This window comes from Hyla sarda, chromosome 2 (genome assembly GCF_029499605.1).
Source record: "Hyla sarda isolate aHylSar1 chromosome 2, aHylSar1.hap1, whole genome shotgun sequence".
NCBI lineage: Eukaryota > Metazoa > Chordata > Amphibia > Anura > Hylidae > Hyla > Hyla sarda.
Window position 1 is genome coordinate 448839625 of NC_079190.1, and position 72089 is coordinate 448911713.

The 72089-nt window shown below is 44.2% G+C and overlaps 1 protein-coding gene across 1 annotated transcript; it reads right to left on the bottom strand.

Annotated features, from left to right (window-relative positions):
* Nucleotides 1-2405: 2405 nt before the first annotated feature.
* Nucleotides 2406-25217, bottom strand: CHMP2B (charged multivesicular body protein 2B). The gene is made up of 6 exons (XM_056559357.1): nucleotides 25052-25217; nucleotides 15870-15961; nucleotides 9419-9613; nucleotides 9193-9295; nucleotides 8064-8170; nucleotides 2406-3387 (listed from the first exon to the last, which is right to left on the bottom strand). The coding sequence occupies exons 1-6, from the start codon at nucleotides 25083-25085 to the stop codon at nucleotides 3274-3276; spliced, it is 645 nt and encodes a 214-aa protein (XP_056415332.1). The 5' UTR covers nucleotides 25086-25217; the 3' UTR covers nucleotides 2406-3273.
* Nucleotides 25218-72089: the final 46872 nt, after the last annotated feature.

Sequence of the window (72089 nt, forward strand, 5' to 3'; positions counted from 1 at the left end):
TTTGTGACTAATCGAATCCCTGCAAGTTCACTTATCTCTAGTAGTCACCATTGTATTGAGCGAAGCTTCTCCCACCCAGTCCAGATTGATATCACTTCCCCCTTCATAATTATGCATCCAAGCTTTTGTGATAATGAAGCCGGTGGAAACGTGGCACTCTGTGGTACTGGTTGTGCATGTGGTGGTGTCAAGTGTAAGGCAATAATGTAAAGAAAATCCCAGCACTTACCAAGATACAATGAGGTAGATATGTATTTATCTCAAGTTATAATAAAGGAAGCGTTTCAGCACACAGGACTTCCTCAGCTGTGAGATGGCCTATGTGCCGTAACGTGTCCTGTACTATGACCTGAGATGAATAAACCAACTTCATTGCATATTGGAGGGTGCTGAAATGAGTGTAGCTGGGATGTGTATTTATGAAGGGGGGGGGGGGGGGGGGGTAAAGATACCGGCCCATTTTAAACAGCATCACCTGCACTATTAACCTGTAAATTCGGTCAGTTTCTCTTTAACAGCGTTGTCTTGCAATGTATGTTAAACGTGGGTTTTATTATAATAGCAAGGGTGCATTCACACTACGTTTTGCCATTACGATGACCGGATCAGGCTGGGAAATGTGGAAACCGCTCCTGTATACCAGCCGGACCCGGCCCGTATCTTATTCATTTGTGACTCAGGTCGGCTCATTTTTGCACCGTATCCAGTTTTTTAACCGGACTGAAAACCGTGGTATGCAACTGTTTTCAGACCGGCCAGCAAACTGTATACAGGGCAAAAAGGAGCCAGAGTCACTATGTGACTCTGCTCGGCTCATTGAAATGAAAATGATACGGGAGCGCCCGGCTTTCACATTTCCCAGCCAACTCCGGTCACCGTAACTGCAAAACGTGGTGTGAATGCAGCCCAATACTTACCTGCTGCAATTCCACAACACTGCCATTCTAACAATGTCTGGAACCACAAGCTATCTGGTTGTCCCTGATAATTTTTCCCTGCTCCACCAGCCTTTATTGATCTATTTTTATACCCAAAAGGAGAGACCTATCACTCAAGACTGGTGGAAAAGGCAGAAACTATTGGGGACCGCTAAGATGACTTGTGGCTCAAGCAGCATGAAAATGAAGACAGGTTCCCTGTGAAGGAGCCGTTCACTTCTGGAGCTACTTTAATGTTTTAATGTTAAGTTTTATTGCTATATATTTCACTGAGCCATACATAGTCCTTCCTTACAATGACTTGGCAGAGATAAGATGATGGTTATGAAAAGGCTTTAATTTACAAAGGCACAAAATCAGAGAAAGACAGTACATGATAATGCAATAAAATCAGTTTCCAACTTCCCAAAACTTAAGAGCAGGTTACTAATAAAAAAAGGCAAATCATACCAAATGTACAGAAGGAGAACGCGTTCATGACTAGCATGATTTATGGACTTTACAGTATTTACGGTTCAGTGCAACCTCCCAGCTGTACAGAGGCCTCATATATGTAATGTAGTAGGTCAGACAACATCTGGTTTATGCCAGTTTCAGTTGTGCAAAATTGATCAAAATTGTCCCTCGAAGTTTGATGTATTTTCAGTTTGTTTTTTTAAAACATTTTTTCTACGCCACTTACTGAGTGAAGTTGCACTAAAATGTTTATGACTTTATTTAAAAAAAAAAAAAAAAAAAAAAAAAAAACACTGAAAGAAAATAAATAAATGAATATGGCTAAAAGCTCAGTACACTTAAACAATTCCCCTTTTATACAGCAGCCATGCCCCTTTGGCAGAGCAGATGCAAAAGTCAAATTTTTTTTTAACCAAAACTAGGTTTGCGGGAGAAAAAAACTAAATACAAAAAAACAAAAAAAAAAACACCAATTTTATATGCCATAAAACCTTCATATAAAGCCTAAATAATCCCCCCCATCCCCACAATGGTCACAGAGGAGAAAGATAAAGCTTCCAGGATGGATCTTTCATCCATTTTACAAAGAAAAATTATAGAAATAAAAACCCTGGAAAAAGCCTCACATCCATATTCATTTGTAGGTTGGTAACTCTTGGGCTCAAAAATTGGCAGAATCCCAATATGTAACCAAGTACAAACAGCAATATAGAGATAGTCCAGCACCAGGGCATCCACACCGCGTTAAATTTTCCAACATATTTTATTTTCTGAACACATAAGAAAAAGAATTACGGAGCAGCTCACCAGTTCCAGGAGATCAGACATGTAACATCGCGGTCAGGCGGTGGGAGGACGGGGAGGCTGAGATGTTACGGGGGGAATCAGATGTCAGGGCCACAGCCGTATCGCACCCAAGGGTGCGATACGGCTGTGGCCCTGACGTCTGATTCCCCCCCGTAACATCTCAGCCTCCCCGTCCTCCCACCGCCTGACCGCGATGTTACATGTCTGATCTCCTGGAACTGGTGAGCTGCTCCGTAATTCTTTTTCTTATGTGTTCAGTTATTCACTTGTCTTCTCTCAGCGTGAAGCACCACCTACATCGATCTTTGGACTCATAGCATTAAATCAGCAGCACATGCTCACACTTTAGGAAGGAATCATAACAGTGCCGGATATCTTTTTCTGTTACTCTATTGTGGAACAATATTTAATTTTCTGCATGCATTTTCGTAAAAATTTTTTTTTTTGCCGATTAAGGACAAAACATGTGCACACAAATTAAGTCAGGAAATTTTATGCAGTGTGAACTAAACCTCGGACTAAAGCTCCAGATTTCAGTACTGACCAGGTACTAAGGACCCAATCCCGCTGGACTACCACATTGTGTTGTGTGTCAGGACTGCAGACGTTTTAGGTACCAGATTAATGCATTTCTTTTGTAATATTACTGTACAGCTTTATAATAAAAAAAATCCTTGAATTGGAAGCATGCATGTTAGGAATCTGTTACCATGCACATGGCTGGAAGGTAGTAAGCGATGAACTGATGGTTAAAAAGTTTTCAGATCATTCACTGAACTTACAAAGGAAATAAATATGATACATTTATAGTTAGGAGTATTTTTTTTTTTTTACAAAAAATTGTACTAGGCAGCCGACCCTAGACGTCAGCCTCTCTGGACACAACAGAAAATTTGTACAGAATTAGGGTGTTATTGTCTTTATAAAGTCACTATTATTATACAAGTTAGTGTAGTGTCTATCGGCAAACATAAGACACGCTTGTTCTTTAGTCCTCAAAAATAAATCCCTGTTCCATTCATAGCCAAAATACAAGTCCACATATAGCAGAAATCTTTCTATTATCGGGATGTTAATCTACTCCCAGGGCCTTTAGCTGGCGCTCGATCTCTTCATCCGAGATGGTGGTTGATTTAGCTGAGGATGTGGAGGGAAGTCCTTTAGCGGCTGATGGAGCTTTTGCCATCTAAAAAAATAAATAAAATAATTTTAATTTTCTATTGAGGCTAGAGAGGTAAAACCTAAAGACCATGAAATCGGACACAGATAATCATTACAACTCTTTCTTCCTTGCCTTTTAAAAGCCATCTACAGAGCCATATGTACATTGTAATGACACTCACTTTACTGCAAACATTTTTTTTCACAACTTTTTTTTCAGCTTGTTTTTTGCGTCACCAATTGTACTTTGTAATGACATCACTTAAATTATTTGTGGCGTGAATTGAAAAAAAAAAAAACACCATTTTGTTATTTTTAGGGCTTCCATTTCTACACAGTGCACTTTTCGGTAAAAATGACACCTTATCTTTATTCTGTAGCTCCATACTGTTACAGGGATACCCAAATGTATGTAGGTTTTATTTATTTTACTACTTAAAAAATAAATAAACAGAACCTAACTGAAGGTTTTCCAACCAGTGTGCCTCCAGCTGTTGCAAAAGTACAACTCCCAGCATGCACGGTCTGTCAGTGAATGCTGGGAGTTGTAGTTTTGCAACCGCTGGAGGTTTAAACCCCCCCCCCCCCCCCCCCATTGTGAATGTACAGGGTACATTCACACGGTCGGGTTTACAGGGAGTTTCCTGCTTCAAGTTTGAGCTGCAGCAAATTTTCCGCAGCAGCTCAAACTTCTAGCGGGAAACTCACCGTAACCCCCCGCCCGTGTGAATGTACCCTAAAAACAGTACCCCAACACATAATAAAAGGGTAAAACACTACATTTACACCCCCTTACACTGTCCCCCTCAATAAAAATGGAAACTTATCGTACAGCAGTGTTTCCAAAACGGAGCCTCCAGCTGTTGCAAAACAACAACTCCCAGCATTTCTGGACAGCCACTGACTGTCCAGGCATGCTGGGAGTTTAGGAACAGCTGGAGGCACCCTGTTTGGGAATCACTGGCATAGAATACCCCTATGTCCACCCCTAATTTAGTCCTCAAATGCGCATTGCTCTCACTTCGGAGCCCTGTCTTATTTCAAGGAAACAGCTTAGGGCCACATATGGGGTATTTTCGGACTTGGGAGCAATTGAGTTACAAGTTTTGGGGGGCTTTTTCTCCTTTTTCCCCTTATGAAAAGGATAAGTTGGGATCTACACCAGCCTGTTAGTGTAAAAAATTTTAATTTTTTTGCCACTAACATGCTGGTGTTGCCCCATACTTTTTATTTTCACAAGAGGTAAAAGGGAAAAAAGACCCCCAAAATTTGTAACGCAATTTCTCCTGAGTACAGAAATACCCCATATGTAGGTGTAAAATGCTCTGCGGACACACAACAAGGCTCAGGAGTGAGAGTGCACCATGTACATTTGAGGCCTAAATTGGTGATTTGCACAGGGGTGACTGATTTTACAGCGGTTCTGACATAAAACGCAAAAAAATAAATACCCACATGTGACCCCGTTTTGGAAACTACACCCCTCACGAAACGTAACAAGGGGTATAGTGAGCCTTAAATTTGTCCACAGGTGTGACAAATTTTCATTAAAGTTGGATGGGAAAATTAAAAAAAAAAAAAAAAAAAAGAAATTTTTACTAAAATGCTGGTGTTCCCCTAAATTTTTCATTTTCACAAGGGAAAATAGGGGGGGGGGGGGAGCCCCCCAACATTTGTAGCCCCATTTCTTCTGAGTAAGAACATACCACATATGTGGATGTAAAGTTCTCTGCTGGCGAACTACAATGCTCAGAAGAGAAGGAGCGCCATTGAGCTTTTAGAGAGAAAATTTGTCCGGAATTGAAGGCCATGTGTGTTTACAAAGCCCCCATAGTACCAGAACAATGGACCTCCTCTCCCCCCCCATTTTGGAAACTACACCCCTCATGTAATGTGATAAGGGGTGCAGTGAGCATTTATGCCCCACAGGTGTCTGACAGATTTTTGGAACAGTGGTAATTTTTCATTTGCACAGCTCACTGTTCCAAAGATCTGTCAAACGCCAGTGGGGTGTAAATGCTCACTGCACCCCTTATTACACAGGAGTGTATTTTCCAAAATGGGGGGTCACATGTGGGGGGGGGGGGGGGTCCACTGTTCTGGCAGCACGGGGGGGGGGGGGGGGCTTTGTAAATGCTCATGGCCCCCCAACTTTCATTCCAAACATATTCTCTCTCCAAAAGCCCAATGGCTCTCCTTCTCTTCTGAGCATTGTAGTGCGGCAGCAGAGCACTTTACATCCACATAAGGGACATTTCCATACACGGAAGAAATGGGGTTACAAATTTTGGGGGGGCATTTTCTCCTATTACCTCTTGTACAAATGTACAATTTGGGGGAAAAAAATGCATTTTAGTGAATATTTTTTTTTCTTCATTTACAAATCAGACTAACGAAAAGTCGTCAAACACCTGTGGGGTGTTAAGGCTCACTGTACCCCTTCTTACATTCCTCGAAGGGTGTAGTTTCCAAAATATTATGCCATGTGTTTTTTTTTTCTGTTCTGGCACCATAGAGGCTTCCTAAATGAGACATGCCCTCCAAAAACCATTTCTGCAAAATTCACTCTCCAAAATCCCATTGTTGCTCCTTCTCTTCTGAGCCCTCTAGTGCACCAAACACAGCACTTTACATCCACATTTGAGGCATTTCCTTACTCGAGAGAAATGGGGTTACAAAATTGCTCTCTTTTTACCCCTTGAAAAAAATGGCTCTGCAAGAACATGAGAGTGTAAAAAATGAAGATTTAGAATTTTCTCCTTCACTTTTCTGCTATTCCTGTGAAACACCTAAGGGTTAAACTTTCTGAACTTTCTGACATTTTGAATACTTTGAGGGGTGCAGTTTTTATAATGGGGTCATTTATGGGGTATTTCTAACATGAAAGAGCCTCAAATCCACTTCAAAACTGAACTGGTCCCTGAAAATTTTTCAATTTTGACATTTTTGAAAAAATTGGAAAATTGCTGCTGAACTTTGAAGCCCTCTGATGTCTTCTAAAAGTAAATACATGCCAACTTTATGATGCAAACATAAAGTAGACATATTGTATATGTGAATCAATATACAATTTGGAATGTCTATTTGCCTTACAAGCAGAGAGTTTCAAAATTAGGAAAATGCTAAATTTTCCAAATTTTCATGAAATTTTGGGAAAGGATGCAAGTAACGACGAAAAGTTACCACTATGTTAAAAGTTGAATATGTTATGAAAAAATCTCGGAATCAGAATAAGCGGTGAAAGCATCCTAGAGTTATTAACGCAAAAAGTGACAGTGGTCAGAATTGCAAATAAGGGCTCAGTCCTTAAGGGGTTAAAATTGTCATCTTCTGACCCCTATAACTTTTTAATTTTTTGGCGTATGAGGCTTTAAAAGGGCTTATTTTTTGAACCGTTAGCTTTTATCGGTACCATTTTTGTTTTAATTGGACTTATTATGATTTTTAGGATAAATGAAGTGACCAAAAATTCACAATTTGGAATTTTTTACGTGTACACCATCGACCCTGCAGTTTAGCTAAACATATATTTTAATTGTTCGGGTATTTACGCACACGGAAAAGGGGGTTGATTTAAATTTATATTGGGGGGGGCATATTCACATTTATTCTCTTTTTTTATTTTTACCACTTTTTTACTTTTTTTTAGCCCCCTTAGGAGGCTATACCATGCAATCTTTTGATTGCATACACTGTTCAATGCTATTCCATATGGAGCTGTAGATCGCCAGTCGGATGGTGAGGAGGCAGGTGAGGACCCTCCTTTCGTCCAGTAAGCTGATCGACACATTGCGATTCTGTCGCGATAGTCCCGATCAGCTCCGCTGAGTTGCCAGGATAGTTTTACTTTCAGTTTAGACACTGCAATCAACTTTGATCGCGGCTTCTAAAGGGTTAATGCCTGGCATCAGCCCAATCAGCGGTGCCCGGCACTAGCTGTGGGTCCTGGCTGCCTGTAGCAACTGGGACCCACAGGGTTTAACCAGTTCTCCGCTCGTGAAAACGGTTTAAACCCAGTTAGCGGGATCAGGGCATACAAGTATGCCCTGAGTCCTTAAGGACTCTGGAACGGGGGCGTACCTGTATGCCCTGCATCCTTAAAAGGGAAAACAAAAAAAAAAAGGAATAAGCTTAAAATGGCTCTCACAACTTATGACCCCACAACTATTTTTCACTCTACAAAACTGGCTTGTTTTTTTGCGCCACGTTCTATACATTAACAGTGTCTTTTTGATCAGCACTTATTATTTTCTGATATATAATATATAATCGGCTCAACAATAGAGCCTTTCTCAATATATATATATTTTTTTGTTTGCACGGTCATAAACTTATTGTAATAGTTTGGATTGCGGCGGCGACACCAAATATGTTAATTTTCATTAGGGGAGGGTTTAAAAAAAAAAAATATGTTTTCAAAACTTATAAAATGAACTATAAACAGTTATTGGATAGCTTATACTGATCAATACTATGATACAATTATCAGTGAACAATACCCAGATTTCACTCGGGCTGTCCCCTGGGTGACTCACAGCTTTGCCTCTTTGCCCTTTTGGACAGCCGCCTCCTATACCAGAACCAATCCCAGAGGTGTATGACCCGATAGCCAGACAACAACCTCGGGAGTGGCCAAAACAGGTTAGGTGGCACAGCTGGAGTCACAGCATTTCTCTGCAGATTATTGTATTTAGTACATACCTTTCCAGAGATTTCAATCCCAATCTCATCCAGAACCTGGTTCACAATGTCCTGGCTTTCTTCTTCATCTTCAGAGGCATCAAAGATGTCATCCAGGGTGTCATTTACTGCAAAGGACACAAGTTAATGTCAGACTTCTCTCTAACAGCTTCCCCATGACTGCTAAACTGTTTAGGAAAGTGGGTGGTGGGGGATATTTTCCATTAATTGTAATAGACATAGTTATAAAGCTATCAAACACAATTCCAGTAACTCCCATGTATAACATATTAATTGTTATTCTATATAGGTATTGTACCGTGTAGGGGTCTGTATACTACTATACACAATGTAGCTCCATTACCATTAATAACCACAAAAAAGCACCAAAAGAGCATTACCATTGGAAATACACATAATTTTATTAAACCATGATTTAAAAATTAATACCATTAAAAGAGTCAATATGGATGGGTGGTTCAATGGACGGCTAATATACAAATACAGGGTTCCGGTATTACTGATAGATTACATAAACCATAATGAGGGTGGGTATTGTTGCATTAAACCTACTAAAGTGCACTGTGTCTTTCAGCCAGGAATATACCTCCTCTCTACACTATTGCACATCTCCATATGTAGTACATAAGTAAAACAACTTACCCATTGTAATGACTACCGTAGCCTGCCAACCCCGACGTACGTTTCGTTCAGGACGAACTTTATCAAGGTTCGTCCTGAACGAAACGTACGTCGGGGTTGGCAGTGAATAAAGACAACACTTTCTTCACCATATTGGAGTGCTACTGCTTCTCTATATTGTAAATATTGGGAAATATTGGGACCCCTGACCCGGATCAACAACAGGAGGCACCTGTGCACACTACAAAAAAGGCGTGCTGTTTTTTTGGAATATATACACACATACATACAAATTTTAATGGTCCTTTATACTACAGGTAGCAGAATGTCCTATATATCCAGTGTTCTATGGCTGTAAAAAGTATTGTGAACAACGAGGAGGCAATAATCTCTCCTCAGCCCTTGATGCTGGGCCTTGTGCTACGGTTATAGTTCTTGGCGCCAGTGTTCCACTGCAAACTAGCTAAGACATTAACACCACACAGTAAGAACAAATCTGGAGTCTTACTCATTTCTTCAGTCATTTCCATCTTCATATTTTCTTTCTGGAAATTTTGCATTGTTTGTAGAGTTTTCTGGGGATCCATTTTCTTGTTTACAGCTTGCATTGTCTATAGAAAGAAAAAATAGATCTAATTCTAAAAGTGTTCTGCAAAACCTGTTTGTCCTGTGGAGGCAACGTGACTGTGTCCCACAAGGTGACTATACATCACACGTGTATATGGAGCTCTCACCTTAGCTGTGGTGGACATGGCTCCGGCCATCTTCATCTGGGAGCTCATGACTTTTGTCTGCGTTGACATAGAGGTGACTTTGGAACTGACGGCGTAAGTTCTTGTTTTCTGCTTACGTAGCTGTACCAATTGCTTGGCTAGAACCCTGCAGGCTTCTTTATTACCTGCCTTGGCCATCTTCTTTATTTCCATTTCCTGGTAGAAAAGCAAAAAGGGCATAAATTAAAACATTAATGGCAGCAGGGGTTAACAAACCTTATTGTCACATCCATGTACATTGCGGGAAGAATCCTTTTTTGTATTCTAATATGTACATCTAAAGGATACTGATCACATTGGCACCGAAGCTGTGCCCATGCCCATGCCTTAACCTGCAGGAGGACAGCTTTGACTGACAGTCCCTTCCAGCACCAACAGCCAGGACCAGGGAAAACTTGAATCCCAGTCACTTAACCCTTTCTGTACTACAATGAACACCAACTGCAATGATGACAAAGAAAAGGCAATCCCTTTGTCCTGTTTCCTACAGTCCCTGCAATGAAATCTCTAGGGGGGAGATTTAGAGGTTTTTTTCTTGCTTACAAAAGTGACTTTTGTGGGTAAGCAAAAAATACCAATCTGCACTACCTAAGTAAGCAATGTTCAGTTTTCACTTTTCAGTGGCTGGGAATTTATCAAGTGTGAAAGTAGAACGCAAGCAAAAAAATAAATAAAATAAAAAAATAAAAAATTTAGCAAACCCCCTTCAAAAAGTCGCAAGTGTGAGCCAGGTCAGACCCGGCCTAACAAACTTGCCTTTGAAAGCAATTTTTAAAAAGTCGCACAACTGCGACTTTTGTGCAGCTCCGGTCCTCGGCCACCCACCTGCATCTATCACCCACCCGAAAACTGTTGTAGAACTACAACTCCCAGCATGATTTTAAATTGAGGACATGCTGGGAGTTATAGTTACAACAGTTTGCGGGCAGGTGGTAGATACAGGCGGGTGGCTGGGGAGTGGAGCCGGCCGACAGAAATAAGATTACAGCACTGTTTTTGGTCCAGACCTGCTGGCCAATCACAGCTGCCAGATCGAAATATGAAGTTAGTGTCGTAGCTTCATTTCCCCAGCTGGGAAGCCAGGGAGCGGAGCTCAATGTTGCCCGCTTCCCTGGCATACTTGTCACCCACCTGGGCTGTACTACTACATGCTGGGAGTTGTAGTGGTGCGGACGGACGATTGTCACCCTCCCGCACACGCCACACGACTAAAACTCCCAGCATGCCCTTAAAATAATGACATGCTGCGAGTTGTAGTCCTTCGCCGGGCACAAGCTTGTCACCTGCCCCACCACATTACTAAAACTCCCAGCATACCTTTACAGTAAGGACATGCTGGGAGTTGTAGTCTTGTGACATAGGCAGGCGAGAGATGTGCTTGTCACCCGCCCCACGACTACAACTCCTAGCATGCCCTTACAGTAATGACATGCTGGGAGTTGTGGTCCTGCAGCTTGTCACCTGCCCCCGCTGCATAACTACAACTCCCATCATGCCATTACTGTAAGGGCATGCTGGGAGTTGTAGTCGTGGGGCGGGTGACAAGCACATCTCTCGCCTGCCTATGTCACAAGACTACAACTCGGCGAATGACTACAACTCGCAGCATGTCATTATTAGTCGTGTGGCGGGGCAGTTGACAAGCACATCTCTCGCCTGCCTGTGTCACAAGACTACAACTCCCAGCATGTTGTTACTGTAAAAGGTGTGAAGGCACGCGGGGAAGCTTGTCACCCGCTTGCGCATCTCCTGCCGCACGACTACAACTCCCAGCATGCCCTTGAAGTAAGGACATGCTGGGAGTTTTAGTAATGCAGCGGGGCAGATGACAAGCTTGTCACCCGATCGCACAGCTCCTGCCCACGCTGCACGACTACAACTCCCAGCATGTCCTTACTTCAAGGGCATGCTGGGAGTTGTAGTCGTGCGGCAGGAGATGCGCAAGCGGGTGACAAGCTTCCCTGACTTGCTGATCACCCCCCTGCACATCTCCCACCAGCCCGCCGTTGTATGACTACAACTCCCAGCTTGCCCTTACAGTGAGGACATGCTGTGAATTTTAGTCGTGTGGTCCGGGCGGGCGAAAATAAATGTACTAACCTATTTTTCGTGGTTTTTTTTCAGCTTTAAATTTCAGATCAGTGTATCCCGTGGACAACTTTTTTTTGTTTAATGTTAATAAAATGGTTAACAGGGGCTTGTGGGGGAAAGTTTTTATTTTATTTTTTATTTACTTTACAGGCTTATTAGTGGAAGGGGCTTAGCGTTAGCACCAAAAAAGGCTAACGTTAACCCCCAATTATTACCCCAGTAACCACTGCCACAGGGGTTTCGGGAAGAGCCGATACCAACAGGCCTGGAGCATCAGAAATGGTGCTCCTGGGCCTAGCCGGTAACATGCTGGCATTATTTAGGCTGGGGAGGGCCAGTAACAATGGTCCTCGCCCACCTTAGTAACATCAGGCTGTTGCTGCTTGGTTGGTATCTGGCTGAGAATGAAAATACAGAGAACCGTAAGAATTATTATTTTTTTATATATTTAATTATTTATGGGGAAAAAAAAAAAAGGGTGCGGTTGGTTCCCCATATCTTCATTCTCAGACAGATACCAACCAAGCAGCAGCCTGATGTTACCAGGGTTAGTGAGGACCATTGTTACTGGCCCCCCTAGCCTAAATAATGCCAGCCTACCACTTAGGCCCAGGAGCGCCATTTTTGATGCTCAGGGCCTGTTAGAACTGGCTCTTCCCTGCACCCCTGTGGCGGTGGATACCAGGGTAATAATTGGGGGTTAGCCCTAGCTGGTTTTGGGGCTAACGCTCGGCCCCGGCTTAGTAATGGACTCCGTCTATAAGACAGCTTCCACTACTAAGCCTGTAAAGTAAATAAAAAAAACAAACAAAACACTCTCCCACAAGCCCTCGGTAACCGTTTTATTAGTAGTAAACCAAACAAAACGCTGGTTATCGTAGCAGTCCACCAAATCTGAAGCAGTCCACAGGATACATGGATCTAAAATTAAAAAAATAAAATAAAAATGGGTTCGTACATTTAGGGTGAAAAAAGTGGTAATAAAAATGTAACACACACACACAAATTACATACACTAATAAATATATATATATATATATATATATATATATATATATATATTTATTATCGCACATTTTTTTCCACAACTGTGTGTTCTGAAGTCATTTATTGTTTTTTGCTTATGTGTGCTAAAATTTAAAAAAAATTGTATTCAAAAGTGATTTTTTTTTTTTTTTTGCTTTTTTTGCTTATTTATTCGTTTTGGGTCCCATTAGCAGTCAGATTCAATTTTAAGCTAATAAATGCAATTTAAACAGGCCTTAAATGTTGAGTGTGACCCTCTAAGGTCTCCTGAGACAGTATCCATATGTATCCAAGCTCGTTAAAGTAAACTCCAATAATGTTAGGGTGGCAGGATACTTGTTTTAAAACTGCTGGGTATCTGTGTAACCCACAGGTCTATGGACTTTTCTGAATCCCCATACTGTCACCGCAACATCATGGAAATAAGGTTTTACCATCATGGTGTTAAAGCAACCAAGATAGTGTTAGGCCATGTTCACACAGCTGAATTTTTATGCGGAATTCCGCCAGAATTAACTACACATTACGTTCAATGGGATTCTGCTGTCCCAGAATTTCAGTGGTGGAATTTCCACATTCCGCAAAAATATAAGTCTAGTCCTATAATTTTGTTTAACTGCGGGTGGAATGCCAAATTTCGGCAGAATTCTGTGTTTAGAGAATATAGAATTTCAACAGGGCCCCATATATAATACTAATCTCTCATAGGGCAGATGTGCTCTGAGGCCCCTTTGGGCACCAGGGTCCTGATACAACCGCTACCTCTGCACCACCTATAGTTAAGCCCCTGTCATTTCCCATGATGAGCGTCACTGTCGTGCAGCTAACTAGTTAGTGCTCACCTCTTAACCCCTTAATGACACAGGATGTAAATGTGCGTCTTGTACATATCCGCAAGCACCGGAGCGGTGCTCGTGTCAGTCACGGCAGGTCCCGGCTTCTATCAGCAGCCAGGGACCCGCCAGTAATGACGGACATCAGTGATTGTACTGATGTGCACCATTAACCCCTCAGATGCTGTAATCAATATGATCGGGTGATCCAATCATACAAATGGATGATCGGATTGCCCGTGGCGCTGCCCCAGGGATCTGATCATCTAGAATGGCGGACAGAGGTCCCCTCACCTGCCTCCATCAGTCTCCTGAGGTCTTCTGATCTGGTCTGGGATCGAGCAGACCAGAAGATCACTGATCAGTGCTATGCCCTATGCATACAACTGAACAGTATTAGCAATCAAATGATTGCTATTAATAGTCCCCTATGGGGACTAAGTGATTATATATATTATATATATAAAAAAAATCCCTCCCCCAATAAAAATTTTAATCCACCCTCCCCCCCCCCCATTTAAGAAAAATAAAACAAATATATTTGGTATCGCTGAGTGCATAAATGTCCGCACTATCAAAATATAATGTTATTGATGCCATAAGTTCAACGGCGTAAATGTAAAAATAAAGTCTAAAATTGCTGCTTTTTTGTCACATATTTAAAAAATAATAATTAAAAAAGGTTTATATGCAAATTTGGTATCATTAAAAAGTACAAATCACTGCGCAAAATTAGCCCTCATACCGCCGCTTATATAGAAATTTTTTTTTAAAAGTTATAGCTCGCCAAAATAGAGGGATTTTAAACATGCTAAATTGGTTAAAAAGTTTGAGATTTTTTAAAAGTGGTACAATAAAAGAAAAGTATGTAATCATGGGGATCATTTTAATCTCATTAACCCACAGAATAATGAAAACAGTGTTTACCGTAATATTGTACAGCGTGAAAACTAAAACTTCCAAAATGTGCAAAATTGCGGTTTTCTTTTTAATTTCTCCACACAAATAGTATTTTTTTATTTCGCCATACATTTTATGGTAAAATGAGTGATGTCATTGCAAAGGCCAACTGCAAAAAACAAGCCCTCATCCTAGTCTGTGGATGGAAATATAAAAGGTCTGATTTTTAGAAGGCGAGAAGGAAAAAAAAAACAAAAATGCAAAAATAAAATTAGCCTGATCCTTAAGGGGTTAAGCAGGTGGAATAAAGCTTTACAAGCTATACACTGACATCGATGGGTCATGTGCAACGCAAAGATTTGCACGTGTTCGAGGGGAGGAATCTCTCTTTGTCAAACATTCTTTTTTTGAGGGTATGTTCACACTGCGGAATCTCCGCTCGTGGAGATTCCTTCAGACGGCCGCCGCCCAAGTATCTTGACTGCGGGACACTGAGCCATCACCATCGACGGCTATGCAGTACTCGTGGAATTCCACGCAAAGAAGGAACATGTTCTTTCTTTGAGCGGAACAATTTCAGCGGCAGACAATTCCGCCGCTGAAATTGTTCCGCTCAAAGTAAGAACATGTTCATTCTTTGCGCAGAATTCCGCGAGTATGACCGGGTCGCGCGGAATACTTGTTCACACTGATGTGAATGTGTCACAGCGTGGAATTCTACTCACTGAATTCCGCAGTGTGAACATACACTAAGGCAGCAAACATGAGCCTGGCAACTAGAATGTCCAATAACAACCAGCAGAATTGTGAATACAGCTCTGGACTACACTAAATGACATAAAATATTTCAAAAGTGTATACAAAGTCACACTTGGATCAGCTCTGTAGATTAAAGGGGTTCTCCGGCGCTTAGACATTTTATCCCCTATCCAAAGGATAGGGGATAAGATGCCTGATCGCGGGGGTCCGACAGCTGTCACGCCCCCTCCCATAGCTTTGCATTGAGGGGCGGAGCCTTGACGTCACACGGGGACTGAGCCGTGAAGTCACAACGCTCCATCCCCGTGATCGACAGTAATCAGACCCGGAGCGAACGCACTCCGGCGACTGATTTTAATGGAGTGCGGCGTGCAAGATCACGGGGGTCCCCCCGCGATCAGGCATCATATCCCCTATCCTTTGGATAGGGGATAAGATCTCTAATCGCCGGAGTACCCCTTTAACATCTATACCAAAACCTATATCAAAACCTGTCCAGAGGAAAAAGTTGCTTAGTTGCCCGTAGCAACCAGATTTATTCTTTCATTTTTCGGAGGCCTTTTCAAAAATGAAAGAAGCGATCTGATTGGTTGCTATTGGCAACTCGGCAACTTTTCCTCTGGACAGGTTTTGATAAATCTCCATATTAGCCATGTATACTACGATATTTCTGTCCAATACTTAGACCCCGTGTAACAACACATTCAATTACAGGTTATGGCGTGCGGCTCCTGCGGGGGGGGGGGGGGGGGGGGGGGGGGGGGTGAGATACGTCCTCGCATACGAGTCTACAGTTCACTCACCAGCTGTTTCTCCTGCTTTTCCAAGGCTGCTCGGTCTCTGGTTATAGCCCTCTGAGTGCCTCTTAGCTCCTTATTCTGCTCCTTTATTATGTCTGCGAGAGAGAAGAGACACATTGGAAATAAATAAGAGTGCCCATATAAATGTCTGCCTACATTGTGTGCGATCCTCTTCATTCTCCTGGTGTGATGGCTGCAGACAATGGGAGATTATTAATGTTTGCAATAGACGTCCCGGGTCGGGGGGCGATCATTGGCGGAACTTGTAATAATCTGCAGAAGACTAACAGATGAATATTTAATAGGAGAAGACTTGGGACGCGGAAAGCAGCTTTTACCTTATGCTGAAGATCTGATCTAGGGAAGGGGGAGAGATGAACATTGCTCAGGGGGCGTATTACGTCTAATTTGGGTATTTATAGCTTTAAAAGGGCCACAAAAGCGGAGAAATAATTACGGTCATAAAAGGCAAATGTTTTTTACTATTCTGTATTGCAGTTTGAGTAAGCAGGGGATGCACTAGAGCAGTGATCTCCAAACTGTGGACCTCCAGCTGTTGCAAAACTACCACTCCCAGCATGCCCGGACAGCCAAAGGCTGTCCGGGCATGCTGGGAGTGGTAGTTTTGCAAAACCCTATACACGTTGCTACCTAATAACTTTTCACACGCTGCAGAATGTTTGTTTTGCCTTATATCAATAATCACAACCTTATATCTAATATTCACAACCTGTGGCTCTCCTGCTATTGCAAAACTACAACTACCAGCATGTCTATTCCACATAATAATCCCAACAGACACCTTAGTCTTAAAAATTTGTACCGCGTCATTATAAGGTCTAGGGTCTGGTATTAGGCCTCCTTTACATATGTCCATTTTTTTTCCCCCCTCCGGCGCTGCAGAAAATGCACCGGACGGAGAATGAAGCCAGGACTGATCCCATTTATTTGAATGGGATTATAGTTCACAATCATTTGGCGTCTCAGTTTAGATGCTGGATGATTGGTCTTGCTGGACCAGCACAGACAGGGAACGCATCTTGCTGCGTTCCCCTGTCCGGTGATCACAAAAAAAAATAGACACCGGATGATGCCAACTGATGCACTTCTGGCAAATTTTCACCCAGTTTTGCCAGATATATGTAATTCTAGCCTTACTTGCAGTATAGCTCAAGCTAAACATTATACATATAAAAAAATAAAAAATAAAACACACACACACACACACACACACGAGCATTACCACTGCTTAAAAATTCTTATTTTTATTTGGCGTTGTAAATATATCGTGCAATTACATAAAATAATAGCAATATTACTAACCAAATAGAGTAACAACATACAAGACGGCACACTGACCTACACCCATGGAAACCGTGTCCTAGGAGGTGAAGAGATTATGAAAAACAAATAGATTGCTGTGACTAGGTACATAGCCTTAAAAAAAAAAAAAAAATATTAATATATATATTAATAATCACAAAAAAAAAAGATATATAATGATATGAGTGTTAAAAAATTATAATTATAATACACACATGAAATGAAAAATACAATAGCAGTACAAAAATAATAGTGAGCACTATGTGAAACTACATCTGGTTAATGTCATGTAAACTACCAACACAGGAGGTACACAGGAGCCCCAACGTGCATTTCGCTGTTGACCAGCTTCGTCAGGGGGAGTTATACTTTTGCAACAGCTGGAGAGCCACAGGTTTGGGATGATTGCTTACTATAATGCAAAGTCCTGATGCATCTTTTCTATACATCACTTACTACATGACAAACCAGTATCAATTCTAAGCTTCCAGCAGGAATACAGGATTTATAATACAGAGCAATATAAAGTCCTGGTCCCTTTACTGACTGTAAAAGAATATAGCAATAATAGCACAAAATAGATGAGAAAATCCTTAGCCTAAAGTAATCCCGATATTCAGAAAGGGATAAAAGCCTCCTATTGAATCATATATGACCCATACTACCAACTGGAGTGAAGAAAGAACAGTCCCATCTAGGACACTGTATACAGGTGATGCACAGATACAGTATATGCAGAAGGATACAAAGTTGATGCTTCCATACATAATTGTGTCTTGTTCTTCACTCCAGTTAGTATTGTAGCAAATAAGATCCCAGTCGAGAAGCAAAGCCCAGTCTTCCTTTGCTTGGTCCAACTTCCCTGGCATCATACCAATAGGTCATCCATGAGGCTCGGCTTTGCCGTACATGATCCAGACTGGATACCGGTGTCGCTGTTCAGCATGTTGGAGTCAATCGCAGTTCTTCATATAAATGCAGACTACCTGGCAGTGCTGCGCCCACTTATAGAGCGCAGAACTTGTGGGCAACACTGCCAGCCAATCCCAATAGCTTCCACGTATGTGAGAGGGAGGGCTGCCAATGACTTCTACCAACAGCTACTCACATAGTGACATCAGAGGCTAAAAACACGGGGTTAATATAAAGTTTTTTTTTTTTTTTTTTAAAGAGTAGGTGCATTTTTATATAGAATTTTTTTTTAATAATTGTGGAGATGGGAGGGAAAATCAGCTGATCATCTGCAGATAGCTGGAATTTATCGTGCATTTTATTTCTATATCATTTTAAAAATAGTTTTTTTTTTCTACCTTATTCATTAATTCATTTAATTATTTTTATAGCACCCTTGCTACCAGGTACATATTGATTAATACAAAGTACAACCTGTTAAATTTATATAATATATATTTTATTTCATTTTTAATATTTTTTTTATTATTATTATTATTATTTTTTTTACTTTTATAGTTACATGACCGACATTCCCAACTATTGAAGAGACGACTTTCCGTATCTCCAAGCTCTGCAGGTGATGAAATGTCACAGTACGACACCGCAGAGACAGCGTCTATCCTCGCCTCTCCACAGACGCTGGCCCAGACCTACAAAAGCTGCACTAATTCAATCTGCCACCGTGTCACTAGGAATACAGGTCAGGCGGTATAGAAGGACTGGTTTCCCTCTGCTGTCATCATGGAGGAATTTATTACTGGTTAATATATAGTTCCTGCCAGACACTATGTCAATGCAGTCAACATTTATGGGACATGTACGGAGTTATATAAAAATTTATTTATTTACTTTTTTGTCTCCATAAATCAAAAAAGACATATTGCACTAGAATTTAGAGAGGTTATCCTTAGCTAAAGCTTCAATCTCCAAACTGTGGACCTCCAGTTGTTGCAAGACTACAATTCCCAGCATGCCCGGACAGCCAACAGCTGTCCGGGCATGCTGGGAGGTGTAGTTTTGCAACAGCTGGTGGTCCACAGTTTGAAGACCACTGCTATAGAGCCTAATGTATATGAGTGTAGTAAGGAAATCTCACACTAGATGGAGCAATCTGAGATAGAGATATAGAGATATATTATATATATATATATATATATATATATATATATATATATATATATATGTGGAGTAAACATACAGATCTTTCAGAAGAGAAAAACCTCATTCTTTAGAGTTTAATAGTCGTCTACAAGTGTTCAACATGGCTCTATACAGGGTGCATAGAGTCATAACATAGCTTCATGTATAAGGCTTCAAGGGGTTATACAGGAATAGAAAAACAGAGCTAATTACTTTTAAATACAGCTACACATCTGTCCCCAGGTTGGGTGTGGCATTACAACTTAGGTCCTTTCACTTCAATGGAACAGAGACACAGAACCACACCCAACCTGGAGACAGACAGGGAGCGTTGTTTTTTATTTTTTTAAAGAAATTAGCTCTGTTTTTTCTATTGCTGGATAACCCCTTTAAAAGACAATGGAGGCAATTTACCTGCAGTCCTGTGTAACACCACAGCCTACAATGTTCTGCTCTACAGCAGTGTTTTTCCAACCAGCGTGCCTCCAGCTGTTGTATACTACAACTCCCAGCATGGGTCCCTGATATTATCCTATTTCATCAACCATTATAAAAACCATCACCGACATACATTATATACAGAATACACATATTAAAGAGAATATATATATATATATATATATATATATATATATATATATATATATATATTTTCACTCTATCCACATACATACATATATATATATATATATATATATATATATATATATATATATATATATACACACACACACATACATACATATAAAAAATCACCACAAAAATAACAACAAATATAACACAACAAAGTGTTGGTGTCCCTGTGACTGATCGGACTGTAGAAGCGTCTGTACCTCTCATACTACTTATAAACAATCTATAAAGACGTCCTTTGTATTGTCCCCATAGCAGTCGCCTGCATGTTAGACCCTCAGGGTTCACACACACACAAGATGTATCACGGTAATGTATGTCCTATGCATCTGAACAGGGTTCTTTCTGCAGCAGGTGCATGGAATTTTATTTTAATTTTTTTTATTTATTTATTTATTTTTTTTATTTTTTTTACACAAACCCCATTCAGAAGTTTGGAATCCATCTAATGTATCTGCTGCTGTAGATCATATCGCGATAACTAAACTACAAAATTCTCTTAGGCGGCGGTTCAAACGTTGATACAAGGCAGTATATATCAAGAGGACGAATGCCGATGTATATACCTCTGTGTGTCCCAGATACATTAATTCCTTTCCAAACAATCTGAAAGTGTGGACATTCAGCACATGTCTATACTGTGTGTGGTCAAACCCCCCCTCCAAAAAAAAAAAAAAAAAAAAGTGTGTCCTTCATTCTTATATTTCTAATTACTTTTGTATCTACTTCTGATTTTGACTAAAAATGTACCAAAAACTGCGGGTGGAGATTAAAGCCTTAAGGGGGTTTTGTGGGATTGCATTTATTTTCCTAAGAAAAATGGACAATAAAAGCAACTTATACCCCTGAGGAAGCCAAGAATAACCCAGGGCCCCTGTTCTTACCATTACTGATCCCATCGGGGGCGACGTCTCTGCTCGGTATTGTTCAGAGGCTCCTGTGCTGTACAAACTGCAAGCAACATACTACAGTATATACAACAGAGAGGTGATCCATGAAGATTGCATGCACTATTTCTCCCACTACTATCTCCCGTCCCAAAATAACGTGCGTTATGAATGACGGGCGAGAACGCGTTAAAATGTGTATTAGAACAATCCCATAGGCTATAATGGGATTTACTAACGTAAGTTAGGGCTTTTCTAATGGTCATTTTACCCCGCGATTTTATAATGGGTGTTATACAACGGGTCCTTTTCATAGTGTGAAAAGAGCCTTACACCTTATATCAGTGTTTCCCAACCAGGGTGCCTCCAGGTGTTGCAAAACTACAACTTCCAGCATGCCCGGACAGCCGTTGGCTGTCCGGGCATGTTGGGAGTTGTAGTTTTGCAACACCTGGAGGCATCCTGGTTGGGAAACACTGCCTTATATATTGATAACCACAAGTCCTTGAGCTTATCCATGAAATGCAAACTATATCTACTGTGTAAAAAAAATAAAAATAAAAAAAGAAGAAAAATACTGCAGCGCACACATATATATTTATTTAGATATTCTGCATGTTACCTATTACTATCCCTCATTTGCTGTCAATTCTGCCGGTAAACTATTTGTATAAATGGGTATATCTATCCCTCTTCTTGCATATCTATGTCTCATTCATCAATGTATATATCTTTCTACTTATCTCTCATATATATGTCTTTCAGCGTGTCTCCACATGGCTGTCCGGGCAAGCTGAGAGTTGTAGTTTTGCAACAGCTGGAGACACACAGTTTGGAAAACACTGCATCTATCTTTCTCTAATATATATGTCCTATCCATCTATGTGTATATATTCTAATATAAAAAACATATATACATACATACACATATATATATATATATATATATATATATATATATATATATATATATACACACATACACATATATATACATATATATACATATATATATTTATTAGTGCAATATATGAAATTCTTTAATATTTCTGGATTTTTAAATTGTGTTTTTCAATGTATCTGTGTATAAACAATCTATGATATCCCTGTATTTGAGTGTATATCTCCATGTACACAGATATGTATACACAGTATATAGTGTGTACAATACGTTTCTCTATATCAGACGTCAGTCAGTAAAACTTTTGCTGACATTTCCATTTACGATATACACTAAAAGCCCTTTATCATTCGCCGTTTCCCCCTCCTCATATTGGGCAATTCATCCCTCTGATAAAACTGCTTGTCGTTCATTCGCTATCGGAAACGTTGACGCCAATCCCTGGTGCGAGTCGGCTCCGTGACTCACTCTCGTCCCTGCCCCTTTCGTCACCTGAGGAGTCAGTGACATCAGTTCCGAGTCATACGCCGTATCACGTGGGTAAATAATAGTTAAGGAACTTCCGGGAAAGAAGTTTCTATATAGAGAAAGGAGTCTTGACAAATCTGATTCATCCAAAGAAAAAAAAAAGAAAAAATATTCCAGCATACAAAGGGTGCATGGCTTAACCACACCTATGAAGAGTTCTAATATCCCACATACAGATGTAGCAGTGCTGACTTTGCCATTGATCTTGAAGTTGATTTACAGTGCATAGCTTGTAACATTTCACATACAGATATAGTAGTGACGAGTTTGTCACTGATCTCGCATTTGCTTCGGGGTGGATGACAAATACCAATATCTACAGTAAGTGATGGGCCTGGTGGTCTTTTTTCTTACATGTTTTGAAGTTGAACAGCTTCTAACATGCAGATGTAGCAGTACTGAGTTTGTTAATGATTTCTTGGTTGCATCAGGGGGATTAGGTTATCAACAAGACCAACATAAACATCTAACATGCCCATACTGATGTAGTTGTATTGAGTTTGTTACTAATCTCTTCCATCAGGGGGATTAGCTCAGGCCAGTGTTTCCCAACCAGCGTGCCTCCAGCAGTTGCAAAACTACAACTCCCAGCATGCCCGGACAGCCTTTGGCTGTCCGGGCATGCTGGGAATTGTAGTTTTGCAACAGCTGGAGGCACGCTGGTTGGGAAACACTGGCTCGAGGCTCTGATTGCCTGGTTATGCTGGGAGCTGTAGTTTTGCAACAGCTGGAGGCACACTGGTTGGGAAACACTGGCTCAGGCTCTGGCTGCCTGGTTATGCTGGGAGTTGTAGCTTTGCAACAGCTGGAGGCACACTGGTTGGGAAACACTGGCTCGAGGTTCTGGCTGCCTGGTTATGCTGGGAGTTGTAGTTTTGCAACAGCTGGAGGCACACTGGTTGGGAAACACTGGCTCTGGCTGCCTGGTTATGCTGGGAGTTGTAGTTTTGCAACAGCTGGAGGCATGCTGGTTGGGAAACACTGGCTCTGGCTGCCTGGTTATGCTGGGAGTTGTAGTTTTGCAACAGCTGGAGGCATGCTGGTTGGGAAACACTGGCTCTGGCTGCCTGGTTATGCTGGGAATTGTAGTTTTGTAACAGCTGGAGGCACACTGGTTGGGAAACACTGGATCAGGCTCTGGCTGCCTGGTTACTCTGGGAATTGTAGTTTTGCAACAGCTGGAGGCACACTGGTTGGGAAACACTGATCTCTTGTTTGCTATATCAACAACGCCAAGAAAAGCTTCTAACAAGCACATACAGATTTAGCAGTGCTGAGTTTGTTATTGGGTTGGGGGGGATTAGTGTGTGAACAAGACCAACATGCAGTTTCCAGTAACATTCCACATACAAACGTAGCTGTGCCGAGTTGGTAACTGTTGCCAAAGGTGTCCAGGCATGCTGGGAGTTGTAGTTTTTCAACAGCTAGAAGCACCCTGGTTGGGAAACACTTATGTCCTATTGTTTGCTTTGTCAGAAACACCAAGACAAACCAATTCTGGATGTAGCAGTGCTGAGTATGTCTGTGATCTCTTGGTTGCTGCAGTAGCCATGCATTAATAACATCCAGCAGTCCTATGTAACGCTGCACCACGTCATTCTTTTCTTCCTCAATACAAACTCTGCTTTTATCAGATCAGCGCAAAGGAGTTTGCAATGCAGCAAGAAGCATATTTTAATACCCCAGATCAGAACCTAATCTCCTAAGACCAGAAAGGAGGCTTCTTTGAAGATGCAGAAATATAAGGATTTTGTGACAGTATAGAAAGTGTCATAAGGACGGGATTAGGATATTAAATGCAAATATGATTTGGGGGGGGATATAAAGAAAAGTTAACAGTAACTGCCCCCTACACACCCCAAAAAAGAAGCCATAGTCATTGTGCTATAGGCTGGACGCCATAGAGGAGGCAGATGCTGCAGCTATAGCAAAGCTGGAGGGAGGGGGCAGACAGACGGAGTCAGACACAATGTATAGGGACAGTCTATGGCAGTGTTTCCCAACAAGGGTGCCTCCAGCTGTTGCAAAACTACAACTCCCAGCATGCCCGGACAGCCGTTGGCTGTCCGGGCATGCTGGGAGTTGTAGTTTTGCAACAGCTGGAGGCACCCTGGTTGGGAAACACTGGTCTATGGCATATGCTGGACATAGGAATACAATCAAGACTTGGGAAAGATGTGGGCACAAGGTGGCACAGGGGATGGGTATATGGCATATGCTGGACATAGCAATACAATCAGAACTTGGGGCACAGGAGACGGGTATATGGGGCAGCTGGGCATTACAAACTACAATGACCAGCACCATGGAGCTATTACTTACAGCCGTGTTCATCAATCTCTGGCTGTTGCAAAACTACAACTCCCAGCATGCCCTCAGCTGTCAGGGGGGGGGGGGGGGGGGGGGGCATGCTGGGAGTTGTAGTTTTTCAACAGCCAGCGAGATGCAGAATTCAATAATAAGAATGGCTAATAGCTAACTGATGCAATAACCCAATCACTATAGGTCAGTGTTTCCCAACCGGGGTGCCTCCAGCTGTTTCAAAGCTACAACTCCCAGCATGCCCAGACTGCCAACGGTTGGGAAACACTGCTATAGGTTATGGCACCAACATCCCCCTCTCCCATAGAAGGGGTATCATTCAGACCAAGACTCACAATGTCCAGGTGTAGTACAGTATAGCGGTCATAGGGTTAAATGACAGGCATAACTGTCATAGGGCCAGGGCAAGATAAGAGAAGGGCCAAACTAAGACCTGCGGGGTAACAGAAGAGTATAAGACGGGGGGCACACGGTGTATCCGGTAATAGACCACTCACCGTCCACCGTCTTCTTCTTGAACAGGGAGGCCATGTCTGCCGCGCGCTCCACTTCCTCATTCACTGTGCCCAAGCAGGAACCGGTCACCCTGCTTCTGCCCCCCTCCTCCCCGGAGCTCACATGATCCACCAGGCCACGCCCACTTCAGCGGGACCACGTGATCGCCCAGCTCGCTCACACACATAGTCCCCGCCCCCTTTTCTATGACGTTCGCGTCGCCCTGGGGAATCCCGTCGAGTTTTGGTCACATGATGTTGTCGCTCAGGTGATGAGTCGTTGCGTTTGTGCGTTACCGCGGGTGCACCAGGGTTCACTGTCTATAATTGTGACTATTTTAGTGTATGAGGCGCCGGGTGTGTATATATATATATATATATATATATATATATATATATATATATATATAATCACTGACCACCTTTCGTGCACCTTACCGCAAATTGCCGCATTACTGCACATCAAGCACATAGATGCAGCAACAATTAAGCAAGATCATCAACTAGATTTGATGTTCACAGATGCAGATCCACTGCGGTTTTTCTGTAATTATGCTACATCATCTTGTGAACATACCCTCAGCAAAAATACTTGTTGCCCCCAGCAACCAATCACAGCTCAGCTTCCATTTTCATAGATTACAGCAGGGCTTGACAAATCCCAGCCGCTGGGAAGCCATTGTGACTAAGAAGTTTGTGGTCACCCCTAGGTTTTTGTCAGCCCTTTCCCGTAGGGCAGGAAGATAAGGGGACAGGACAGTAATAACTGTGGACAGGGGGAGCTGAGGGGACAGTAATAACAAGCACACAGGAGGAGATGAATGGAAAGTAATAACTGGCAGGTGGGAGATGGGACTGTAATAACTGACACACAGGGGAGCTGAGGGGGCTGTGATAACTGACACACAGGGGAGCTGAGGGGACAGTAATAACAAGGACACAGGAGGAGATGAATGGAAAGTAATAACTGACAGGTGGGAGATGGTAATGTAATAACTGACACACAGGGAGGAGATGAGGGGACTGTGATAACTGACACACAGGGGAGCTGAGGGGACTGTAATAACTGACACACAGGGGAGCTGAGGGGACTGTGATAACTGACACACAGGGGAGCTGAGGGGACTGTGATAGCTGACACACAGGGGAGCTGAGGGGACTGTGATAACTGACACACAGGGGAGCTGAGGGGACTGTGATAACTGACACACAGGGGAGCTGAGGGGACTGTAATAACTGACACACAGGGGAGCTGAGGGGACTGTGATAACTGACACACAGGGGAGCTGAGGGGACTGTGATAACTGACACACAGGGGAGCTGAGGGGACTGTGATAGCTGACACACAGGGGAGCTGAGGGGACTGTGATAACTGACACACAGGGGAGCTGAGGGGACTGTGATAACTGACACACAGGGGAGCTGAGGGGACTGTGATAGCTGACACACAGGGGAGCTGAGGGGACTGTGATAACTGACACACAGGGGAGCTGAGGGGACTGTGATAACTGACACACAGGGGAGCTGAGGGGACTGTAATAACTGACACACAAGAAGAAGATGAGGGGACAGTAATAACTGACACACAAGGAGGAGATGAGGGGACTGTAATAACTGACACACAGGGGAGCTGAGGGGACCGTGATAACTGACACACAAGAAGAAGATGAGGGGACAGTAATAACTGACATGCAAGACAAACGAGAAGACAGTAATAACTGACATTGGGGAGTTGAGGGGACAGTAGTAACTAACACGGGGGAGATGAGGCGACAGTAAAAACTGACATAGGGGGAGATGAGGGGACAGTAATAACTGTGGCTCACAGGGAGATGAGACAGGAATAACTGACACAAAAGGGGGGAGATGAGAGGACACCAATAACTGGCACTCGGGGGAGATAAGGGGACAGTAATAACTGTGGGCATGGGAGATATAGGGCCAGTAATTACTATGACACACAGGGGGGAGGGAAGGAAGATGAGGGGACAGTAATAACTGACACGCGGGGAGATGAGGCAGTAATAAATAGCACACAGGAGGAGATAAATGGACAGTAATAACTGGCATACAGGGAGATGGGACAGGAATAACTGGCAGGTGGGAGATGGGACTGTAATAATTGACACAGGGGAGCTGAGGGGACTGTAATAACTGACACACAGGGGAGCTGAGGGGACTGTAATAACTGACACACAGGGGAGCTGAGGGGACTGTGATAACTGACACACAAGGAGGAGATGAGGGGACAGTAATAACTGACACACAAGGACGAGATGAGGGGACTGTAATAACTGACACACAGGGGAGCTGAGGGGACTGTGATAACTGACACACAAGAAGGAGATGAGGGGACAGTAATAACTGACACACAAGGAGGAGATGAGGGGACTGTACAGTAATAACAAGCACACAGGAGGAGATGAATGGAAAGTAATAACTGGCAGGTGGGAGATGGGACTGTAATAACTGACACACAGGGGAGCTGAGGGGACTGTGATAACTGACACACAAGGAGGAGATGAGGGGACAGTAATAACTGACACACAAGGACGAGATGAGGGGACTGTAATAACTGACACACAGGGGAGCTGAGGGGACTGTGATAACTGACACACAAGGAGGAGATGAGGGGACAGTAATAACTGACACACAAGGAGGAGATGAGGGGACTGTAATAACTGACACACAGGGGAGCTGAGGGGACTGTAATAACTGACACACAGGGGAGCTGAGGGGACTGTGATAACTGACACACAAGGAGGAGATGAGGGGACAGTAATAACTGACACACAAGGAGGAGATGAGGGGACTGTACAGTAATAACAAGCACACAGGAGGAGATGAATGGAAAGTAATAACTGGCAGATGGGAGATGGGACTGTAATAACTGACACACAGGGGAGCTGAGGGGACTGTGATAACTGACACACAAGGAGGAGATGAGGGGACAGTAATAACTGACACACAAGGACGAGATGAGGGGACTGTAATAACTGACACACAGGGGAGCTGAGGGGACTGTGATAACTGACACACAAGGAGGAGATGAGGGGACAGTAATAACTGACACACAAGGAGGAGATGAGGGGACTGTAATAACTGACACACAGGGGAGCTGAGGGGACCGTGATAACTGACACACAAGAAGAAGATGAGGGGACAGTAATAACTGACATGCAAGACAAACGAGAAGACCGTAATAACTGACATTGGGGAGTTGAGGGGACAGTAGTAACTAACACGGGGGAGATGAGGCGACAGTAAAAACTGACATAGGGGGAGATGAGGGGACAGTAATAACTGTGGCTCACCGGGAGATGAGACAGGAATAACTGACACAAAAGGGGGGAGATGAGAGGACACCAATAACTGGCACTCGGGGGAGATAAGGGGACAGTAATAACTGTGGGCATGGGAGATATAGGGCCAGTAATTACTATGACACACAGGGGGGAGGGAAGGAAGATGAGGGGACAGTAATAACTGACACGCGGGGAGATGAGGAGGCAGTAATAAATAGCACACAGGAGGAGATAAATGGACAGTAATAACTGGCATACAGGGAGATGGGACAGGAATAACTGGCAGGTGGGAGATGGGACTGTAATAATTGACACAGGGGAGCTGAGGGGACTGTAATAACTGACACACAGGGGAGCTGAGGGGACTGTAATAACTGACACACAGGGGAGCTGAGGGGACTGTGATAACTGACACACAAGGAGGAGATGAGGGGACAGTAATAACTGACACACAAGGACGAGATGAGGGGACTGTAATAACTGACACACAGGGGAGCTGAGGGGACTGTGATAACTGACACACAAGAAGGAGATGAGGGGACAGTAATAACTGACACACAAGGAGGAGATGAGGGGACTGTACAGTAATAACAAGCACACAGGAGGAGATGAATGGAAAGTAATAACTGGCAGGTGGGAGATGGGACTGTAATAACTGACACACAGGGGAGCTGAGGGGACTGTGATAACTGACACACAAGGAGGAGATGAGTGGACAGTAATAACTGACACACAAGGACGAGATGAGGGGACTGTAATAACTGACACACAGGGGAGCTGAGGGGACTGTGATAACTGACACACAAGGAGGAGATGAGGGGACAGTAATAACTGACACACAAGGAGGAGATGAGGGGACTGTAATAACTGACACACAGGGGAGCTGAGGGGACTGTAATAACTGACACACAGGGGAGCTGAGGGGACTGTGATAACTGACACACAAGGAGGAGATGAGGGGACAGTAATAACTGACACACAAGGACGAGATGAGGGGACTGTAATAACTGACACACAGGGGAGCTGAGGGGACTGTGATAACTGACACACAAGGATGAGATGAGGGGACTGTAATAACTGACACACAGGGGAACTGAGAGGACCGTGATAAGGGTGGGTTCACACTACGTTTTGTCCCATACGGGAGCGCATACGGCAGGAGGGAGCTAAAAGCTCGCGCTCCCGTATGTGACCGTATGCGCTCCCATATGCCATTCACTTCAATGAGCCGACCGGAGTGAAACGTTCGGTCCGGTCGGCTCATTTTTGCGCCGTATGCGCTTTTACAACCGGACCTAAAACCGTGGTCAACCACGGTTTTAGGTCCGGTTGTAAAAGCGCATACGGCGCAAAAATGAGCCGACCGGACCGAACGTTTCACTCCGGTCGGCTCATTGAAGTGAATGGCATACGGGAGCGCATACGGTCACATACGGGAGCGCGAGCTTTTAGCTCCCCCCTGCCGTATGCGCTCCCGTATGGGACAAAACGTAGTGTGGACCCAGCCTAACACGGGGGGAGATGAGGTGACAGTAATAACTGACATAGGGGGATGAGGGGACAGTAATAACTGTGACACACAGGGAGGAGATGGGGGGACAGTAATAACTGACACATGGGAGATGAGGAGACAATAATAACTGTGACATACAGGGGGGAGATGAGAGGACAGTAATAACTGACACACGGGGGCGATATGGGGACAGTAATAACTGACACACGGGGAGATGAGAGGACAGTAATAACTGTATATAGAAAAGAGTAATATGCACTCACCGCTAGGCTTCGGTCGTTAATCCGTGGAGTCCAGGGACATGGGTAAACTCGGCGTGTTCTAGGAGCGCTCGGAGGCTACACCGGTAGTTTCGCGGGATTAACCCACTTCATCCGGCCGGATGAATGGGTTAATCCCGCGAAACTACCGGTGTAGCCTCCGAGCGCTCCTAGAACACGCCGAGTTTACCCATGTCCCTGGACTCCACGGATTAACGACCGAAGCCTAGCGGTGAGTGCATATTACTCTTTTCTATATACGATTTGTGATACTGCAGCTTTCCCTATATGCACCCGCAGGTGGTCGCAGTACAAGGATACCTGGACGGCCATAAATGGAGGTATATGAGACTTTGATATTCCAGTCCAATTAGGAGCGGTATATTGTATTGACCCCATGAGTGCCCCCTCTCGCTCTCTTGCTTAGTATAATAATAATTTTTATTTATATAGCGCCTACAGATTCAGCAGCGCTTACAATTATGGGGACAGTAATAACTGTAACACACACGGGGAGATGAACGGACGGTAAGAACTGTGTACACGGGGGAGATGAGAGGACGGTAAGAACTGTGACACACACGGGGAGGTGAGAGGACAGTAATAACTGTAACACACAGGGGGGAGATGAGAGGACAGTAATAACTGTGACACACACAGGGAAGTTGAGAGGACAGTAATAACTGTAACACACAGGGGGGGAGATGAGAGGACAGTAATAACTGTGACACACACAGGGAAGATGAGAGGACAGTAATAACTGTGACACACATGGGGAGATGAGAGGACAGTAATAACTGACACACACGGGGGAGATGAGAAAACGGTAATAACTGTGACACACAAGGGGGAGATGAGAGGACAGTAATAGCTGACACACACTGGGGAGATGAGAAAACGGTAATAACTGTGACACAGGGGGAGATGAGAGGAAGGCAATAACTGACACACACGGGGGAGATGAGAAAACGGTAATAACTGTGACACAGGGGGAGATGAGAGGAAGGTAATAACTGACACACACGGGGGAGATGAGAAAACGGTAATAACTGTGACACAGGGGGGAGATGAGGGGACTGTAATGACTGTCCCCTCTTCTCCCTCGATGTGAAGGCTTTTGGTTATAATATGTGACCTTTTGACTGCTGGGACAAAAAAAAATTTAGTGACTTTGGCAAATTTTTCAACTCTTTTCCCTAATTAAATGGAATATTCCAAACTTCAAAATGTATCACCTATCCACAGCATAACAAGCTGATAAGTGTGGGTCTGACTGCAGGGACCACTGCAATGCCAAGAACAGAGGGGAATTGCTGCGTTCATTTTATATGGGGCTTCCAAACACCGCGGCGACAAATATTTCTGTAATAGATCCAGGGCTCCGCTGATATGAAATCACACACACATTGGGAACATGATTGGCTGTGATGTGACTTCAGCTGTTTCTTGTGGGGGAGAAACATTGGATGTGACTGATGGATTTTGTCCCCACAGGAGATAAGACGCTGCTAAAGGTGTCTCCACATTATAAACGTGTGCACCCAGCTGAGGGGAGTTTTTAGGAACATCAGATATTTTTACCAATTCTATATATTTACTATAGGTGGACACCCTGCACTTTAGGATATTTTCACACTAACGTTGTTTTTTTGCACCTGTATTATGGCCAGAAGTCCCAGCTCGATTGTGGGTCTGATGAGGTAAACTGGCAGCTGTCTCTTTGGGTCAGCAGACCTGTGGTCAGGCCGGGACTTTTGACCATACTACAAATGCAAAAATCTTATATATAAAAAGAGAAGGCCTGACTCACTGACTCATCAACGCCCAGCCTAAACCCTTGGACCTAGAAAGCTGAATTTTTTTCACAGGTGTTGTTTTTAAGACGTAGACGAGGAATAAGAAAGGATTTTTCGAAATTCAACCCTTAAGGGGGTGAAAAAGAGGTTGAACGTTTGTATGGAAGTCTGTTATTTTTGAAGCTAGAAGCTGTATGTGTGTATGTTCCAGCATCACATCCAAACAGATAAAGATATTTACATGAATCTTGGCACACATGTTACTTATATGTCAACAACAAACATAGGATAGGTAATTTAACCCTTACTCACCCCCATTTGCCAGGGGCAGGGTTTTTGTTTAAAGTCCCATGCAAATCAATGGAAAATGTATGTTCCCACATAACTTCCGTACGGCTGGAGATATTTCAATACCTGGTACACATATTATGGATTGGGATATGAGGTCGGGGTAGGAGGTCGAGATAGGAGATCAAGATAGGAGGACGGGATAGGAGGTCGGGATATAAGGTCAAGATAGGAGTTCGAGATAGGAGGTCGGGATAAGAGGTCGAGATAGGAGGTGGAGACAGGAGGACGGGATAGGAGGATGGGACATCAGGACGGGATAGGAGGTCAGGAGTCAGGATAGGTGGTCGGGATAGGAGGTTGAGATAGGAGGTCGAGATATGAGGACGGGATAGGAGGTCTGTATAGGAGAACGGGATAGGAGGATGGGATATCAGGAAGGGATAGGAGGTCGGGATAGGTGGTCGGGATAAGAGGTCGGGATAGGAGGTCGAGATATGAGGACAGGATAGGAGGTCAAGATAAGAGGATGGGATAGGAGGTCGGGATAGGAGGTTGAGATTAGGGATTGACCGATATCGGTTTCTTAGGGCCGATACCGATAATCGATGCAGATTAGGGCCGATAGCCGATAACGTATACCGATAATCCAGTATAAGTTATCGGCTATTTAACCCCCTGCGACACCGCTGCAGATCATTGATTTAAAACGGGCGCTTTAAATCAATGATCTGCAGTGGCTTTTGCAGGGCCATAGGCCGCCGCCGCCACCCGCTTCTCTCCCCCTACCTGTCAGGGTGGTCCGGGCCATCCATCCATCGTTCCTGTAGTGTCCGGGGGCGTTCCGGGTGGAGGGTGAACCGGTCCGGGCTGTCCTTCTTCTCCGGCGGTCATCTTCTCCACTCCGGGCAGGCTCCGGCCTAGTACGCTGCATAGACGCTGCTGCGCAGTGACGTCCGTGCGCAGCGACGCACCTGACGTCACGGCGTAGCGGCGTCTATGCAGTGTTCTAGGCCGGAGCCTGCTCGGAGTGGATATAGGAGGTCGAGATAGTAGATCAAGATATGAGGACGGGTTAGGAGGTCGGGATATAAGGTCAAGATAGGAGTTCGAGATAGGAGGTCGGGATAAGAGGTCGAGATAGGAGGTGGAGACAGGAGGACGGGATAGGAGGATGGGACATCAGGACGGGATAGGAGGTCAGGATAGGTGGTCGGGATAGGAGGTTGAGATAGGAGGTCGAGATATGAGGACAGGATAGGAGGTCTGTATAGGAGAACGGGATAGGAGAATGGGATATCAGGAAGGGATAGGAGGTCGGGATAGGTGGTCGGGATAAGAGGTCGGGATAGGAGGTCGAGATATGAGGACAGGATAGGAGGTCAAGATAAGAGGATGGGATAGGAGGTCGGGATAGGAGGTTGAGATTAGGGATTGACCGATATCGTTTTTTTAGGGCCGATACCGATAATCGATGCAGATTAGGGCCGATAGCCAATAACGTATACCGATAATCCAGTATAAGTTATCGGCTATTTAACCCCCTGCGACACCGCTGCAGATCATTGATTTAAAACGGGCGCTTTAAATCAATGATCTGCAGTGGCTTTTGCAGGGCCATAGGCCGCCGCCGCCACCCGCTTCTCTCCCCCTACCTGTCAGGGTGGTCCGGGCCATCCATCCATCGTTCCTGTAGTGTCCGGGGGCGTTCCGGGTGGAGGGTGAACCGGTCCGGGCTGTCCTTCTTCTCCGGAGGTCATCTTCTCCACTCCGGGCAGGCTCCGGCCTAGTACGCTGCATAGACGCCGCTGCGCAGTGACGTCCGTGCACAGCGACGCACCTGACGTCACGGCGTAGCGGCGTCTATGCAGTGTTCTAGGCCGGAGCCTGCCCGGAGTGGAGAAGATGACTGCCGGAGAAGAAGGACAGCCCGGATCGGTTCACTCTTCACCCGGAACGCCCCCGGACACTACAGGAAGGAAGGATGGATGGCCCGGACCACCCCCATTACGGATAAGTTTAATTTTTTTATTGACTCGGAGGGTGGGGGAGGGGCCCGACCGGTATAGCGGTATGGGCAAAAATCCATACCGGTATACCGCCCAGCATCACGGTGGGGGGTGCGACGCGGTGGGTCGGGGGTGCGGTGCGGCGGGTCGGGGGGGGTGGCGGTCGTGGTGCGGTGGGGGCGGTGCGGGGGGCGGGGCATTATCGGCTTATCGGCAAGATAATTGCCGATACCAATAATGCCCAAAATCGTGATTATCGGCCGATAATCGGTCGATCCCTAGTTGACATAAGAAGACAGGATAGGAGGACGGGATAGGAGGATGGGATATCAGGACGGGATAGAAGGTCAGGATAGGTGGTCGGGATAGGAGGATGGGATAGGAGGACGGGATATGAGGACGGGATATGAGGACGGGATATGAGGACGGGATAGGAGGTCGGGATATGGGGTTGGGATATGACAACAATATATGAGGATGGGATATGAAGTTAAAAGCTTTCTCCTTTGTTGATTTTCCTCCCCAACAAGTATTAGGAAGGAAAAACCGTGCAACGCCGGTTACTCAGCTAGTGTGTTTATATTACTTTCATGTAAAATTGGCTTCACAAACAGAGGTTTTTGGGAAAACACAGCATTGACCCAAAACCAGGAGTGGATTCCAAGTAAATGGGAAATATAAAGGAAGAAATTCTTCCTTTTGGATCCACTTCGGCTGAAAAAATTGTATCAAAAAATGTAGGTGCATTTAAAAAAAAACTGCTGTGTGTGAGCCACTGCATCGAATCATAATTTTAGAATTTTACTTAAAAATGCATATATACATACATACAATATCTCCCATAAGTGAGTCCACCCCTCACAATTTTGTAAATATTTTCTTTTATCTTTTCATGTGACAACACTGAGTAAATGGCCCGCAGCTACAATGTAACATAGTGAGTTCACGGCCTGTAAAACAGTGTTTAATGTTCCTGATAATCAAAGGTTAAAATGTAAAGAGCTCTTACATCCCATGTCTACACCTACATTTTGACAAAATTACCAGAACTGAAGATGAAAAATTTCCACAATTCGAATGTAGTCACAGAGGTGAAAGATGTTCTGATCAGTATGCCAAGATTAAAAGTCATCCACTATGCAAAGGTTAGGTGATCACTAGTGATAGGTGATCTGTGGGGCCCGGCGACTACCTCCACTCCTTTTGTGAAGTCCACTCCCTAATGAACGGATTGGCTGCATGCATGCTTTGCCACTGTTGTATTCACTTTTCAAGGGACTTCCCAAAAATACAATGCTAATATTATCTCTCTTTTTAAAGGAATTCTCCAGGATCTGGACCACTGGGACCCCCGCAATCTTCCATACGGGGCAGTCCGCAGTAAGGGGGCGTGTTGACCACCACACAAATCGGCGGCCGACACCACCTCTCAATACAGCGCTATGGCAGAGCTGAAGATTCCCAAATGCAGCGGGAATAGCATTGTATTGAGGGGGTGTGTCAGCTGCCGCTTAATGGGGTGGTCGACACGCGCCATTTGTGCGGACTGCTGGGGCCCCAGGGGGGTCCTAGCGGTCAGTCCCCCCGCGATCTGACACTTATCCCCTATACTTAGGATAGGGGATAAGTTTTCAGATCCTGGAGTACTTCTTTAAGAGTAAAAATAAAATACCTCTAGTACATGTGGGTAATATTTTTCTTTTTATTATTGTAATGGTAATAACATAAAGAAAAGTTCTGGTAACTGTATATAATCAATATAATCGATCTTTCTTTTTCTCTTCTCTTGCCTAACCTATTAAGGAGGCAGGGCACGCCCTTGTGTCCTGGTACTTAAGGAGGCAGGGCGTACTTGAACACCCTGGTCCCGTTACCGGGGTTTGAAGCATGCTCACGAGCTGCGCACACTTCATACTCCATGGGTCCCGGTTGCTATCAGCAGCCAGGACGCACGGTTAATACCAGGCATCGCTGAACGGGCCCATGCCCGACATTAACCCTTTAGACGCCACAATCAAACTTGATTGCCATGTCTGAAATGTTAAGAAAACTATTCCAGCAGCTCAGCTGAGCTGATCGGGACAATTGCGGTTAAATTGGGGCCCTTACCTGCCTCCGTGCCGTCCGATCGGTGATCTGATGCTCCCAGCTAGCCATGACAGGCTGAAGCAGCAGAGCACTGATAACACTGATCAATGCTGAGCCAAAGCTCAGCATTGATCAGTGTATATGTTATAGCCACCTAGGGGACTTAAAGAAAAAGTAAAAAGTGTAAAAAAAAAGTTAAGATATATGAAAAAGCCCTACCCTACTTATAGTGCGAATCCCCCCCATTTCCCATTTTTTAAATAAAATAATGTAATGAAAAATAAACATAAACATATGTGGTATCACAGTGTGTGTAAATGTCCGAACTATTAAAATATAAGGTTAGTTAAACCGCACGGAAAATGGCGTACATGTAAAAAAATATCAAAGGCCAAAATTGTGCATTTTTGGTTACTTCATATACCATAAAATATTTACAAAAGTGATCAAAAAGTCTCATCAAAACAGAAAGGGTACCAATAAATACTACAGACCACGGCGCAAAAAAAATTGCCCTCATATAGCCCCGTATGTGGACAAATAAGAAAGTTATAGGGGTCAAAAGATGACAATTGAAACATACTAATTTTGGTGCATGTAGTTATTATTTTTTTTAAAGTAGTAAAATAAAATAAAACCTATATAAATTGGATAAAATAAAGATAAGGTGTAATTTTTACAGAAAAGTGCACTGCGTAGAAACGGAAGCCCCCAAAATTTACAAAATAGCATTTTTTTTCACCCCACAAATAAGTTTTTTTTTTTTCTTTTTTTTGCTGCAGATTATATTCTAAAATAAGTGATTACTAACTACGATTAGTGACACAACAAAACAAGCCCTTATATGTGTCTGTAGGTGCAAAATTGAAAGCGTTATGAGGAGGGGAAAAAAATGTGCAAAAATTCAAACATCTTTATATCATTTTGAAGCCTCAGATTCCCTGATTCCAAAGCTGTTTTTATTTTGTTGCTGTTTCTCCCTCCCTCACTTTTCAAAATATAAAGTTTTTACTGTTTGATTGACTCTCTTCTTTTCTCTGAATAGTCAGGTGGGTGGGAATTTCAGTTTAAAAAGGGCTGCAAAAAGACGGATCTTATTATGAGGTTAAGGGGCATAAATCAGGTTCATCCCTGCCCCAAAGCCAAGCTATATCCTGCCTCTCTACGTGATTACACCAGATTTAGAGTAATGTTACACACAGCACATCCACAGAATATTACACTGTGGATGCGCTGCTGGCAGTCACAGAGTGTCCGCTTGTAGCAGAGATTTTCCCGCTAGCAGTCGCAAGTTGACACACAGTCCTACAGGGACCAGGGATCTCACTCTGCAGTCAAGTCAAATTTGCTGCGGATGTGCTTAGTGTGACCCTACCATTAAAGTGGTTTTCCGGGCTAGTAAGATTGATGACCAATACTTAGGATAGACCCTCAATCTCTTTGGAATGCAAACACCCAGCACCCCATCAGATGTTCTGCTTCCGCAATATACAGTGCATGGGGCTGGAAGCAGTTGGCCAATTGGCCATATTAACTATGTAGTAGCTGGGACCATTGAATATACAAAGCACTTGCCACATTTTGTCTCTTACCCATTTTTCATAGACTGTAAGCTCTCAGGAGCAGGACTCTCACTCTTGTTGCTTGAATAATCAGTTTGTATTATTGTAATGTCCTTATTTGTACCCTCAAAATTGTGCTGTGGAATTTGTTGGCACTATTAATAATAATAATAATAATAATAATTATAATGATGATGATGATGATTATTATAATTATTATTATTGTTTCCATGAGATGAGCTGTAGTAATGTGGCACCACCACATCACAGTGTATCATCAGTGTATTTCAGGTGCCAAATAGATAAATGGCATGGGTGTCAAGTATAAGCTATTGATAGCTTAAAGGGGTATTCCAGGAAAAACTTTTTTTTATATATATCAACTGGCTCCAGAAAGTTAAACAGATTTGTAAATGACTTCTATTAAAAAATCTTAATCCTTTCAGTACTTATGAGCTTCTGAAGTTAATGTTGTTCTTTTCTGTCTAAATCCTCTCTGATGACACCTGTCTCGGGAAACGCCCAGTTTAGAAGAGGTTTGCTATGGGGATTTGCTTCTAAACTGGGTGTTTCCCGGGACAGGTGTCATCAGAGAGCACTTAGACAGAAAAGAACAACCTTAACTTCAGAAGCTCATAAGTACTGAAATGATTAAGATTTTTTAATAGAAGTAATTTACAAATCTGTTTAACTTTCTGGAGCCAGTTGATATATAAAATACTGTATGTGTGCAAGATACTGTATGTGTGAATAGACCCTTAAAGGGGTACTCCACTGGAAAACATTATTATTATTTATTTATTTTTTTAATCAATTGGTGCCGGAAAGTTTAACAGATTTGTAAATTACCTCTATTAAAAAAACATAATCCTTCCAGTACTTATCAGCTGCTGTTATGATCCACAGGAAGTTTTTTTCTTTTTTAATTTCCTTTCTGACTGACCACAGTGCTCTCTGCTGACACCTCTGTCCATTTTAGGAACTGTCCAGAGCAGGATAGGTTTTCTATGGGGATTTGCTCCTACTCTGGACAGTTTTTGACATGAACAGAGGTGTCAGCAGAGAGCACTGTGGTCAGGAAGAAAGGAAATTCAAAAAGTAAAGATCTTCATGTGGATCATACAGCAGCTGATAAGTACTGTAAGGATTAATATTTTTTAATAGTAAATTAATAGTAATAAGTAAATTACAAATCTATTTAACTTTCTGGCACCAGTTGATTAAAAAAAAAAAATGTTTTCCAGTGGAGTACCCCTTTAAAGAGTTTGTATTGTATTGCAAATACTTGTATTTCAGCCTTCCGACACTTTTCTCTGACACCTAGAACAGTTTTATTAAAAAGAGCCACAGTGTCTCTTTAGTTAAATACCGGGGGTTATTTCCAAAAATTTTCCTTTCAATCCAGAAGTAAGGATAAGCAATGCCAGGCACAAGCTGGCATAGCTCTCTAGCAATGCTGTATTCTCCAATTGCCAAGCTCTACATAGACGGGATCATTTTAGCCGACGACTCTTCCATAGACACTGATGCTCGGCTGAATGTTATTTCACTGGGAGCATGTTGGGAGTTGTTGTTTTGCTACAGTTGGCGGCATACTGTTTGGGAAACACTGATGGGGATGAGCAGCTTCCAGACACATTGATGCCGCATATTTCAAGAAAAATGTCCATTCCTCGTATGTTGACCATTATTTAGTGCCCATAACTTTTCACTATGGCCACAGCATAAGCGCGGGAAGAAAATTTCTAAACAAAGGACAGATAAATAATGAAAGAACGAATACTGTGTGTCTGTAACACCAGGGGCTTTATACTATTAGCAAAATTACATTGTAAATGAAGTTAATGTTACTGCCAATGGGCATGTGGCAAAGTCTGTTCAGAAAACTACAGGAAACATAATGCTGAGGCCAGTACCGGCCAATCTCAGATGTGACTGTGTATATCTACTCTCACTGGTAAAAAGGGATATAGGAAGTTTTGGCAGGTGTAGGCAAGCAACATTGTGTTTCCATACAGGACGCTGCCCAGTCTTTAAGCTGGCACGTCTTCCTATTATCGTTCCATATACATCTCAATGTGACACACTGATTACTGGGTTCATTAATCTGTAAAAACCTTGGCATACAATCTTGAACAAGGTTCGGGGTAAATGAATGGCTGTTGCTGGGTGGTCTACAGGTCTCTGCAGGAGATCGGGAGATTAATGCATTTGTCAGTAAGGCCAAGCCTCAGATAATGTCATGGAAATCCTGTGGAGACATAAAATGGAAGGTTTACAAGTGCTGAATAATGTATTCCATTAATACTTTTCACCTAAAACGTGGTTTATAGAGGAGATGAACGCTTGTTTTTACCCCTATGATATCATCTCTGGTTTGACTAATTATTGGCGTCCTTTGGACTCAAGCCATGGGAAAGGTTTGGGGGGGGAGCAGTAACATTTAGGTGAGGGGACATCATTTGTTTTTTATGACACAGACCATTAATCTGTCACACTACACCTGATCCTTTCCTCACAGGTCAAATAATTTTCTCTGATAAACATTTCCTGCTTAAAGGGAATCTATCACTTACATTTTGTTCTAATTAAAACCAGATGCTGATAAATGTTCTTTTCTTCTAATCTGTTTTTAGTTTTTCTGATTCAAATTTTTTTTTTACTTAAATTTCAGTACATGGTTAAGGGGGTGGCCATCTCACCTGAGCTACTGTAACAGTATTTAGAGATATACACTTATTGAACAAAAAAAAATAAAAAACTATGACACTAGGAAATTTCCATTGGGAATACTGCTTAAGAATTTCAGTAGGTAATCCCATTATTGACAGTGGGATTCTGCTACACAGTGCACACTACGGAATTTTAGCAGCAGATATTCTGCTACTGAAATACTGAGCTTGCCTATTCTTTAGAAGAAATCCAAAGACATTGCCATCTGTGGGGACGGCAATGTCCACGCGATCTTAGCACCAATTAATTCAAATGGATATATCTCAACCGGAAATTATGTTAAAATGTCAGTTTATTTGTTTTTGTATTTTTCTGTTTAGGTGTGTATTCACACACTAGTTTATTCAGAGCAGTTTGCTATTCCACCTGGATAGGGAATAGTTAATGCTCTGAGCAAATAAGAACTCGAGTGGAGTTATTTTGGCAGAGTTCTCCTGCATTCTAGTGCTGATTATTGAGTGCAATACTACTATGTCTGCTTGAGCATTTACCTTGTATTTACTGTTACGCCGAGCGCTCCGGGTCCCCGCTCCTCCCCGGAGCGCTCGCTACACTTCCCTCACTGCAGCGCCCCGGTCGGTTCCACGGACCCGGGGCGCTGCGTTACCACCTCCGGCCGGGATGCGATTCGCGATGCGGGTAGCGCCCGCTCGCGATGCGCACCCCGGCTCCCGTACCTTACTCGCTCCCCGTCAGTTCTGTCCCGGCGCGCGCGGCCCCGCTCCCTAGGGCGCGCGCGCGCCGGGTCTTTGCGATTTAAAGGGCCACTGCACCGCTGATTGGTGCAGTGGTTCCAATTAGTGTTTACACCTGTGCACTTCCCTATATCACCTCACTTCCCCTTCACTCCCTCGCCGGATCTTGTTGCCCTAGTGCCAGTGAAAGCGTTCCTTGTGTGTTCCTTGCCTGTGATTCCAGACCTTCTGCCGTTGCCCCTGACTACGATCCTTGCTGCCTGCCCCGACCTTCTGCTACGTCCGACCTTGCTTCTGTCTACTCCCTTGTACCGCGCCTATCTTCAGCAGCCAGAGAGGTTGAGCCGTTGCTAGGGGATACGACCTGGTCACTACCGCCGCAGCAAGACCATCCCGCTTTGCGGCGGGCTCTGGTGAAAACCAGTAGTGACTTAGAACCGATCCTCTAGCACGGTCCACGCCAATCCCTCTCTGGCACAGAGGATCCACTACCTGCCAGCCGGCATCGTGACAGTAGATCCGGCCATGGATCCCGCTGAAGTTCCTCTGCCAGTTGTCGCTGACCTCACCACGGTGGTCGCCCAGCAGTCACAACAGATTGCGCAACAAGGCCAACAGCTGTCTCAACTGACTGTTATGCTACAACAGTTACTACCACAGCTCCAGCAATCATCTCCTCCGCCAGCTCCTGTACCTCCTCCGCAGCGAGTGGCCGCTTCTGGAATACGACTATCCTTGCCGGATAAATTTGATGGGGACTCTAAGTTTTGCCGTGGCTTTCTTTCCCAATGTTCATTACACTTGGAGATGATGTCGGACCAGTTCCCCACTGAAAGGTCTAAGGTGGCTTTCGTAGTCAGCCTGCTGTCTGGAAAAGCCCTGGCTTGGGCCACACCGCTCTGGGACCGCAATGACCCCGTCACTGCCTCTGTACACTCCTTCTTCTCGGAAATTCGAAGTGTCTTTGAGGAACCTGCCCGAGCCTCTTCTGCTGAGACTGCCCTGTTGAACCTGGTCCAGGGTAATTCTTCCGTTGGCGAGTATGCCGTACAGTTCCGTACCCTTGCTTCAGAATTATCCTGGAATAATGAGGCACTCTGCGCGACCTTTAAAAAAGGCCTATCCAGCAACATTAAAGATGTTCTGGCCGCACGAGAAATCCCTGCTAACCTACATGAACTCATCCATCTTGCCACTCGCATTGACATGCGTTTTTCCGAACGGCGTCAGGAGCTCCGCCAGGATATGGACTCTGTTCGCACGAGGCGTTTCTTCTCCCCGGCTCCTCTCTCCTCTGGTCCCCTGCAATCTGTTCCTGTGCCTCCCGCCGTGGAGGCTATGCAGGTCGACCGGTCTCGCCTGACACCCCAAGAGAGGACACGACGCCGCATGGAGAATCTCTGCCTGTACTGTGCTAGTACCGAACACTTCCTGAAGGATTGTCCTATCCGTCCTCCCCGCCTGGAAAGACGTCCGCTGACTCCGCACAAAGGTGAGACAGTCCTTGATGTCTACTCTGCTTCTCCACGTCTTACTGTGCCTGTGCGGATGTCTGCCTCTGCCTTCTCCTTCTCTGCTGTGGCCTTCTTGGACTCTGGATCTGCAGGAAATTTCATCTTAGCCTCTCTCGTCAACAGGTTCAACATCCCGGTGACCAGTCTCGCCAGACCCCTCTACATCAATTGTGTAAACAATGAAAGATTGGACTGTACTATACGTTTCCGCACGGAGCCCCTTCTAATGTGCATCGGATCTCATCACGAGAGGATTGAACTGTTGGTCCTCCCCAATTGCACTTCTGAAATCCTTCTTGGACTTCCCTGGCTTCAACTCCATTCCCCAATCCTGGATTGGTCCACTGGGGAGATCAAGAGTTGGGGGCCCTCTTGTTCCAAGGACTGCTTAAAACCGGTTCCCAGTAAACCTTGCCGTGTCCCTGTGCTTCCTCATGTAACCGGTCTCCCTAAGGCCTATATGGACTTTGCGGACGTTTTTTGCAAAAAACAAGCTGAGACTCTACCTCCTCACAGGCCTTATGATTGTCCCATTGACCTCCTCCCGGGCACTACTCCACCCCGGGGCAGAATCTATCCTCTGTCCGTCCCAGAGACTCTTGCCATGTCTGAATACGTCCAAGAAAATTTAAAAAAGGGCTTTATCCGTAAATCCTCCTCTCCTGCCGGAGCCGGATTTTTCTTTGTGTCCAAAAAAGATGGCTCTCTACGTCCTTGCATTGACTACCGCGGTCTTAATAAAATCACGGTTAAGAACCGCTACCCCCTACCCCTCATCTCTGAACTCTTTGATCGTCTCCAAGGTGCCCATATTTTTACCAAACTGGACTTAAGAGGTGCTTATAATCTCATCCGCATCAGAGAGGGGGATGAATGGAAAACGGCATTTAACACCAGAGATGGACACTTTGAGTATCTGGTCATGCCCTTTGGTCTATGCAACGCCCCTGCCGTCTTCCAAGACTTTGTTAATGAAATTTTTCGTGATCTACTATACTCCTGTGTTGTTGTATATCTGGACGATATCCTGATTTTTTCTGCCAATCTTGAAGAACACCGCCAGCATGTCCGTATGGTTCTTCAGAGACTTCGTGATAATCAACTCTATGCCAAAATAGAGAAATGTCTGTTTGAATGCCAATCTCTTCCTTTTCTAGGATACTTGGTCTCTGGCCAGGGACTACAAATGGACCCAGATAAACTCTCTGCCGTCTTAGATTGGCCACGCCCCTCCGGACTCCGTGCCATCCAACGTTTTTTGGGGTTCGCCAATTATTACAGGCAATTTATTCCACATTTTTCTACCATTGTGGCTCCTATTGTGGCTTTAACAAAAAAAAATGCCGATCCCAAGTCTTGGCCTCCTCAAGCGGAAGACGCCTTTAAACGACTCAAGTCTGCCTTTTCTTCGGCTCCCGTGCTCTCCAGACCTGACCCATCTAAACCCTTCCTATTGGAGGTTGATGCCTCCTCAGTGGGAGCTGGAGCTGTCCTTCTACAAAAAAACTCTTCCGGGCATGCTGTTACTTGTGGTTTTTTTTCCAGGACCTTCTCTCCGGCGGAGAGGAACTACTCCATCGGGGATCGAGAGCTTCTAGCCATTAAATTAGCACTTGAGGAATGGAGGCATCTGCTGGAGGGATCAAGATTTCCAGTTATTATTTACACCGATCACAAGAACCTCTCCTACCTCCAGTCTGCCCAACGGCTGAATCCTCGTCAGGCCAGGTGGTCTCTGTTCTTTGCCCGATTTAATTTTGAAATTCACTTTCGGCCTGCTGATAAAAACATTAGGGCCGATGCTCTCTCTCGTTCCTCAGATGCCTCTGAAATTGAACTCTCTCCTCAACACATCATTCCTCCTGACTGCCTGATTTCCACTTCTCCAGCCTCCATCAGGCAAACTCCTCCAGGAAAGACCTTTGTTTCTCCACGCCAACGCCTTGGGATCCTCAAATGGGGTCACTCCTCCCATCTCGCAGGTCATGCGGGCATCAAGAAATCTGTGCAACTCATCTCTCGCTTCTATTGGTGGCCGACTCTAGAGACTGATGTGGTGGACTTTGTGCGAGCCTGCACTATCTGTGCCCGGGATAAGACTCCTCGCCAGAAGCCCGCTGGTTTTCTTCATCCTCTACCTGTCCCCGAACAACCTTGGTCTCTGATTGGTATGGATTTTATTACTGACTTACCCCCATCCCATGGCAACACTGTTATTTGGGTGGTCGTTGATCGATTCTCCAAAATGGCACATTTCATCCCTCTTCCTGGTCTTCCTTCAGCGCCTCAGTTGGCTAAACAATTTTTTGTACACATTTTTCGTCTTCACGGGTTGCCTACACAGATCGTCTCGGATAGAGGCGTCCAATTTGTGTCTAAATTCTGGAGGGCTCTCTGTAAACAACTCAAGATTAAATTAAATTTTTCTTCTGCATACCATCCTCAATCCAATGGACAAGTAGAGAGAATTAACCAGATCTTGGGTGACTATTTACGACATTTTGTTTCCTCCCGCCAGGATGACTGGGCAGATCTTCTACCTTGGGCCGAATTCTCGTATAATTTCAGAATCTCTGAATCTTCCTCCAAATCTCCGTTTTTCGTGGTGTACGGCCGTCACCCTCTTCCCCCCCTCCCTACCCCCTTGCCCTCTGGTCTGCCCGCTGTGGATGAAATTTCTCGTGATCTTTCCACCATATGGAAAGAGACCCAAAATTCTCTCTTACAGGCTTCTTCTCGCATGAAGAGATTCGCAGATAAGAAAAGAAGAGCTCCTCCCATTTTTTCCCCTGGAGACAAGGTATGGCTCTCCGCTAAATATGTCCGTTTCCGTGTCCCGAGCTATAAGTTGGGACCACGCTATCTTGGTCCTTTTAAAGTTTTGTGTCAAATTAATCCTGTCTCTTACAAACTTCTTCTTCCTCCTTCTCTTCGTATCCCTAATGCCTTTCACGTCTCTCTTCTTAAACCTCTCATCCTCAACCGTTTTTCTCCTAAATCTGTTCCTCCCACTCCTGTTTCCGGCTCCTCGGACATCTTCTCTGTTAAAGAGATTTTGGCCTCTAAAAAGGTCAGGGGAAGAACCTTTTTTTTAGTGGATTGGGAGGGTTGTGGTCCAGAAGAGAGGTCCTGGGAACCTGAGGACAATATCCTGGACAAAAGTCTGATCCTCAGGTTCTCAGGCCCCAAGAAGAGGGGGAGACCCAAGGGGGGGGGTACTGTTACGCCGAGCGCTCCGGGTCCCCGCTCCTCCCCGGAGCGCTCGCTACACTTCCCTCACTGCAGCGCCCCGGTCGGTTCCACGGACCCGGGGCGCTGCGTTACCACCTCCGGCCGGGATGCGATTCGCGATGCGGGTAGCGCCCGCTCGCGATGCGCACCCCGGCTCCCGTACCTTACTCGCTCCCCGTCAGTTCTGTCCCGGCGCGCGCGGCCCCGCTCCCTAGGGCGCGCGCGCGCCGGGTCTTTGCGATTTAAAGGGCCACTGCACCGCTGATTGGTGCAGTGGTTCCAATTAGTGTTTACACCTGTGCACTTCCCTATATCACCTCACTTCCCCTTCACTCCCTCGCCGGATCTTGTTGCCCTAGTGCCAGTGAAAGCGTTCCTTGTGTGTTCCTTGCCTGTGATTCCAGACCTTCTGCCGTTGCCCCTGACTACGATCCTTGCTGCCTGCCCCGACCTTCTGCTACGTCCGACCTTGCTTCTGTCTACTCCCTTGTACCGCGCCTATCTTCAGCAGCCAGAGAGGTTGAGCCGTTGCTAGGGGATACGACCTGGTCACTACCGCCGCAGCAAGACCATCCCGCTTTGCGGCGGGCTCTGGTGAAAACCAGTAGTGACTTAGAACCGATCCTCTAGCACGGTCCACGCCAATCCCTCTCTGGCACAGAGGATCCACTACCTGCCAGCCGGCATCGTGACATTTACCTTGTCATTTTATCTGGGTTTTTAGCCACGGTTTTATAGCATGCTCCCTGTATTTTCGTATGTGTCACATTAGTCGGTTTTAGGATTATGTTTGTTCGTTCTGCTCTGTCTCTGTTAACAATGTCTGAGTCTTGCTTGTACCATGTGCTCTGTATGTTATATTCCTGTTTGGTATTCTGGAGTCTATTCAGACTCATTCGGTTCTAGTCTGGTGTTTCATGTATTATATTTCCATTTCCTATTGGGGCAGCATTTTGTCCACACGGTGGAGTGTGTCCGCTATTATTAATGGCTACTCCTATAGTGGAGTGGGGATTCCAGTTTGTATGTTCCGTGTCCCAGTGTGAACAGTGTCCTATATTTATATCCTGTTTGGTTGATCTGATCTTTGTCCTTGGTACTTGTACCTGTTTGTGAACAATGTTCTATGTTACCTGTTCAGTTTAGTGTTCTGGCTCTCAGTTCTTCTTGTTATCCCCTTCATCTCCTTGATTCAGCTGTATACTCATATCATGCCTAGTCTTGTTCATTTTATCATGTCTGACGTTTATCTGATATCCATTTTATGAACTGTTTGTAAGTTCACTATATTCTGCTCTGTTTGTGAGTTTTTATTCTGCCCTGTTAGTATTTTTATTCTGTTTGGTATATCTGGTTGTATGGTAGTTTTCCGTTTCTGGCCTGTGACCGACTATGTATATTATGTGTTTTTACGCCACTGCACTTCAGCGCAGGAAGGGACCGACACCAAGTTGTCGATCCATCGTTTAGGATGGATGGGCAAGTAGGCAGGGAGAGATGTTTTAGGGTCAGTTTTGGGCTCACTCTCCCTGTCCCCCCAGTCGGTCATGACATCAGTAGTGTTAACTAAGCCTTATTGGAATCGAATGAAACTTTCTATGTCTGATTGTCTGATATATGTAAGTGATTACATTATTAGAACAAAAGTGTATTTGGAAAAAAACTGTACAATAGAAATGAGGCTCTAATACCCTGTTGGGCTCCTCTAGCCTGGATACAAGATGAGATATGGTTGGGCATGCATCATGAGCATGCGTACCATCGCAAAAAATGCCATGTAGGGCAGTGAAGAGTGAACCCTAAGCTGACCCTAAACATCTTACCCTGCCTACTTGCTCAACCGCAAGTAAAAACTTGGCGCCAGTCCCTTCCTATCTAAAGTGCAGGGGCGTCATGATCAACATAATAAACGAATACTGTACAAGCCTGAGATACACAATCAAAAAACCAGAATGCAGAATGCAACTGGAATACAAAGTAGCACAAAACAGATATCAGGGAAAGATAGTATCAGAAATATAGCTATCCAGGGATGCAGGGGATAAATAAGGTTAGACTGAAGATAGACACTATATAACTCAAGGATATACAAATAATAGAATAATAGGAACAGATACAAAGACATGTTAAAGACTCACTGGTCTGAACACGGACCAAGAACAAGAAACACCCTAGCGACAAACAAACTGACTCTTATGTTAGGGAAACAAAGTGAAGCTCTGGAAACAGAACTAACCATAGGAGAAACCTAGACAACACCATACACCCAAACTCCAATCATGGAGCGACATCAATACCAAATCCAAATAGACTCCAAGCTATAAGGGGGCACACCACTCTGTGAACAGGAACTAGCCTTGGAGAAAACTCAAAATCCAAAACACATGTAAACATGGGTACAGATACTTACCAGTTTCATAAAACCAGGTGTGAGCACACACTAAGAGAATACATAACAAAATACTAACTGAACAGATTTACCTCGACCAGGTACACATAGTAACCGAATATCAGAATACATAACTCAGATCAAATCAGCAGCAATGAATGCAGGCTGAGCTGGGATAAAATAAACCGCCCGCTGAGCTCCCTGGCTAGGATCTGTACCCCTTGCCAGACCAGGGAGCAAGAGCACTGACTAGCAGGTGCAGACATCACAGCATGGAGGTGTACAGATTCTGTATGGCATCATGTGGCACATTTGCCCACAGATGTTGCAGCTGGACCTGTAGATCCTGTACAGTTATGGGTCGCTGAAAATCCCTTGTCATAAATGCAAGATTGGCAATAAATCTGGTGAATTGACAGGTCAAGGAATTGTAATCTGGCGGATACATTCCATGCAAACCCTTGCTGTGTGTAGGGGATATTATTCCACAGAAAAATGCTCTGCCATGAGAAGCAACATGTGGCCACAGGACGTCTTGCAGATATCAATGTCCTTCTTATCACTATTGGGAGAGACTGACTCTCATATGTGATGCCTCGCCAGATCAGCTCACCAGCAGTTGGGGCAGTGTGTCCCTCCACAGCAAATGCAGGATTGAAGTTTTCACCTTGAGGCCTCCATACTTGATCCCAACCATTGTTGAATCCCAAACAAAACCCGGATTCTGCTCTGAAGATATTACAATTCCAGTCTGTAGCAGTCTTGGTTTTCTTATTCACAACACCACTGCAAATGAAGGTGATGGTGGCCGGCTGTCAAGGACACATAATGGGTGGCATGAAATCAATGGTCCTGGCAGAGACGAGTGTGTAGGGAGGGGACCACCTGTGTCTAAATGATAGACAAGGAAACTGTTGGTGTATAAAACTATCCTCTATACTGCTGTGCTGTGCACAGCCTATTTGGCATGTTTGCATGCCCTCACTGCTCCTAACACCTAACAGCTTGGTCAGAATGGCCTAGATATCGGGCAATTAGTTAAAAAAATCATCTATCATCTTCCCTCAACTGGGCAAAAAGTCTTGGCGTGCATCCAAGGGGCATGTCTAGCAGTCAAAGATCTGTCGGCAAGAGGGACTCTACCCAAAAGTAGCCTCTGAGAACCTTTATATAAGGTAGTGGGGGAAGAACTTGTATTCTACATTTTGTTGTGGTATAACCACACTTTCAAAACTGTTAAATTGTGATTTTATGGAATGGTCCAACGCAAAGTAGTCCATCATTTGGAAGTGGGGTGAAATATTATATAGATTTTAAAATTATTTACAAAAACAAATCTAAAATGTGTTGAATGCATATGTGTTCACCCTCTTTACTGTAAAACTCCTAACAAAGATCTGGTGTGACCAATTGTCTGCACAAGTCACATTTGCAAGTCATATAGTTAGTAAATTGGGTCCACCTGTCTGCTATTTAATCTCAGTACAAATGTGTCTGTTCTGTTAGGCCTTTAGAGTTTGCTAAACAGCATTACTGAACAAACAGCAGCATGAAGACCAATGAGCTCTCCAAACAGGTCAGCAAAGCAGGGTAAGGTTTAAAAAAAAACATTTCACAGGCTTTGAAGGTCCATAATAAGAAAAATGAAAAGAATCTATAGCACAACTGCAAACCTACCAAGACAAGACTGTGCACCCAAACTAAAACTGGCAAGGAGATCATGGCATCTAAAGGGTTAATGTCGGGCATCGGCTCAATTGGTGGTGCCCGGCATTAACCCTGGGTCCTGACTGCTAAAAGCAGTCGGGACCCACCGGGTTTAAAGCGTGCTCAGCTCGTGAGCATGCTTCAAACCCTGGTAACGGGACCAGGACATACAGGCAAGGGTGTACCTGTAAGCCCAGCATCCTTAACAGGTTAAGAGACATAACCCTATCATTTTTTCATCAACAGACCTATATGAGGGTTTGTTATTTTAGGATCAATTATTCTTTGCAATGATACCTTTCATTTTACCATGAAACAGCAAAACAAAAAATTATTATTTGTGGAAGGAAATTGAAAAAAAAAATGTTAATTTTTACGTTTTATTCTGTAGTCAATTAAATTAAAATGATTACGTAGTTTTTCTATTATTGTACTACAGTAGAATCTCCCTTAGCAGACACCTCCCAATAGGGGACACCTCCCAATAGCTGACAATTTTTAATTCCCCAGCAGAGTCCCATAAGACTTAATGTATTTTCACCCTCTGAATAGGGGACACTCCCAATAGCGGATGTGGACACACCTTAAAGGGGACAAAACAAAACTCTCCCATAAGGGGACAAAACACTCCCAATAGGGGACAAAACCTTCCCAATTGCGGAAAAAACACTCCCAATAGGGGACAACCAGGCTTATGTGCTGGCCCTACCTTGCACACAGGGCAGCTGTCAGGGGTACAGCAAATACCCCAGTAAGGGGCCCAGGCCCCCGCTGCACCCCCTTGCAGAAACCCCATGGGCCCCCGCTGCACCTCCTTGCAGAAACCCGAGCACAGAAGCAGAAAATCGCTGTTTAAACAGTGGTCTCCTGCTTCTGTATGTTTGCCAGCCACATCATTCACCCCCCTCCTTCCCTGATCCACTCTTATTACCCCCTGTGCCACATGCTTTCCTCTGGATCCCCCCCCCTGTGCTATTTCATTCCCCTTTATTACCCTCTATTCAAATTCATCACCCCCTCCTTACCACCCCCTGTGCCATTTCATCCCCCTTTATCCCCCTGTGCCACTTCATAAAGAGGGGATGATGAATTTACAGAGGGTAATAAAGAGGTAATAAAATGGCACAGGGGGAAAAAGGGGGAATGAAACGGCATTGGGGATCAAGGAGAAATGATGTGGAACAGAGGGTAAGGGGGGGGGGGATAATTTGGCACAGGGTAAAAAGGGGGAAAGAAATGATACAAGGCAGGGATAAGGGGTGATTAAACGACACTGGGATATTCTACTGTAATATTGCTTTTTATCATATTTTATTGGTAATTACACTCGAGTGAGTACAGAACAGTATTCGGTCTTTGAGAAAGATTTTTGAGCCTTTTTTCCCAATCTCTCCTCATCTCTCAATAGTGGACACTTTTTAGTTCCCCGTGAGTGTCCGCTATTGGGAGATTCTACTGTACTTAAAAAAATAATCTAAATAGTATGTTTAAAACTGCCCTATTCTGACCCCCTATAACTTTTTTTTTTTTTAATATATAGGGAGAAAAAATAAATAAATCTGCCTCACCCATCATGCAGTTCATTGAAGAGGAGGGGGAGTTCCTTCTTGTCCTCACATTTCATGTGGAAACTTCCTTCGCCGCTCCTTAAAGGGGTATTCAGCCCCTAGACATCTTATCCCCTATCCAAAGGATAGGGGATAAGATGTCAGATCGCCGGGGTCCCGCTGCTGGGGACCCCGTGGATCGCCGCTGCGGCACCCCGCTATCATTACTGCGCAGAGCGAGATCGCTCTGCACGTAATGACGGGCAATACAGGGGCCGGAGCATCGTTACATCACGGCTCCGCCCCCTCGTGACGTCACGGCCCGCACCCGTCAATACAAGTCTATGGGAAGGGGGCATGGCGGTCGTCACGCCCCCTGCCATAGACTTGCATTAAGGGGACGGGCCGTAATGTCATGAGGGGCGGAGCCATGACGTCACGCTGCTCCGGCCCCTGTATCGCCCGTCATTACGCACAGAGCGAACTCGCTCTGTGCAGTAATGATGGCGAGGTGCCGCAGCGGCGATCCCCGGGGTCCCCAGCAGCGGGACCGTGGCGATCTTACATCTTATCCCTTATCCTTTGGATATATAAACAATGTATATTACAAGTATACATATAATGTTATTATCTACAATATATATATATATATATATATATATATATAGTAAATTTGAGTAGCCATATTAGTCCAGTGATGCAGATGCAAATCATAAAATGTTGCAGTATCTTGTAATACCTTTTTTTTTGGACTAACAGCATTTTGCTTTGGACTTGATAAAGGGAGGAATCTCGAAAGCTTGTCTCTACAAAATGCTGTTAGTCCAATAAAAAAGGTATTACAAGATACTGCAACATTTTATGATTTGCATATATATATATATATATATATATATATATATATATATATATATAAAACGTTTTTGCAAATGACATTTAAGATCTCTGCCTGCTGAGATTCAATATGAACCTTTATTGTTTAATTTCAGTGGATAAAGATTAGTCTTGTCATGTTATGGCCAGTTAATATAGGTGCTTGGTTAATTGCAGTAAAGTTATTAGAGTTTTGTTTTGTAATGAGCCAAGGACCTGAGTCCTACCAAATGACAGCAAGCAGAGATCACAATGGATTGATAGAGAAAGTATACTGGAAAACTGTATATTTAGACAGAAAGTGACATTCAATTGCAGACAATGGAATACCTATACCTTGTCAGTAAATAAGACAAAATAAGCCACTAATGTTATACTCATACACTGCTATATCCAATGTTATATAGACCAGTCCTCTATTGCTGAGCTCTCAGTTTCTCAGGATGTCAGACAATCGGTTTCTTTCCTTTATTTATAGGATTTATGCAGGAATAAATGCATTGCCATTGAGTATGAAATAAGGAATGTAAAACTCCGGCGATGCATGTTATACAACTGACTCCTGATTTGAAAGAAATGCCATAAAAACAGTATGTAACATGTCACGGGTGAACAATTGCTTTATGTGTATGATTTCTTTCCTGTGAGCTTCATAAATTGCACAACAAAAACAAGAAAACCAATTAATGTAAATCTTGGGCAGACACCATGTGCAGGATCTTTCTTAGTGAATTCTAGCAGAGAGATAAATCAGGGGAAAAATCCCATTGAGCCTGTTTACTCAGCTGCAAATACGTGATATGACAGTAATTCAGCTTTAAGTTGTTGCTTTTTCTCACATTCTTATAGAGATATACAGTACAGGGGCAAAGCTAAAGGCTCATGGGCCCTGGTGCAAAAGCAGAGTTTGGGGCTCCCCTGTGCCACCTTACAGCACCAGGCCCTAACAATGTTTATAGTTTTATACATATGTGTAATACTATAAATCTACCAGTTTTTCCATCTTATATAGTGAAAGATATGCAATAAGTCATCATTTTTTTTTCATAAGCCAAATCCAAGACCGGCCGGTGCATACAACCAGATGGTGGGAAGTATAAGCATGGATGCAGGGGCGTTCACAATGTGAACACCCCCGCGTCCATGTGTGTAATCCCCGCCATCTGGTTGTATGCACGTTTGTGAATAAAGAAACATTCCGCTTTACCGGTGAGTGCTGTCCTATTTTCTTATCACTTATTTTTTATTTTTCATGATTGGTAGGGGAACAAAAAAGGCCCACAGTACTGTGTTCAGTTATATAGGGCCACACTGCAGTTGTCAGCCCCTGGGAGCATTGCTATGCAGGGAAACACAGAGAAGAAGATGCTGCACTACACAGAAACAAAAGTCCAAAGAAGAACAGCTACCTGGCACTGGTTGTATAACACACTATCAATCACTGGCAGGTGAGAAGCCAAACTAAGCGGTGTACTTCATGCGTGTGGTGCTTCACAGATGGGAATATAACTTCAATCATGCAATGATCCATCCATTTCACGCACAGGGGAGCGTCATCAGGCCCATCGGTGGGCCTGATGACACACCCCTGTGCATGAAACGGACTCCGTCACCCGGTGCACACCACTGCCTCCTCTCCTTAGCATGTACTTTTAAACAGATTTTACTTATGTAGACGTTGATCAATAAAGTATCTACTATCAAATATCGGGTGAGTGCTCCAGATTCTATTTTCTTTTTACTTTCACTACACAGAAACAGCATCCCCTTCATTCTTATGATTAGTGCAGTATCAAATAATTACATATACCTACTGTATATAAAAGCATCTATTGCAGTGCATCTACAAATTGTTGTGGACCTAATATGAAAATATCCATATGGATTCGCCATAAGTTAGAATCAGTACAACTATGGTGGCGTCAAATCCAGAAATAGAGAAATTAAAGTAACAGCTGTCGCGAACCGAGATGTGCAGGTGGAAGAGTTATCTCTAAAATCACTATTTGTCTACACTAGACCGAAAATAATGATAAAAAATCCCTCTTAAATCACCCAATTTAAGGTATCGCTGCCACCAGCTGTCAATTTCAAGCCGACAGGAAGCTATCAATCCAATCTGGATATGCTACAATTCCCAAATATAATCTACTATCCCCAGTAGTATATAAAAACAGGAAAAAGATTAATCCAAATCTATAATGTAGCCGAACAGGTAACAAGTAACTTTAAGACTATAACTTCAATCTCTTCAAGGACAATGTACGTCCGTTTTATCAGACATAAGACTGTACTTAATAAATTAATGATTTATTATGAAAGAAAAATATTCACAGTACATGTAAAAATAGATGTTAACAAGACAAAGTTTCACCACACAGAAAATAAAATAAAAGGGAAAAAATATAGAGCCTTTACTTACAAAAGTTAGAGTTCTATCCCATGGGGTCTGGTAGGAAATGGCAGGACAAGGAGGAGAGGTAGATGTTGCCACTCCCTTATGATACCTTTATGCCCAAAGAATAGAAAATGTCTTCTATCATGGGCCAGGCACCCACATAATCTTCTAATATTTGGGTTTTCCATCAAATCCTCTTTCTAGGGGTACCTGACATGACCCCCTTATTGTGTATGATTTACCCAGTGCATACAGTTCGGGCAGGGATCAATACACAAGGGTCATGTGAGGACTCATTTTAAAGGTATTATGATGGAGAATCTAACCGTACAAGATAGGGGCTGTGGACCTACTTCCCTGACCCCCATATCTAATATTTGGAAGATATGGCATTTCTACAGGGAGCTACATCCCAAACATTCCTTTGATCTATTGACATCAGGCCTTGGAGTGTGCTTGTCTAGAAAGGTGTCAAATTTACCATCCAGGTAAGCAGTGTCCATTGATTAGCACAGTTATGTTAATTGCCCCCATATGGTCACTGGAAGCCATAGCTTAGACGGTCGTCTCCTGGCAGCTAGATCACAACAGGCTAGATTCTTTGAAATGTTAAGTAATGCAGATAGGTGTGTAATGGAATTAACAGTTGTGCATACCGATAGAAATTTTGCAGAACATGTATCACAAATGACAAGCAATCACAATGCAACATGAATACATATTTTGCCATGGTATATGGCAACAATCACCCTGCAACATGGATATATTTTGCCATGGTATATGACAACAGCACTCACCAGTTTAGATGCAAGTTTAAGTGTTTCAGTAACAGGACACGTTTCGGCAAATAATGCCTTTCTCAGCTGTCAGTTGAGAAGCACACTATTCCCTCAAATGTGTCCTGTAACCATATAAATTATGTAAATAAATATCTGATCTTATATCTGAACTGGTGAGTGCTGGGACTTTAGTTATCCCTGTAAATTGAGTGGCCCAGAGGTAAGGACAGAGATGCAAGTGCACTGCACATAGCCCAGCCATTCAGTGTACAGCACAGGAGCAGGGACAGCCCCTGCTCCTGTAATACTATGTGTGGGCAAACAAGGCACATCTGAACCCCTTTCAGGATCAGAAACTAAAAAGACAGAATCGCTATATCAGACCTGAAACGTTTCTCAATTCTCATCTCTATCCATATATACTACTAAATATTGTGTCTTAGTGACTGCAAAATACCATCCACAGTGCACAAAAAATACTAGCCACACTGGGAAATTTATCAAAACCCGTCCAGAGAAAAATTTGCTGAGTTGCCCAATGCAACCAATCAGCTCCCTTCTTTCATTTTTAAAAAGGACCCTGCAAAATGAAAGAAGCAATCTGATTGTTTGCTATGGGCAACTGGGCATCTTTTCCTCTGAAAAGGTTTTGATAAATCTCCCCACTCTGTCAACAGAATAGCATCTGCCACAGTCCCCACCTAACAGTGTGTTTAACAGCTACCACCCATATTGACATTTAGGCTGGTTTCACGCTGCATCAGCAGTGCCCGTGGGATATATATGGTAAGGGGAGTCCCCAATATATACATCCAATGTATACATATGGCAGATGTATATGTTAAAAGAACATACACTGCATTCATCTCAATGGAATATCACAATAATACACTTTTGTCAAGTATATGGGGGTCTATGGATTAACGCATGCTTCAAAACCTGTCATTGCCCTTATGGCTGATTTCACACGGCAATATTAGGCTCAGTATTTTGCATTAGTATATGTAACTTAAAATCAGAACGGTACCTACAGAAAAAAAAATATATATAGGAAAGGTTTGTATCTTAGGGTGCATTCACATCTCCCTTTGTGCATTCAACAGCCAGATATGGTTTAAGAATTTCAAAATCGCCTCCTGCAGTATCTCTACCGGACCCCTGTCGTACCCCATTTAATTCAATGAGCAGACTGGAGTCAGCTACTGACTCTGATTGACTCATTTTCCTACCGTATCTGGATTTTGAACCAGTCTGCTGCGTTTTCTGTCTGGCTAAAAAAATTTTTTTAAAAACAGATACAATCAGAAGATGAGCAAACTGGAGTCACTAGCTGTCTTGAGCCGGCTCATTGAAAAGAATGTGGTGCTGAATTGGTCCATCAGGGATACGACAGGAGTCAGGTTTATATTTCTCTCAACACAAAAAAGATGAATGCACCCTTATCTGTGTTTTGGACACACTCCTGGTTTTGGCTGAGCCAAATACAAACCATCCTACTGAATGTTAAATGGGATATGCTACTTAATGCAGTGTGACCCCTTTCTTGTAAAACCCATGCCTATAAAAGAATGGATTGATTGGCAAATAAGGCAGAAAGGAAATGTCTGCTTAGCCAATCATAGAGAACAGAAACTGTTTATCACTGGGGACCAGCACCATCAGAATGGTGGCTTGCTGAGCTTCCCTGCCTCCTCTATATGCCGTGCTATGCCTGCCCGTGATATGAATATTCTTGAGAGAATTCATGCTCCGCTCTTCCGAGTGTAGCGAGGGAGCAACGCCTGTGCTTTTCTACAATAGCAGAGCACTCATGTCACTAGGACGTAAGAGTGAAGGCAGGCAGGAAAGCTCAGCAAGCCAGCCGCCATTGCGCACAGAAGCGCTTTAGTAATAGAACAATGGAGGGGCCATAACTACTGGGCCGATTTATGTAAGTAAGACATCGTTTTACTCCTGTTCACTCTCGCTATAACCCATGGTATTGGGTTTAGTGCAGGTGAACAGTCTGTCAGTTTCCCTTTAAACTTAACAAATGTACCTATGTCCTGCAAACCCCTTTTTGGTGCCACCATTCTGATGGTGCTGGTCCCAAGTGATAAGCAGTTCCTGTTCTCCATGTCCAAGCAGACATTTCCTTTCTGCACAACTTGTCAGTTTCCCTTTAAATATTGTTACATAAAATAAAAATATGTTTCACTCCGTATTTGTCTTTCCTTAAAGGGGTACTCCGGTGGAAAACTTTTTTATTAACCCCTTAAGGACGCAGGACGTAAATGTACGTCCTGGTGAGGTGGTACTTAACGCACCAGGACGCACATTTACGTCCTGTGCATAACCGCGGGCATCGGAGCGATGCCCGTGTCATGCGCGGCTGATCCCGGCTGCTGATCGCAGCCAGGGACCCGCCGGCAATGGCCGACGCTTGCGATCTCGCGGGCATCCGCCATTAACCCCTCAGGTGCCGGGATCAATACAGATCCCGGCATCTGCGGCAGTTCGCGATTTAAATGAACGATCGGATCGCCCGCAGCGCTGCTGCGGGGATCCGATCATTCAGAATGCCGGACGGAGGTCCCCTCTCCTTCCTCCGTCCGGCTCCCGGCGTCTCCTGCTCTGGTCTGTGATCGAGCAGACCAGAGCAGGAGATGACCGATAATACTGATCTGTTCTATGTCCTATACATAGAACAGATCAGTATTAGCAATCATGGTATTGCTATGAATAGTCCCCTATGGGGACTATTCAAGTGTAAAAAAAAAATTTAAAAAAATGTAAAAGTAAAAGTAAAAAAAAAGTGAAAAATCCCCTCCCCCAATAAAAAAGTAAAACGTCCGTTTTTTCCTATTTTACCCCCAAAAAGCGTAAAAATTTTTTTATAGACATATTTGGTATCGCCGCGTGCGTAAATGTCCGAACTATTAAAATAAAATGTTAATGATCCCGTACGGTGAACGGCGTGAACGAAAAAAAAAAATGTCCAAAATTCCTACTTTTTTTTATATATTTTATTAAAAAAAATTATAAAAAATGTATTAAAAGTTTTTTATATGCAAATGTGGTATCAAAAAAAAGTACAGATCATGGCGCAAAAAATGAGCCCCCATACCGCCACTTATACGGAAAAATAAAAAAGTTAGAGGTCATCAAAATAAAGGGATTATGAACATACTAATTTGGTTAAAAAGTTTGTGATTTTTTTTAAGCGCAACAATAATATATAAGTATATAATAATGGGTATCATTTTAATCGTATTGACCCTCAGAATAAAGAACACACGTCATTTTTACCATAAATTGTACGGCGTGAAAACAAAACCTTCCAAAATTAGCAAAATTGCGTTTTTCGTTTTAATTTCCCCACAAAAATAGTGTTTTTTGGTTGCGCCATACATTTTATGATATAAGGAGTAATGTCATTACAAAGGACAACTGGTCGCGCAAAAAACAAGCCCTCATACTAGTCTGTGGATGAAAATATAAAAGAGTTATGATTTTTAGAAGGCGAGGAGGAAAAAATGAAAACGTAAAAATTAAATTGTCTGAGTCCTTAAGGCCAAAATGGGCTGAGTCCTTAAGGGGTTAACTGGTGCCAGAAAGTTAAACAGATTTGTAAATTACTTCTATTAAAAAATCTGAATCCTTCCAGTGCTTATTAGCTGCTGAATACTACAGAGGAAATTACTTTCTTTTTGGAACACAGAGCTCTCTGCTGATATCATGACCACAGTGCTCTCTGCTGACAACTCTGTCCATTTTAAGAACTGTCCAGCATAGGAGAAAATCTCCATATCAAACATATGCTGCTCTGAACAGTTCCTAAAATGGACAGAGATGTCAGCAGAGAGCACTGTGCTCGTGATGTCAGCAGAGAGCTCTGTCTTCCAAAAAGAAAATAATTTCCTCTATAGTATTTAGCATCTAATAAGTACTGGAAGGATTAAGATTTTTTATTAATAGAAGTAATTTACAAATCTGTTTAACTATCTGGCACCAGTTGATTAAAAAAAATGTTTTCCAGTGGAGTACCCCTTTAAGGTAATGCCCTTTAAGGTAAGAGAACACCTGCTCCTCAGCCTACCTCATGCATGGTGTATGCTGAGACATTCTCCGGTGGACTTTTACTAAACATTAATCTCACCTCGCGCGCGCCTTTTTGCAAAAAGCGTTCGGCCACTAAGACCTCCGGACTCCCTGCACTACCGGACACTCGCAGCTAGAGACGGCTTGTTCTAAACACAGGTTGCCTCGTGCATAATTACGGATGTGTGCCACACTGTGATGCCAATTCCTTAGGAATATATAGCAGGCTAGACGCATTTCAGGAGACTGGATCAGATGGGACTCAGTATAAGACTACAACTGGGTGAATGGGGGCATAGTCCCCTTGTTTCTTTTTACAGGACTTCATAATTACGGAACTGAGCATAAACTTTATCAATACTGGCAGTTACTGTACAGCAGCACTTTCTCCTTGTAGGATTATACCAGATATTGCCATACAACCACACAGCAGTATGTTTTTTCCTTGCAGGATTACAACAGTAAAGCAATATAGTAGCTAAAGGATTTCTTTCCCTACGGGATAAAAGTTCACAGTGCATGAAGTTCACAGCGTATCGCGCTGATCAGCCTATATATCAGCTATATAGTAGCTTGACTGTTCCACAGGAATAATTGTGCATACCAGCTACATAGTAGCCAGAAGATTTGTGCCTATCTTTTTCCACAGGATTTATTCTGATTATTATTGGAATATTATTTGAATAGACCCTTATCCCGCTATATAGACATTCAGACAGTGTGTCACTCTTTATTTTCTTTTACTGTATTTGTTTATATATATATATATATATATATATATATATATATATATATATATATATATATATATATATATATAGAAAAAGAGAGATCAGGGCAGCACTCCAATAGTGTGAAAAAAAGATAAAATTTATTCCATCAAAGCAATGTGCAAAACAGCAGCGACGTTTCGATCCTCTCCAGGATCTTTTTCAAGCTGAACTAAACAGATTTGTGATTTCTTTTATACAAATACTCATCAAGTGAAACAATTATCAATCAAATATAAAGTCAAAATACAATAAGGTGCAATTAAAGCATAAACCGTGTACAGTAGAGTGATCAATGTACAATATAAGGCTCATATATCTTTCTTATTATGAGCAAAGTGCATGTAAAAGTATCCAGAAAACCTGGATACTAAAGTGCTGACAGTGATCTAAAAACAATAAGGTTGCCTATAATTAAAAACAATCAAACAATCAGAGGAATGATTACAGTAACACTGTACCTTAGACGTGTGTGATGGCGTGCATGGACACTTGGCGTTCCGGAAGCGCCGTCTGTGCCAGCCCGCCCCCTAACATGACGTTCTACTTAATCATTGGTTTGAGATCTCCGTCTTGCAAACGCCACAGCAGATCGGAGATCTCAAACCAATGATTAAGTAGAACGTCATGTTAGGGGGCGGGCTGGCACAGACGGCGCTTCCGGAACGCCAAGTGTCCATGCACGCCATCACACACGTCTAAGGTACAGTGTTACTGTAATCATTCCTCTGATTGTTTGATTGTTTTTAATTATAGGCAACCTTATTGTTTTTAGATCACTGTCAGCACTTTAGTATCCAGGTTTTCTGGATACTTTTACATGCACTTTGCTCATAATAAGAAAGATATATGAGCCTTATATTGTACATTGATCACTCTACTGTACACGGTTTATGCTTTAATTGCACCTTATTGTATTTTGACTTTATATTTGATTGATAATTGTTTCACTTGATGAGTATTTGTATAAAAGAAATCACAAATCTGTTTAGTTCAGCTTGAAAAAGATCCTGGAGAGGATCGAAACGTCGCTGCTGTTTTGCACATTGCTTTGATGGAATAAATTTTATCTTTTTTTCACACTATTGGAGTGCTGCCCTGATCTCTCTTTTTCTACATTTGGATGGATCGTTGGACTTGATCCTTTTACAGGTTGCCTGCACCTTTTCCTATATATCGTTTGGACTTTTTGAGTGCTGTTGCTCCTTTGTTTTTATATATATATATATATATATATATATATATATATATATATATATATATATATATTTTTTATCATTTTGGATAATTCAAGGGGATTTATATTTTATACCTTATCTTTTTATATTGTACATTTTTTAAACTTTTTTAGTCTTTACTGTGTATTTACCACATTTTTTTTTATAACTGGCAAGAGGAAACCACAAGGTTTTTGACTTGTAGTACACATATCTCCTAATAAAACCATAGAATAACGGTCTAACTACCTTTTTGATTCTTTGCTCAATACCATCTACCATCTTTCTTCTTTCGCCCCATCCCTCTTTTCTTCCATTTCTCTTTCTCTTCCAGATTATCCTAAAATAGGGAGCTCTTAAGGACTGTACTTCCTTGTTCTACACAGCTCAAAAAAAATTAAGGGAACAGTAAGATAACACATCCTAGATCTGAATAAATGAACTAATCGTGTGAAATACTTTCGTCTTCACATAGTTGAATGCGCTGACAACAAAATCACACAAAAATGATCAATGGAAATCAAATTTATCAATCCATGGAGGTCTGGATATGGAGTCACACTCAAAATCAAACTACAGTCACACTCAAAACCCCACTACAGGCTGATCCAACTTTGATGTAATGTCCTTAAAACAAGTCAAAATGAGTCTCAGTAGTGTGTGTGGCCTCCATGTGCCCGTATGACCTCCTTACAATGCCTGGGCATGCTTCTGATGAGGTGGTGGATGGTCTCCTGAAGGATGTCCTCCCAGACCTGGACTAAAGCATCTGCCAACTCCTGGACAGTCTGTGGTGCAACGTGGCATTGGTGGAGTGAGACATGATGTCCCGGATTCAAGTCTGGTGAACGGTCGGGCCAGTCCATAGCGTCAATGCCTTCCTCTTGCAGGAACTGCTGACACACTTCAGCTACATGAGGTCTAGCATTGTCTTGATTTAGGAGGAACCCAGGGACAACCGCACCAGCATATGGTCTCACAAGGGGTCTTTAGATCTCATCTTGGTACCTAATGGCAGTCAGGCTACCTCTGGCAAGCACATGTAGGGCAGTGTGGCCCCCCCAAAAGAAATGCCACCCCACACCATTACTTACCCACCGCCAAACTGGTCATGCTGGAGGATGTTGAAGGAAGCAGAACGTTCTCCACGGTGTCTCCAGACTCTGTCACGTCTGTCACATGTGCTCAGTGTGAACCTGCTTTCATCTGTGAAGAGTACAGGGCGCTAGTGGCAATTTTGACAATCTTGGTGTTCTCTGGCAAATGCCAAACGTCCTGCACGGTGTTGGGCTGTATGCACAACCCCCACCTGTGGCCGTCGGGCCCCCACCATCATGGAGTCTGTTTCTGACCATTCGAGTGGACACATGCACATTTGTGGCCTGCTGGAGGTCATTTTGCAGGGCTCTGGCAGTGCTCCTCCTTACACAAAGGTGGAGGTAGCGGTCCTGCTGCTGGGTTGTTTCCCTTCTACAGCCTCCTCCACATCTCCTGATGTACTGTCCTGTCTCCTGGTAGCTCCTCCATGCTCTGGACACTACGCTGACAGACACAGTAACCGAATTGAGAACAGGACTTTCGTTGGGCAATATCACAGGAGCCACTGGATGGAATTTGGTAAGTGACCCCTCTTAGCACTCATGGTCACCCACACTATAACTCTGTGTATTAAGTTTAGTGTGGGTGATCAGGGTGACAGTTTTCCTTCAATTTTGTGAATCTTAGTCTGTGTTTAATCCTGTTTCAAGGCTTTGTATCAATCCTGTTTGACCCTGTTGGATCCTGGATCTTCTAGGATAGAATCTTGTTCCGAGCTTTGTGCTAATCCATTCCCCCCTTAGGGGGTTTGCCCTGAAGCGTAGCCAGGGCCGGTTTTAGGCTTAGCGTGGCCCTAGGCAAAATCAAAAGTGGGGCCTCAAAAGTCGTAATAGTGCAGTAACCAGATTTGAACATTTTTGGTCACTTCAAATACTATAAAAAATATCTAAAAAGCAATTGAAAAGTCCCATCAAAACAAAAATGGTACCGATAAAAACTACAAATCACACTGCAAAAAATGACCCTAACATCCCCATATACAGAAAAATAAGCGTTATAGGGATCAGAATAGTACAATATTATATTATTGTATAGTCCACCCACATTAGGTAAAGAGTATAGCGCCCCCACATTATGTGCAGTATAGTTCCCCCACTTTAGGTGCAGTATAGTCCCCCACATTAGGTGCAGTATAGTTCCCTACATTAGGTGCAGTATAGTTCCTCACATTAGGTGCAGTATACAGTAGTTTCCCCACATTAGGTGCAGTAAACAGTAGTCCCCCACATTAGGTGCAGTATACAGTAGTCCCCCATATTAAGTGCAGTATAGCTCCCCACATTAGGGGCAGTATAGTTCTCCACATTAGGGTCAGTATAGTCCCCCCACATTAGGGGCAGTATAGTCCCCCCACATTAGGGGCAGTATACAGTAGTCCCCCCACATTAGGGGCAGTATACAGTAGTTCCCCCCAATTAGGTGCAGTATACAGTAGTTAACCCCATAAGGTGCAGTATACAGTAGCTCCACCCCATTAGGTGCAGTATACAGTATCCCCCCCCCATTAGGGGCAGTATACAGTAGTCCCCCCATTAGGTGCAGTATACAGTAGTCCCCCCCATTAGGTGCAGTATACAGTAGTCCCCCCCCATAAGGTGCAGTATACAGTAGTCCCCCCCCAATTAGGTGCAGTATACAGTAGTCCCCCCCACATTAGGTGTAGTATACAGTAGTCCCCCCCACATTAAGTGCAGTATACAGTAGTCCCCCCCACATTAGGTGCAGTATACAGTAGTCCCCCACCCACATTAGGTGCAGTATACAGTAGTCCCCCCCCACATTAAGTGCAGTATACAGTAGTCCCCCCCACATTAGGTGCAGTATACAGTAGTCCCCCACCCACATTAGGTACAGTATACTGTAGTTCCCCCCACATTAGGGGCAGTATACAGTAGTCCCCCCACATTAGGGGCAGTATACAGTAGTTCCCCCCAATTAGGTGCAGTATACAGTAGTTAACCCCATAAGGTGCAGTATACAGTAGCTCCACCCCATTAGGTGCAGTATACAGTAGTCCCCCCCATTAGGTGCAGTATACAGTAGTCCCCCCCCATTAGGTGCAGTATACAGTAGTCCCCCCCATAAGGTGCAGTATACAGTAGTCCCCCCCAATTAGGTGCAGTATACAGTAGTCCCCCCCACATTAGGTGTAGTATACAGTAGTCCCCCCCACATTAAGTGCAGTATACAGTAGTCCCTCCCACATTAGGTGCAGTATACAGTAGTCCCCCACCCACATTAGGTGCAGTATACAGTAGTCCCCCCCCCACATTAAGTGCAGTATACAGTAGTCCCCCCCCACATTAGGTGCAGTATACAGTAGTCCCCCACCCACATTAGGTACAGTATACTGTAGTTCCCCCCACATTAGGTGCAGTATACAGTAGCCCCCCCACATTAGGTGCAGTATACAGTAGTCCCCCCACATTAGGTGCAATATACAGTAGTCCCCCCCCACATTAGGTGCAGTATACAGTAGTCACACCCACATTAGGTGCAGTATACAGTAGTCCCCCCCGCATTAGGTGCAGTATACAGTAGTCCCTCCCCACATTAGGTGCAGTATACAGTAATCCCCCCCACATTAGGTGCAGTATACAGTAGTCCCCCCTACATTAGGTGCAGTATACAGTAGTCCCCCCCACAGTTGGTGCAGTATACAGTAGTCCCCCCCCACATTAGGTGCAGTATACAGTAGTCCCCCCCCCCATTAGGGGCAGTATACAGTAGTTCCTCCCCCCCCCAATTAGGTGCAGTATACAGTAGTTCCCCCCCATTAGGTGCAGTATACAGTAGTTCCCACCCATAAGGTGCAGTATACAGTAGCCCCCCCCCCCATTAGGTGCAGTATACAGTAGTTCCCCCCCCATTAGGTGCAGTATACAGTAGTTCCCCCCATTAGGTGCAGCATACAGTAGTCCCCCCCACATTAGGTGCAGTATACAGTAGTCACACCCACATTAGGTGCAGTATACAGTAGTCCCCCCCACATTAGGTGCAGTATACAGTAGTCCCTCCCCACATTAGGTGCAGTATACAGTAATCCCCCCCACATTAGGTGCAGTATACAGTAGTCCCCCCTACATTAGGTGCAATATACAGTAGTCCCCCCCCACATTAGGTGAAGTATACAGTAGTCCCCCCTCCACGTTAGGTGCAGTATACAGTAGTCCCCCCCCACATTAGGTGCAGTATACAGTAGTCCCCCCCCCCCACATTAGGTGCAGTATACAGTAGTCCCCCACCCACATTAGGTGCAGTATACTGTAGTTCCCCCCACATTAGGTGCAGTATAAAGTAGTCCCTCCACATTAGGTGCAGTATACTGTAGTTCCCCCCACATTAGGTGCAGTATACAGTAGTCACACCCACATTAGGTGCAGTATACAGTAGTCCCCCCCACATTAGGTGCAAAATACAGTAATCCCCCCCACATTAGGTGTAGTATACAGTAGTCACACCCACATTAGGTGCAGTATACAGTAGTCCCCCCCACATTAGGTGCAATATACAGTAGTCCCCCCCACATTAGGTGCAGTATACAGTAATCCCCCCCACATTAGGTGCAGTATACAGTAGTCCCCCCCCACATTAGGTGCAGTATACAGTAGTCCCCCCCCACATTAGGTGCAGTATACAGTAGTCCCCCCCACATAAAGTGCAGTATACAGTAGTCCCCCCCACATTTGCTGCCGTAAACAGTAATCCCCCCCCCCATCAGGTGCAGTATACAGTAGTCCCCCCCCACATTAGGTGCAGTATACAGTAGTCCCCCCACATTAAGTGCAGTATACAGTAGTCCCCCCCACATTAGGTGCAGTATACAGTAGTCCCCCACCCACATTAGGTGCAGTATACAGTAGTCCCCCCACATTAGGGGCAGTATACAGTAGTTCCCCCCCCCCATTAGGTGCAGTATACAGTAGTTCCTCCCCATTAGGTGCAGTATACAGTATCCCCCCCCCCCCATTAGGGGCAGTATACAGTAGTTCCCCCCCCCCCCCATTAGGTGCAGTATACAGTAGTTCCCCCCATTAGGTGCAGTATACAGTAGTCCCCCCCATAAGGTGCAATATACAGTAGTCCCCCCCCCACATTAGGTGAAGTATACAGTAGTCCCCCCCCCACATTAGGTGCAGTATACAGTAGTCTTCCCCCCCACATTAGGTGCAGTATACAGTAGTCCCCCACCCACATTAGGTACAGTATACTGTAGTTCCCCCCACATTAGGTGCAGTATACAGTAGTCCCCCCACATTAGGTGCAGTATACAGTAGTCCCCCCAACATTAGGTGCAATATACAGTAGTCCCCCCCCCCCACATTAGGTGCAGTATACAGTAGTCACACCCACATTAGGTGCAGTATACAGTAGTCCCCCCCCCCACATTAGGTGCAGTATACAGTAGTCCCCCCCACATTAGGTGCAGTATACAGTAATCCCCCCACATTAGGTGCAGTATACAGTAGTCCCCCCCCACATTAGGTGCAGTATACAGTAATTCCCCCACATTAGGTGCAGTATACAGTATTCCCCCCCACAGTTGATGCAGTATACAGTAGTTCCCCCCCCCACATTAGGTGCAGTATACAGTAGTCCCCCCCACATTAGGTGCAGTATACAGTAGTCCCCCCCACATTAGGTGCAGTAAACAGTAGTCCCCCCCACATTAGCTGCAGTATACAGTAGTCCCCCCCCCATCAGGTGCAGTATACAGTAGTCCCCCCCACATTAGGTGCAGTATACAGTAGTCCCCCCCACATTAGGTGCAGTATACAGTAGTCCCCCCACATTAGGTGCAGTATACAGTAGTCCCCCCCACATTAAATGCAGTATACAGTAGTCCCCCCACATTAGGTGCAGTATACAGTAGTCCCCCCAACATTAGGTGCAATATACAGTAGTCCCCCCCACATTAGGTGCAGTATACAGTAGTCACAACCACATTAGGTGCAGTATACAGTAGTCCCCCCCCACATTAGGTGCAGTATACAGTAGTCCCCCCCACATTAGGTGCAGTATACAGTATTCCCCCCACAGTTGATGCAGTATACAGTAGTCCCCCCCCCCCCACATTAGGTGCAGTATACAGGAGTCCCCCCCACATTAGGTGCAGTATACAGTAGTCCCCCCCCACATTAGGTGCAGTATACAGTAGTCCCCCCACATTAGCTGCAGTATACAGTAGTCCCCCCCCCATCAGGTGCGGTATACAGTAGTCCCCCCCACATTAGGTGCAGTATACAGTAGTCCCCTCCACATTGGGTGCTGTATACAGTAGTCCCCCCAACATTAGGTGCGGTATACAGTAGTTTCCCCCCATTAGGTGCAGTATACAGCAGTTCCCACCCATAAGGTGCAGTATACAGTAGCTCCCCCACCCATAAGGTGCAGTATACAGTAGTCCCCCCCCCCCCACATTAGGTGCAGTATACAGGAGTCCCCCCCACATTAGGTGCAGTATACAGTAGTCCCCCCCACATTAGGTGCAGTATACAGTAGTCCCCCCACATTAGCTGCAGTATACAGTAGTCCCCCCCCATCAGGTGCGGTATACAGTAGTCCCCCCCACATTAGGTGCAGTATACAGTAGTCCCCCCCACATTAGGTGCAGTATACAGTAGTCCCCCCCACATTAGCTGCAGTATACAGTAGTCCCCCCCATCAGGTGCAGTATACAGTAGTCCCCCCCACATTAGGTGCAGTATACAGTAGTCCCCCCACATTAGGTGCAGTATACAGTAGTCCCCTCCACATTAGGTGCAGTATACATTAGTCCCCCCCACATTAGGTGCAGTATACAGTAGTCCCCCCACATTAGGTGCAGTATACAGTAGTCCCCCCCCACATTAAGTGAAGTATACAGTAGTCCCCCCCACATTAGGTGCAGTATACAGTAGTCCCCCCCACATTAGGTGCAGTATACAGTAGTCCCCTCCACATTAGGTGCTGTATACAGTAGTCCCCCCAACATTAGGTGCGGTATACAGTAGTTTCCCCCCATTAGGTGCAGTATACAGCAGTTCCCACCCATAAGGTGCAGTATACAGTAGCTCCCCCCCCATTAGGTGCAGTATGCAGTACCCCCCCCCCCCATTATGGGCAGTATACAGTAGGTTCCCCCCCCATTAGGTGCAGTATACAGTAGTTCCCCCCCATTAGGTGCAGTATACAGTAGTCCCCCCCATAAGGTGCAATATACAGTAGTCCCCCCCCACATTAGGTGCAGTATGCAGTAGTCCCCCCCCCCACATTAGGTGCAGTATACAGTAGTCCCCCCCCCACATTAGGTGCAGTATACAGTAGTCCCCCACCCACATTAGGTGCAGTATACTGTAGTTCCCCCCACATTAGGTGCAGTATACAGTAGTCCCTCCACATTAGGTGCAGTATACAGTAGTCCCCCCCACATTAGGTGCAAAATACAGTAGTCCCCCCCACATTAGGTGCAAAATACAGTAGTCCCCCCCACATTAGGTGCAGTATACAGTAGTCCCCCCACATTAGGTGCAGTATACAGTAGTCCCCCCCACATTAGGTGCAGTATACAGTAGTCCCCCCCCCACATTAGCTGCAGCATACAGTAGCCCCCCCCCCATCAGGTGCAGTATACAGTAGTCCCCCCCCACATTAGGTGCAGTATACAGTAGTCCCCCCCACATTAGGTGCAGTATACAGTAGTCCCCCCCACATTAGCTGCAGTATACAGTAGTCCCCCCCATCAGGTGCAGTATACAGTAGTCCCCCCCACATTAGGTGCAGTATACAGTAGTTCCCCCCACATTAGGTGCAGTATACAGTAGTCCCCCCACATTAGGTGCAGTATACAGTAGTCCCCCCCCACATTAGGTGCAGTATACAGTAGTCCCCCCCACATAAAGTGCAGTATACAGTAGTCCCCCCCACATTAGGTGCAAAATACAGTAGTCCCCCCCACATTAGGTGCAGTATACAGTAGTTCCCCCCCACATTAGGTGCAGTATACAGTAGTCCCCCCCACATTAGGTGCAGTATACAGTAGTCCCCCCCCACATTAGCTGCAGCATACAGTAGCCCCCCCCCATCAGGTGCAGTATACAGTAGTCCCCCCCCACATTAGGTGCAGTATACAGTAGTCCCCCCACATTAGGTGCAGTATACAGTAGTCCCCCCCACATTAAGTGCAGTATACAGTAGCCCCCCCCCCCATATTAGGTGCAGTATACAGTAGTCCCCCCACATTAGGTGCAGTATACAGTAGTCCCCTCCACATTAGGTGCAGTATACAGTAGTCCCCCCAACATTAGGTGCGGTATAAAGTAGTCCCCTCCCACATTAGGTGCAGTATACAGTAGTCCCCCCACATTAGGTGCAGTATACAGTAGTCCCCCCACATTAAGTGCAGTATACAGTAGTCCCCCCCCCACATTAGGTGCAGTATACAGTAGTCCCCCCACATTAGGTGCAGTATACAGTAGTCCCCTCCACATTAGGTGCAGTATACAGTAGTCCCCCCAACATTAGGTGCGGTATAAAGTAGTCCCCTCCCACATTAGGTGCAGTATACAGTAGTCCCCCCCACATTAGGTGCAGTATGCAGTAATCACACCCACATTAGGTGCAGTATACAGTAGTCCCCCCAAATTAGGTGCAGTATACAGTAGTTCCCCCACATTAGGTGCAGTATAAAGTAGTCCCCCACATTAGGTGCAGTATGTTCCCCCACCGCTCCCGGGATCTACTGCTATGGCCCATAGGCCATAACAGTAGATCGTGACCCCAGCGGTGGTTGAAATACCACCAGACATATACAGTGTATGGCTGGAGGCTGTATGCCTGTTTACTGCCCCACTTGAGTATTTCGACCACCGCTCTGGGGTCACGATCTACTGTTATGGCCTATGGGCCATAGCAGTAGATCCCTGGAGTGGTGGTCGGAACATTGAAGGTGACCGCAGGTCACTTACCATACCCGCGCGTCCTCCTCACTGCTCCGCTCCGCTGTACTGTTGCTATGGGCGCACGCACGGGACATGATGTCCCTGTGTGCGCTTCCTCCCAGCAACCCCTGCTTTTTTAAAGTTAACGCGGGGCCACTATGAGGTAAACGGGGCATCCTTGTGTCCTGAAAAGATTTTTCAGGACACAGGGATGTCCCGAATGTGCCGGGGGCCCCCTGCAGGCACGGGGCCTGGAGCTGGTCACTGTTTTAAAGTGGCCGCGGCCGGGCTGCGGCCACTTTAAAACAGTTGCCCCGCCCTACTGACCAGCCGGCAGGGGGCCCCTGGGTGCCCTAGGCAATTGCCTGGTTTGCCCCGCCCTAACGCTGGCCCTGAGCGTAGCGCATGGCAGGATAGAGCACAGGTCGTTATCTATCTGATTGAGATCAGACATCTTTTGTAAGAAGTTTTAATCGGAATATATTGTGAAGTAAATATGGTGAAAACAAGTCAAAGAATTGGAGAATGCATCCGAGTCCGTGAGTAACTTCACTGAATGATGTTGTATTACATTTAGCTCAAGCCACGCTGTCCCTTCCTATTGCCCATCCGCCCTAAATGAGGTCCAGGTACACTCTATATAAGTTTTTCTATGGAGGATTACAATATACCTTGTCCCAGTTGATTTCTGCCATTCATTCCTTACATACATAAAAGAAAGCTGTGTCAAGGGACTTTTGTGTTTTGAAAACCTGTTCATCCCCTGCATCTCCTGGTTTTGTCTGCTATATCATATCTAGTCTTGTTCATATTATCATTTCTGCCGATAATCTTGATCCTTGTTTTTTTTAACTGATTGCTAGTATGCTATATCCTACCTGGTATATCTGTTTGTACCTTTGTAGTATTCCCATTATGTTCCCGACTTTTATGTTCCCGACTTTGTGGTTGTCGATCCGTCGTTTAGGGCGGATGGGCAATAGGAAGGGACTGTGGTTATAGGGACAGTTAGGGCTCACTACTCCCTCCTCCCTTCATGACACAGAGTCCTGGAAATTGATAGGGGGATAACTTCTTCAGACTGGAACACTGGGCATGCTGTGGTGATACATTCCACGCAGATACTAAGCTGTCCTAAGATTGGGTCTTACCTTACCCCCATTTTCCTGACACTTTTCAAGTGTTGGAATTCAGTGCTTTGCTAAGATGGATCTTGCTAAAATATTGTTAATTTTGAATTATTTTCAATGGGATAGAAACCTACAGTAAA

What these genes read in the sequence shown, in the direction of transcription:
- CHMP2B (XM_056559357.1), bottom strand. Translation starts at nt 25,085, where the DNA reads ATGGCCTCCCTGTTCAAGAAGAAGACGGTGGACG. An exon ending in CAAGAAGAAGACGGTGGACG is followed by an intron (nt 15,962 to 25,051) that starts GTGAGTGGTCTA and finishes TCTCTCTCGCAG; the next exon opens with ACATAATAAAGGAGCAGAAT. An exon ending in AAAAGCAGGAGAAACAGCTG is followed by an intron (nt 9,614 to 15,869) that starts GTGAGTGAACTG and finishes CTTTTCTACCAG; the next exon opens with GAAATGGAAATAAAGAAGAT.